Source organism: Poecile atricapillus, chromosome 4 (assembly GCF_030490865.1).
Source record: "Poecile atricapillus isolate bPoeAtr1 chromosome 4, bPoeAtr1.hap1, whole genome shotgun sequence".
Classification (NCBI taxonomy): domain Eukaryota; kingdom Metazoa; phylum Chordata; class Aves; order Passeriformes; family Paridae; genus Poecile; species Poecile atricapillus.
In genome coordinates this window covers 71,067,617-71,129,087 of record NC_081252.1, presented here as the reverse complement: position 1 = coordinate 71,129,087, position 61,471 = coordinate 71,067,617, and the positions used below count along the sequence as shown (strand labels likewise).

General features: G+C 47.1%; 2 protein-coding genes across 2 annotated transcripts; one reads left to right on the top strand and one right to left on the bottom strand.

Moving 5' to 3' along the window:
• Positions 1-16,471: 16,471 nt before the first annotated feature.
• Positions 16,472-42,138, bottom strand: LOC131578931 (uncharacterized). Its single transcript, XM_058838253.1, has 10 exons — positions 42,054-42,138; positions 39,148-39,233; positions 29,366-29,531; positions 24,441-24,487; positions 23,219-23,311; positions 21,048-21,213; positions 19,229-19,366; positions 18,026-18,155; positions 17,062-17,223; positions 16,472-16,578 (listed from the first exon to the last, which is right to left on the bottom strand). The coding sequence occupies exons 4-9, from the start codon at positions 24,471-24,473 to the stop codon at positions 17,082-17,084; spliced, it is 702 nt and encodes a 233-aa protein (XP_058694236.1). The 5' UTR covers positions 24,474-24,487; positions 29,366-29,531; positions 39,148-39,233; positions 42,054-42,138; the 3' UTR covers positions 16,472-16,578; positions 17,062-17,081.
• On the top strand, positions 41,745-44,811 carry FOXI3 (forkhead box I3). The gene is made up of 2 exons (XM_058838252.1): positions 41,745-42,444; positions 43,480-44,811. The coding sequence occupies exons 1-2, from the start codon at positions 41,745-41,747 to the stop codon at positions 44,067-44,069; spliced, it is 1,290 nt and encodes a 429-aa protein (XP_058694235.1). The 3' UTR covers positions 44,070-44,811.
• Positions 44,812-61,471: the final 16,660 nt, after the last annotated feature.

Genomic DNA, 61,471 nt, shown 5'->3' with positions numbered 1-61,471 from the left:
CTGAGTAATTGGGAGAAGATGGGAGGAAGATTTCACTGGACACCTGGGATTATTGTGTGCTGGAAGCATGGCAGGAGACAAACCACTAAAAGACAATCCAGTGCCTTCAATGGCGATCCCTGCTGCAGGCTGAAACCATTTGTACGTCTCAGAAGAGATGAAAAAACAGAGTCTCTATTTTAAATAAAGAGCTGTGAAATCCTTTATTCATTTATCACTTGGGCCTCCTGTTTTAAAGGAAAAAAGGGGATCTCTCTCTGGAATACATCTTCATGGCCACCTCCTGTGCAGGAGCAAGGCTGGTCCCTGAAAGCCCTGCCCTGGACCAGGGGGTGGGAGGAGGGTTTCTGCTACACCCCAGTGAGACCTTGGACACCCTCACCAGGGTGCACAGTAAATGCATTTCACTCCCTCACAAACCCCACGGGATCCTTCTGGTTCTACAGCACCTCTTCCTCTCTGCCCTGGGGCTGCACCGGGTCTTGAGACCCCTCCTGCAGCTCTGGGACCTCCAGCAGGACACGGAGCTGCTGGAGCCAGTCCAGAGGAGACCATGGAGATGCTCTGGAGTCAGGCTGGGAGAGCTGGGGGTGCTCACCTGGAGAAAAGAAGGCTCTGGGAAGACCTTAGAACCTCTTGCAGTGTCTAAAGGGCTACAAAAGAGCTGGAGGGAGAGTTTTGACAAGACATGGAGTGACAGAACAAGGGGAAATGGCTTCAAACCGAGAGAGGGCAGGGTTAGATTGGATATTAGGAAGGAATTCTTTACTGTGAGGGTGGTGAGGTCCTGGCACAGGTTTCCTGGAGATGTTGTGCCTGTCCCAACCCTGGGAGAGTTCAAGACTGGGTTGGATGATGCTCTGAGCAACCTGGCTCAGTGGAAGGTGTCCCTGCCCATGGCAAGGGTGCTGACACTGGCTGATCTTCAAGATCCCTTGCAACCCAAACCATTCCATGGTTCTGTGATTCTATGCATGTCAGGGCAGGGCAGAGGCACAGAGGAGAGCCCTGGGCTGAGCAGAAGATGAGATTATAAAAGTCTCAGTCTCAGAACATCAGACATGATGGATCTGCTATAGATAGGCTTTAACAAGTAGACAACCTTTTTAAAAAAACAAATCTATTTCTGAATCCCTGGAGAACTCTGAATAAACTCATCCTTTCACAAGGAGATGGGCAGTGAATTTCTGAAACACAGACGGTTCCTTAAATGTTCTTCCTCAACTTCCATGGCACTGATGCCAGGACCTGTCCCAACAAGAGCCAGTCTCATTTCAATTTTACAGTCCCATTTTAAAATGCATCCCCTCTCTGCTGAATCCCTGAAGCACAGCTCTCAGTCCCATTCACATGCACAGCATTTCCTGGTGGCTGGGCCAGGGACGGCTCCTGAGCTGTGAAATGTTCGAAATGTGTGAAATATGTGGAATGAACTGTGTGCAGTCCCGACTCCTTCAATGTGCCTGGAGCACTGATTTTATCTCGCTGGGTGACATCAGGGCAGTGATGCCTGATTTCTTGAGAAGTTTCACAGTAAAAAATGACAAATCAGGAAGAATTACTCATACGGACAGGGAGATTGTGGACAGGAAAAGAACTATGCTCTGACTGTTTAAATGTGAGACCATCCCATGTTGCATGGGGAAATTGTGCTCTTCTCCACAAAAAGCTGTACTGTGCTTTTTTCACTTGACAAGTATATCTGTGGTAAATTTTTAGCTTTAATTAAGTATTCTTTCAAATCTTACCATTGCCCACCCAGAGCAAGTGGAGTGGCATAAACACAGACACAATGTACAGTACCTTATGCTGAAGAGCACAGCAACAGCACATTAATAATCTTTTCTTTTTCCCAGGCATTTCCTCTTGAATCCAGGAGAGAACTTGTTTACTGGTGTGATTCACTAGTTGAAGAATAAAATGTTGTCTGGCAAGGTTAATATTTCACATGTTATTATGGATTTTCACTTGAGGATCTAAAAATTATTTACAAGACTTAAAGCTTGAACTCTTGAACTAAACACTTTTTTTTTTTTTTTTTTACAGCAAATTGTGGCTGTCCTATCCCTGGCAGTGCTCAAGGCCAGGTTGGATGGGGCTTTGTGCAGCCTGATCTAGTGGAAGATGCTTTGGTATTTCTTTTTAGAACATGATTTCCCTTCCCCCATACCCCCCATTACTTTACCTATCAAAAATTTTGCATACAAAATCATAATCACAAAACACTTTAGAGCTGTATAAAAAAAAAAAAATCCCTTGCCTTACTTTTACTGAATTAAGCAAGGTGCATTTGCATGTAAAAACCCTCTCATTGCTTGTCTTTTTAAGCTTAACTAAAGCTGCAGAACACCGCACAGCTCCACAGGTGGAAAGTTGATCAGAGCAGCCAAAGCCTTGCTGTTCCAGCGGGAATGGTGGGATAATTGCCCACGGTTGTGCTGAGAGTACAAACCTGATCTGAATGTCTACGGAAGGGTTTGCAGAAACCAGGATGTGTTTGAACCGGCAGGAGGAGGAGGAGGAGGAGCATGCTGCTCCTCCGTGATGGGAAATCACTCTCTGGAAATGGTGCTTTGCTCCCAAGATAAGTAAGCCCCAGGGAGATTAAAGAAGCATGTGTTGGAAATTAGGTCTTATTCTCCAAGGATTTTTCTTCTGGCATGGTGTGTGAATATTACTTTGTCATTAAATCTGGTTGGTGAGGGAAGGGATAGAATATAAAAGCAAGGCCAGGGAAGGCAGATGAAAAAGTGGAATGGTTTGGGGGGGCAGCAAGAATCACTGCACATATTGATAGGTTGTTTAGGGCATGTGTTCATGCTGGCACCTCTGCTGGGGATGCCCAGCTGTGCCCTCTGCCACCCCACAACTGCACCTGCTGGGTGTCAGAAAGAGGAGGAGAGAGGAAAACTCATTTGCTGGGTTATGATAGAGAAGAGGCTGAATAGAGGAGAACACATCTTGTCTGCTAAGATGATGAACTCCTTTGAGCTGGATTACACAGCTCTTCAGGGACAGGACAAACATCCATCTCATCAAAACCTCATCTTTTCCAGGAACAGATATAAAGACAGTGGGGAAGGGAATGAAAATCCTCATTGTTGATGGGGACAACAGAAATTGGGGTGGGGGGGATGAGAGTGTGTGCACAGTGCCCTGCCAGACAACCATGCCCACCCAGCATCTCTATATGATATCTCTATATCATATAGAGCTCAGTAATTCTTTCCCAGGAATTCACATAGAATGGTGCACCAGGTGCTGTCCCCAGCCAACAGCTTAGGAACAAAAACCAAAAATGTATTTCTGTTGACAACTGCGTCAGACTGATTCCCGAGCACCACAAAAACCCTCCTCTCCCAATAATAATCTGTCTGCTTTCCACTGCCTCCTCTGTAATATCAAAACTCATTTTTGATTGTTCTGTTTTTCATGTCTGCCTTCGTACAAGCCAGGCTATGTTTGTTTATTTGACGCTGACTTGTGGTAGATAAATATGACCTATGCCAGATAAATAGAGGTTGGATTCAAAGAATTGGTATCCAGGCTATTTATGTTAGCAGCTTGACTGAGTCAGCTTTAATCAAAGTAAAGAAGTAAAATCTGAATACAGAAAAGGAACCAGGTATGACAATAACACAGGTTATAAATTGCTTTCATGTATTTTCTTCTCTTTGCAAAACAATATTTTTCTGGCCTTTATGATGAAGTTGCCACTCACCCCCTTTAGATCTGACACCATCCACAGCCACAAAAATGGCATTTCCCAGATCAGGGACATGCACAAAAGCAGGTGAAGGTGGGAGTGAGCTTCAGGCTCACCTGGGGGGGCACTGCCATGTGAGCAGTACCTGGAGCAAAGCTTTGCTCCCTTTGCTCTTGATCACTCAAGGCTGTGCAGCTCTCCCCTTCCAAACTCAGAAGAGGCAGCCCAAAGAAAACACTGCTGGCAGAGGATCCCCAGGAGTTTTTGGGCCATGAGCTGGAAGTGGCTGCATTTTACAGAAATTCATAGTCAAAAAATAGTGCTTATCTATTAAAACTGTGGCTGAAACAGAGTCCTTTGGCTCTGAAGGCTGAATCTCACATTATTCCTGGAATAAAATGAGGAAAACAACCTGATCTGAAGCCATCACCATGGGCAGCAGAGACTTCCCAAGCAGCATAACCGGGGTGCTGCCAGTTTCAGGTCTGATGCTCTGAGCCATGGGCACATCCTGGATCTGAGGATCTGAGCACTGCTTGTGTGAGACTGAATTTAAAGCGTTTTCCTTTCCCTGCTACATTAACTGAGGGATAAGCACCTTCCTGCAGCTTGGGGGTGAGTCTGCAGAGGCAGAGAAGGTGATGGGTGAAGGCAGGGACACCTCCCACCATCCCAGATTGCTCCAAGCCACATCCAACCCAGCCTTGGACACTTCCAGGGTTAGGGTAACCAAACTCTGAAAAAATTCATCATTTTTTATGTAGATTATTGCAGAAGATTAAGATGCATGTGAAGATTTTTTTTTTCTGATAATTTGAGTTTTTACTTTTTTTTTTTAATATATAGTTCATGTTGCACAAAGAATTGATGGAGAGCATTGTATCCTGTCCCTTTTTTAATCAACACCCAGGGTGTGCAGAAAGGCTGCTCTAACTAGAGCAATTTTAATGCTTTCCAGCGAGGTCACTGCTTGGGAAACGCTACTCCATTAAATAGAACAAAAAATATCACATAGAACCCCACCCACCCCCAAAAAACCCCAAACAAAATATAAAAGCAGTTGTTGGGGAACAGAAAAGTTTCTGGCAAGAGAAAAGACCCCCATGGAAGATCAGGTTCCTCACCACTGCCCAGTTCAGACTTTTGCCTGTTGGTGCTGTTCCATTAAAAACCTTTATTTTTTGGTAAAAGGAAATCCTGTTTTTCTGGCTTGTGCTTGTCATGATGGCCTCAAGGGAGCTTTAAATATTCATTTACTTTACCAGAGTTCAGAAATACTTTGCTCAAACCAATTAAGTTTTTAATTAAAATGCATTAGAAGGAGAATCTTGCATATTAAATTTCTCCTTTTATTTTATTTTTTTTTTGAAGAGACACAGCAATCAGTAGAGTTTGGCAGCCCCTGCATTACAAGTTGAAGCCAAATTACATTTTCAACCTTTGTTTGTGGATTGCCTGACTCACAGAACTGAAGCTCACGGAGAAGAACCTTGCAACTCCATTTACCTTTTCCCAATGTGCTCATTTATGTATTGATCATATTCCCCAGCTTCCTGTGACTGAAATGCTGTAATTTTAAAAATAAGCAGCGTTTCATCAGCGGGCATCGTGCTTCTGTGGATTGCAAGGCCAATATCTGCAATTCTCTTAATGTAGGAGCTGCTGCAGTAATTGATCTGTGCCAGCACCCACCACCACTTGAATGATAAATCCATGTTTTAAACAAACTGGAATAAAAAAACTGCAGTGAGCCAAGCAAAAAAAATGTGTGGAGAGAACCAATAGAGAAAGATGTGATAAAATAAACTGTTACCGAGCCTCCTCTGTGCAATGTCTTGGGAGGGGATTTAGGTGTGGGGTGTCTAGAAGAGGTGACTGATGATGTTGGTTTCAAAAAAAATGAATCTTCAGTCTTCTTGTTGTTTTGTGCTTACCCAAAACACACAAAATCCCATACCACTGGGACAGCAGGATACAGAAAATATTGCCATTAGTGGGATGAGTCTGAAATCCAGTTTTCCATGCTTGTTATCAGAGATAGGAAAACTTACTTGCAGTCTTCATAAACTTGATTTCATGTAGGCTGCTGATATAAAATGAAAAATGACACCATAACACAAAAATACTTTTAGTTTGCTTGGAAAACAAATTGTGTACAGTGAAAAACAACCATCTCCAAAGTAAAGACAGGAATATTTTATAAAGATACATTAATCTCAGATGAATCTCAGGTGAAATTACTTTTCTGTAAGGCCAGAACTATAAGAACAAAGATAAAGAGAAAATTCAGGGCACATATCTCCTCAAAGGAGAAAAATGTCTGTATTTGGACATTTTCTAGACTCCTCAGATGGAGGCACCTGGCAGCACCTCTTCACTGGCCCATGGTGTAACATAAAATAATGACAGTATTACTGCAGAGGCAGAAATGTGTCCTCAGAGGTGGGGGATGAACAGCAGAGCCTATTCCCACCCAAAACACAACCCAAGGGGCCCAGGAGAACCTGTGGACTTCCACCAAGATAGAAAATGTATCGATTGGCTTTGAGCCTAGGATTAAGCAGTCAGCAATTCTGCATGTATAATTTGTAGGTTACCTGTGGCAGTGTCACCAGGATCCCCCTCCCATGGTTCACCCTCATCCCTGTCAGGGATAAATGGGGAATAAAAGAACTGTGGTGAGAGGCAATCTATATTTTCCATTTCATGCTTTGACAAGTGAAACAGCCTGTTTCAACTCAATGCTTGGGTTTAAAATTTACCCTTACAGCTCTATGTTTAGGCAAAAAAAGCCTGTTTGCTTTTTAAATATTTGGCTTCCTGTTGTTCATCATCCTTTGTCCCTTTAAATGGGGGCCCATTTGTACCTTTTTCAATTTGCCAAGAACACTGGGAAATAGAAAACCCAAAAAAATTTAATTTCTAAATTGAGAAGCAAATGTTTTAATTTTTATTTTTTTATCTGATTGCAGCTAGAGACTTGGTTTTGGTGAACAAATGAACAGAGTTAATTTTTCAGATGCCCTTCCACAACTATCCAAGTGTCATCTCCTCCCAGACATGGCCCTCACCACCAGATCCCAGCATCAGGAATCAGCCCTGGCTGAGCTGCATGGAAAAGCTCATGAACAGAACAAGAAATTTCTTCATGCCTGTGAAAATGGGGGGAGCTGCCTGACTTCCCAGGGAAGAGCTGAGCTCAGCATCACCCCGTGGAGATGTTCAGCTGTCTCCTCTTCCCACTGTGTCTGGATCACATTTCCAACATGCCCAAGTCTCCCTTTGTCTTATGGTGGGGTTGAAGGCACCAAACCCATGCAGCTGAGTGCCTAAAAGGCAATAACGATGTTGGAAATTGATGTTCAGAGCATTTCTGGCCATCTTGCCCAAACAGCACCTTGCTGCCACACTCAGCAATTTTCCAGTGCCTTGCAAGCTCCTGGCCCCACCATCCCTGCCAGCCCTGGGCTGTGGTGGGAACTCAGCATGAAGAGGAGCAGAAGGGTTGGGAGAGAATCCCCTCCCCAAGCCTGGTTCCCAGTCCATGGTCAAGGTCCTGTTTGGAAGACCATGAGTCCCAAATGTGAATTATAGATGGAATTAGGTCATCCCTGAAAAACAATCAGAATCCTCTTTCTTTGTCAGATGATCAGCTCCCTAAAAACTCTTCCTAGCAAAACCACAGGGAACACATGGATTTCCAGGTCATAATTTGGACTTGTGTACTTAAATTCCTTTATGGTATAGCCAGGGCCCTGTAAGTCACAGAGACACTTTGGAAAGAGACCCACATTCAAAAAACACAACTTTAATGATTAAAAAAAAAAAAAAGATAGAAACTTTTGGGTTGTTTGTTTGTTTGTTTGTTTTTGCCTGCAGGAATCCTTTAGCAAATGCATCTGACATTGCCTGCCAAGTGTGGTCAGCCAGGGATGAACAAACACGGGGAGAAAACTGCTGGAGCCTGCAGAGCTCCTGTAGGCACTCAGAGAGCTGTTCATAAAATCAACAGGAAACTGGAGAGCAGGACTGACCTACAGCTCTCTGACCCCACTCCTCTGTGGCATCTAGGGTCTGCCTGTGTAACTGGCACATCCTTATAGATATATGTATTTAATATATATATATTATATATGTGTGTGTGTTTTGTTTGTTTGTTTTGAGCTTTTTTGTTTGGTTGGGTTTTTTTGTTTTTTCCCAGCCATAGAGGCAATGGCTGAAGCATCCACAACATGGTGGAAATACCCAGAGGAAGCAAGCCATGAGCCTGAGTAGGGATGCATCAAGCATTTAAACCTTTCTGCACTGCTCTCACCTGTCCTCAAGGTGTTCTTGAAACTCCTGACAGGAGGCAAAGTCCCCAGTGAGATCCCTGAGGCTACTGGTCCTTACCTGTGCCCTGTGGGACTCCAGCTGGTGACCTGCTGCTGCTCTGCCAAATTCTATCAATTGTACAACACAATCCTGAGAAGGCAAAACCCTCCCAGCAGTGAAGCACATCTGTGTTGGTGGCCATCAGTGGTCCACACCTGGGAGCAAGTGCTTCTGCAGTAAAAATTTGGCCTGAAGGCCAGAAAAAGCCTGAGAATAAAGTTGTCTGAGCTGCACTGAAGTTCCCAGCTCAGCGTTAGATTGAAACCACTGACATATGGCAGCCTCACAAACAACCCAAAACCTGTTGAGTTTAATATTTTATGCTCACTATGGAAAGCTGAAGCTTCATCAAGATGAAGATGGCACAATAAATGGACTGACTGAAGAAAGTGCTTCATAACTGCAGAGTGCCCAGTGACCCACAAGGGGCTTCTGCAGCATCCCAGTGCCGTATCCCTGGACACAGAATGGGAGGGAAAATGCAAATTTCACGAGTTGCCAGTGGAGATTTGTGCTCAGCTGGTTAAATGTCTGAGCTTTCCTCACCAGAAAAGTGCTGCTCGCTGTCACAGCGTGCTGTGCTGTGCAGCCAAGCCCAGCAAAGCAATTACTGCTGACCTGGAGGTGAAGGGCATGCAGGCACTGCTGGGATGCTTCGGGCATTAATGGATCTCACACTCCCCATTTGGGAATCCAGCAGCTAAATGTGCTCCATCCCATGCTGTGTCACACGTGTGATCATCCTTTCTCAGCTCTCTGCAGTCTCTGCTGCCAGAAGAGCTCCACGATGACGGCACCTGATGCAGGCTGGAAGAGATGGATGTTTGTTATTGTTAAACATCCCTGAATAAATATCTGGAGAGTATCATAACATGAGCAGAGGCTGCCTCATAGTAAGAGGTACTGTACAGAGTAAGGTGTGCAGGCAGAAGGTTCCAGCTATTAAAACCTGAACTCCCACAGCAGAGCACTTCCAGCAACCTGCTTGGGTGTCAAGCAAGGAGGTAAAAAACTTGAATTAATGAATGATTTGTGATAGAAGAATCTGATCTGGCTGATGGTGACAGGGTTCAGGAGCTCTGGTGTGATGCACAAGGGATTGATTAGGAGGAGCTGTCACTTGGGATACTGGATTTCTGGCACGTGGGGTGCACGAGCAGTTTTTCCTGCAAACACAGAGTTGTGCCTGTAATCAGGCTGAGACACACACGTGTGCACACACACACAGAGCTACATCCACACAGTGCTAAATAAAAAACTGCTCAAACCCTAGCCCTCGCCACAAGGCTGGGCAGCCAGATCTGGCTTTCATCCACACGAATTGCCACTAATCCTCTACAGCAGTGTCGTCCTGGTGAGCCATGGGCTAAGCATGAATTCACTTACATGGACCAGCCTGTTCCAATGCTTCAGCTGATTTCCCTGGCCCTCTGATTTAGCATCATAGAAGTGCCCTCAGGATTCCTTTCAAACCCATTCTCTATGGTCTGGTTAAATGTGGAAACAATACAATAAATAAAGATAAAATATAATAATTTTTAAAAACCCCAAAAAACCAACGCAGAACGAAACAACCTCCCCAAAAGCAGCTTTCAGTGCTACCCCCCCAAAAAAACTATTTATTATTCATATTGGTCAAAGTTTTGAGTGATCAAGGGATGAAGGCTGCCTTCTCTGAGGGGAAAACACCCCAACAAACAGTGTTTGAATAGGAAAACATCTATTACAGGTTGTGCAGTAACCGTGGAAAATGTGAATCCAGGAGCAGCTTTATGAGAGGTGACTCAGACATTGGTCATGCCCAGAAGAGCAGTCAAAACAGCGAGGAAGAGAGTGACAGGAAAGCACCTGCATTGCAGAGCTGATGTGACTCAGAGGAAAGTTTCATCTCCAGCCTCACAGATTTCTGTCCTGTCGTGCAAGTCCCATCCCCAGGAGCATCCCAAATCCATCCAGTCTGTCTTTCCTTACCAGCTGTAAGCCTGGGAGTTTGGGGCTCACGCTCAGGAACTTTTCCCTTCCTTCCCAGAGGTGAAATTTTGGGGGAAGAGAGGGTCCCCTTCAATGCAGTTTTCATTCAGGATGAAAAACTGTTTTGGCCACAAAACTATTTGAGACTTCAAGTGGGTTTCACCAAACTTCCCCTGCTAGCATGGTTAGGATTGTGTTGATTAAAGTTGACTCTGCCCTGAAAAAGGTGGATAATCAAATAAGATCAAAATTGAATGGAAAAAGAGGGTTACAATTTTCTAAAAGCCCAAGTATTGTCTCTTCTCCAGTTCCTCTGTTTTTCAGTCTTCAAAAAGCTAGAAATGTGCCAGTGAAAGGAAAAGGCCTGACTCCAGTTCAAAGACAATTCCCACACTTCTTTTAACCTAGAGCAACTTGCTCCTGAAACCACAAAACACCCCAACCTTGCACTCACCCCACACCCCACTGCCAGCCAGGATGGGCTGGTTCCCACACCCTGCAGTCCTTCCCCTCTGCCTGGGCACCTCCAAGTTGTTCTCCATCCCACAGAGCCACAGCACCAATGGTCTTCCTGTCTCACCACGGTGACCTCCAGAGAGGACTGGAGTTAGATAACTACCAAGGATTGCAGAAATGTTGCTTGGATGTTTTTCCTGCAAGCACGATATTGGCATCAGAAAGAATTGTATGAAAAACCAAAGCATCAGAGCTGGCATTGCTCCATCTGGCTTGCACAGCTCCATTTGGAATTAAAAAAGCCCATTTATTTTGTATTAGGCAAACAGGAAACTGGTACAAAGCAACACTGGGGACCTACCACTTCTTATACGTGCATGGCTGGGTTCAAGGCAGCAGTGGACAGGCACAGGCTCAGAGGGCACCTAATTCCCAAGCACATCAGCTGCTGCTCAATTCTTCTCCTTCTGCTTTGCACCACTTCTCAATTTCTTTCCTAGTCTTGAAGCAATTTTTGCCCACCTCTCAAGGTTCTCCAAAAGCCTCAGTGGGGTGTGTAAAGGCTTGGGGCTCTGTTTTGAGCCAGTGCCCCAATTTTTGAGGGTTCTGCTGTTGTGTTATTACTGCCCTGTCACACCTGGCACTCAGCACCAGTCAGGGCAGCAGCATCATGTGAACAAGCCTAACTCAGCACCAGCACCTTGCAATGCCAGGGTAAGGCAGAGTTAAAACCTGCAGGCAGGTTAAAACCTGCAGCAAGATTTGGTTCATTGATTTTATTGCAGGAAGCTGTGACCACTGCTGGAAAGAGTGCAGGGGAGGCAATGGGGAAAGTGAGCACTTTCAGCTGTGGGACAGCAGAGTCACATCAGGAGTCTCCTGTGTCTGACTTAAATTTCCTTTTGATTTTTTTCCTTATTTATTTTTTACAAAGTCTCAGCCTCTTAAAATAAGTGGAAAATTTTTCCAGGGAGCCCAATAGCCTTTGGATGCAGTTTTCAGGGTGTGTGAACCCACCACCACAGTGAGAAATACAATGGGATTTTGGGAGCTCCTCTGTCACCTGCAGTGCAATACAGCTGATCTGCCTCTCCAGGTAAGGTAGTTTTTTGTCACAGCTGGATTGAAGAAGGTGTAGGTGATTGTAAATGTGGTGCATCAGTCACGACCTGTATCTGCTTTTGAGGCAGTTTGATCAAAATAAATCACTGAAGCGCTTGTTTTCACTTTTTGTTATTATTTCTGTCTTTCCTACGCACATTCCTTGGATAAATACAGTGAAATCTCACAGTGTGAACCCTGATGGAAAGCAGGAGCAGTTGGCAGAGGAAGGAGCAGCTCCCAGGCTGGAATATCCTCATGTGTTGATCAGACCAGGAGCTCCTGATGGGACAGTTTTCCTCGCTGACCTGCTTGATTAATTGACTCATTATCAGCAACTCACCCAGGAGCCATCAAACATCACCCATGAGAATATTTTCACTTGATATGCATCCCATAGAGAAATAAAATCTACTTATTTTTCATATTTCTCAGGCATATCATTTTCCTGCTGAAACACATGGAGGTTTCCAGCTGGCCATGGAAGGATGAGAACTGAATTTGTAAATAGTACAGCATGTTTCCATTTAACAATTGCTTTTTTTAAAAAGATAAATATTTCATATAGGTTGAGTTGGATGCAAAAGTAGCTCCTCCCTAGGGGGATAGGCCTGGTTGGATATCACCACTGTACTCAGGGAAAGCATCAATGCTCAGGTCTACAAAGGCCACATGATGCCAGAACACTTGAGACGTGTCCACTGCACCAAGGATGACCTGCAAAGTAGAGGAAATGATGTATTTATTTTCTATTCTTCTTTCATTTTCTATTGGATGATTCACATAGCTTTTAACCAAACCAAAGAAACCCTCTTCATCTAAGCAAGCTCAAATAAAGGCAGTGAAGAGCTTTTTAGTGTTTATGAAGTTCTGTGAAAGTTGTGTCCCAGTAGCAAGCCCAGCAGACTGTTCCCAAACACTAACAGCACCTGAGCTGCCACAGAAAAGCAGCATGGAAACAGGCATGAGGCCAGCTGAGTCTGGTTGGAAAGCAAAAGACCTGATTTTAGGGAAACTGGGAGGAGTGGCTGGCAGTTGCTTTTGTTCTGGACTGCCAAGCCACCACAATAAACCTTTCACACTTCTCTCTGCTTCTCTCCATCTCTTTTGAATGCCATCATTTGCCCAAGAAAGTGCCATTAAAACTATACCACTCAAAAAGATTTGTTTGACTGCCATCCCTTGACAAAAATCAGTTTGGCAAAACGTGTTAATTGGCAAGTTCTTTACTTGTAAGTTCTGCTCAGGTTGGTGGCTGAGCCAAGGGCAGGGCTGGCCTGGCTGCAGCAGATGGTGGATTTGCATCATTCACTCTTGCTCTGTTAACACCAAGCATGTGCTGAATGATTTATTGCACAGTTGTGAGTTGGGTGGTGGCCATGGGAAGAGTTTTATCCAAAACAGGAGGAAAAGTTGATTGGTCAGTGATGGGGCTGAGGGTCAGCCCTTGAATGTCCTGTCAGCCTTCAAAGATGTGGTGGCATTCGTGGGCAATGCTGTTTGCAGAACAGTGAAGGTGTCCAAGCATTTACTGCAGGTGCTTCTCTTTTATAAATGTCACTTCATACCACTGAAACCCCAGCCACCAATGTTTTGTTCTGCTGGGCTAAATTAATCCTCTAATTACACTTGTAAAAACACCTCTGAAAATTTGTGCCTGTTACAACACAAATCACCAGTTCTTCCCAAGAATGCTCTTCCAAGGAAGCTGTTGTGGGATTTTCTGCCTGTTCCCATGCAAGGTGCAGGCAGCATCAAACACTTTTGAGGGTTTAGTCATTCCTTGGTGAAGTAGATGCTCTGTAGTGGTGGCCAGAATGACCACAGACATATTTTAGCCTGTTTTTCAGCACTGTGAAGTTCATTTAGCCACTCAATAAGGATGTTTTGCATCTCTGATGTACAATGAGATAATTTGTGGAGACTTCTAGAAAGACTCAAAGTGGAGAAAGTTATCTATGGATTAACGCATGATAATTTTGAATTAATTTTTCCATAAAGGACACATGAAATAAATTTAGAGATCAGTCAGTGCTTCTATGCTGGGAAATAGAAAAGACAAAATTAAAGATGGAAAATGCTACTTCAAAATCTGTGATGAAGATGAGGGATGAACCCAAAACATCCTTTTCCCTGAGCAGACATCTCCATGATGAATCCCAAGGAAGACAATTCTTGAGCAGCTTAGCAGGACCAGGCAGAGAGTGGGATCCTGATGCCGACTAGGATTCTAATGACTGAACAGCCAAGGGAGTTCAGACCAAGGATTCCACTTCCAAAATGAGAATTTCCCCTTCTACCCAGGAGATGGCACTAAGGCATTCAGGCAAAAAGCATCACTTCAGCCTTGCTGAAAACCTGTTTTTCTGAAGTTGTACATTGCGGGGGGAAAGCTGCAAATTCTGCATTCACTGGGTTGTGCTTCTTGTGATGGGACCAATTGAGTGTCCTGAGAGGGAACATGTTTCTGATTGTCCTTCTCATGGCTCCAGTGAGTTTTCACCAGATCAGAGCAGCCTCCATCCAGGGATGTTCCTCTGTTTTGGACACAAGGAAGCACCAAATACTCTGAAGAAATTGCCTATGGCTCAACCATAGCAGTAACAAGGCAGGGTCCTGGAAAACATCTCCTGATCTCTATCAGCCACTTCCTAACTCATGCCCACCTTGTTTCTCTGTGTTTCAGGGGTTTTCTCTTGCACTTTGTTACTACTGTAAAACCTGGTTGCATCCCATTTTGAACCCTGTTGAGCTCATGGCTGGTGCCATCTTGGTGCTGCAGAAAAAGGACTGAAAATGGATGGTGTTGAGGTAAAGCCAGTATTAGCTAGAGCTTCTCACCTCTGCTTGACCCCAGTGCTCTTCACTCACATGAGCAGCATCCATCCACTGAAAAGCCAGAGCATTGTTGGAGGCACCAGGAAAATTGAAAGCCTGTTCCTGTGTCTGCTCCCTTCTGCCATCTGGATATATTATATTATATGGATATATTATATGGATATATAATATGGATATATTCAGGCACACAGCCTGAATGTCCCCTGCATGCAGCAGCGACTCCTGGGGAGCTGTGAGAGTCTTTTGGTGTGTTTGAACTGCCTTGGGACCATCAGTTTCCATTCCCAGGGAGTTGGAATGGGGCAATCACTGCCATGACACACAGACCCCTGTTTGGAATGGGCAATGAGGGCTGGAGAAACAAAGGTTTGAAAGAAAATTTTGGGAAGAGAAATGGCAGGAGATGGGGATGCAACAGGCTGGATCCTGGATGGGGGCTGAACTGTGAGCACAGTTTTCAAAAGCTGCATCTCTAAGCCTGGTCTCCAAATCTGGGAAGTACCTGAGCAAGGATGCTGCCAGAAAAACCAGGAGGGACATTTATCTCCAACATCAGCAGCTCCCTTCCTTCTCCCTGGCACAAACTTGAGGACCCCTTTAGCAAACCCAGCACCCATTTGACTGATTGAATATCCTCATTAGTGCTCCTGACAGGGTGTAGCACAAACCCAAGATTCTTATCCAGGCATTTTTTTTCCACCGTGGTTGTGATTAGAATTTAGCAATATCCTTTTTCCTAGTGATGTTACCTTGTATATGTGCTCTGAGAACTCATCTAGACACAGCCCCCATCAGTGCAGCAAAACACAGCAGAGCAGTGTGGAAATCAGTTTGAAGAGCCCAACTCCAGCATGGGAAGACAGGAAAATGATACTTTTTTCATAAGAGAAAATTATCAGTAAGGCCACGAGGTTAATTTTTAAGTGGTGTAAAAGCACACATTCTCCTTGAGAGCATCTCCATTCTCATGGTCTTGTTTTCCTCAAAAAAGTCAAACTCTGTCTCCTCTCTGAGGTAAGCAAGTATTTTTCCCTATTTTTAAACTTAAATATTTCTGTCATCTTAAATTGCCACAAGTCAGCTACACTTAGCTACAGTGGAAATCCCAAATGCTGCATGAGCTGTGGTCAGCAATGCCCCACACCAAGCAGATTTGCAGAAATGGTGGCCCATTCTACTTCCCCGTATCATCTGCTTGGAGCTTGGCCCTGCCAGACATCATTTTGCTAAATCCCACAGAACTTAGATGATGAACTCCTTGGGGCAGGTGCTGCTGTGTCTGCATAGGTCCTGCCATCAGCAGGTCTGGGGATAGTTGATATTACTGTAAAATAAGTTCCTTTTCTCATTATTTTTGACATTTTAGCTGTATTTGTTAAAAAGGTCTTGCTTATCCCTCAATACTGCAAGGATGTTCTTTAAAAGGAATACCTTTTAGGAGTCAGGGAGAGGTTTCTCTACACCACCTACTCTGGGATAATTTTGGCATCAATTTAGAAGACCCAGTCAGATCACTAAAGCCACAGCAGAAGGGCTGTCAGCCCTTTCCAGGTCTGGGATCGGCGGCTCTCCATTGCCATCTTCAGGCTGGGAGCAGCCTTGATCCTTCCAGAAACCTAGAAATCCCAAACGGACACGGCAAACTCAATTCCCATTTACCCAGCATTAGCTGAAATTAATGGTCAAAACCTGGAATAAGTTGTTAAATGTAAAGAAGGGGAAGGAGCTCTGCAAGACTGACACGCAGCTGCCCTGGACAACATGGATATTTCCCTCCCTGTAAATGCACAAGGTTTTAGAGAGTAAATTAACATCAACAATGCTGTTTAACACACACTGCTTCTCACTGAGAGGCCAAGTTTTATCATCAAGTTTTCTTTAAAGTACATAAATTGAAACTGCCTGAGTGGTTTTAGCTCTGTAGCCTTCATTGTCCCCCGCAAAAAAAACAAAACAAAAACTTTTTCTGACAATGGTAAAAGCTGAGGTTCTTGGGAGCTTTTAATCATAATTTGCACTTAAGGAGGTCTTTGGCAAATTTTCACATCTGATAGACATGGTGGTAGGTTTGGTAGAGATGAGTTTTCCAAGGCTTTCAGGGTCTCACATAGGCAGCTTGGAAGGCCAAAGAGCTGTAATCATAGAACAACACAAGTAACACATCCTAAAAGGAATCAAAAAAATGTGGAACAATGTAGGTGCCCTGGTCCAACAGGGCCAGCCTAGGTGAGGCTCCTCAGACCCAGCATTGTCACTCAATGAGAATCCATGCCACTCCCCCACCTTGCCAGTCTCCAGACAGTGTCTGACCACCATCACCGTAAAAAATGTTCTCCCAATTAGACCTGGCTGGAAAATCACCTTCTAGGAGCCCAGAAAATCACAGAACCATAGAATGGTTTTGGTTGGAAGGGACCTTTGAAGGTTGTCTTGCCTAACCCTCCTGCACAGAGCTGAGACAAATACTGCTACTCAGAAGAACACTCCAGCAGCCAAACTCTCAGGTTCTCACAGTAGCTTGGACCAGGTCCCACAGCTGTTTATACATTTTTCCCACTGCCTCAGTCCCTGAAACCCCAGCTCTCAGGGCCAAAATGGATGATCCCGGTGATTACCACAGCCACCCTAGCACCACTCAGTGAGTGGACTCTCTCCATCGCGGTGTCCATCGTGCATCCTTCCCAAAGGGCAGCCATTGTGCAGAGATGGGAGATGACCAGTCCAGCCTCTTCAGGAAGATGCTGTAGCTGTCTGCGTATTCAGAAACCCAGCGGCTCCTGCAGAGAACACGGAGAAGGGGATAAGGAGGGGACCTCTACCCTGTGCTTCATGCACCAGGACAAGGGACCTACCTCCCCTTCTGCACTTGACCACCCAGCCAGGAATGTGTGTAGAGCAAACAAAAGCACATTCAGGTGGGATGGGGGAGAGGGGGAACAGCCTGTGTCCATCAGGAACAGGGCAGATGCTGCAACACACACGGCTGCCATCAGGATCAATCTCCCGCCTGGACCAACCGTTAGACAGGCACAGTCTCCACCCCAAATATAACTCCAGGATCACAGATTAAAATCTGCAATGCAGAGCTGAAATAAATCTGTGTTTGGGGAAGGTGGGGGGCATGAGGCAGCGGGGAAGAATTGCCTTTCCAGTGAGAAATGAGAGCTCAGGAGCAGTTTATGCCTGTTTGGTTCACAGTGTGCAGATGAGTCACGTTGCAAACAGCTCCTGCCCTGTTTGATTTGAGAGAGCCCTTTCCCAGGGGAAGCCTGGGCATGGAAATGATGAGACATTCCTCCTGCCCCAGCCCCATGGAGATCTTCTTTCCACTGTGATGAGGCTGTCCCAGAAGTTGTCTCCCCACTCCTCTCAACCCTGCTGCAAAACTTTTCAAGAAAAGGCTGATCAGGCTTTGGAAGTGGATTTGTCCCCGAGGGAATTTCTTTGGGCCCATTGCATAACGTGGACAAGGGAAACGCCTTCCAACTCCAAGCAGCACCAAAATCTCCCTGACCTACTCCTACCCTGTCCCCCACTCCTAGCAGGCACCCTTTGCTCCCCACCCCATTTCCCCCTTACTCATTGAAGCGGTTATCTTCAGGGAAAACGGGAGAAGGCCTTATCTCCTCTGTGTAAAGCGCACCACGGACTCCTTTCCAGGGCTCAAAATCTTGCTTGTAGACACTTTTCCACTCGAGGTCAGAGTAGTCTAGTGAAAGAGAGTCCAAACAATTTAAAGTTGTTTTGTTTTTTTTTTTTGGCATCTCTGTCTCCTATATTGCACAGTCTGAGTGTTCCCCCTACCCCTGAGCTCCATCGGCTCTTTGTGCTTCCAGCACTCCTGTTGGAGTTACCATGATGAAGGGATTAACCAAGGGAAAATGCAGGAACTGCTTCCCTGGTGTAGATAAGGTCATTTAGATGAGATTATTCAGCCCTTATTTTCTGTAGCCTGTGTGAGGGAAGCCACACAAGACAGACCTGGAAATGATATCTTGTTATCTTCCTGTCTGGATACTGACTTGTCACCTGGTATAAATTTTCCCATACTGTCTGTTTTCTTTTCCATCCTGCCATTCACCAGGGACTAAACCAAGGAAGAGATTCATGGTTCACTTAACCCCTAATTGAGGATCATCACAAATGCTGTGATACCTTCCCCAAAAATCCCTCTGGGAGCTGGTTTGAAGAGGTACCATCTCCCATCTGACTCTCCAGAGATGTCTTATCTTATGTGTGTGTACAGCTTGGTGTGTGTCCTTCTGATCAGATCTAACTGGGGATAAACATGCAGGGAAGACACACTAAGAAGAGCCACCCACTGTAGACAGATTTTCTGGGTATTTTAAAAATTACACATTCCTATAATGAGTCATTGGTATTTTTGTTGTTTTCACTGAGGCTGAGGTTACAGGTGTCTCACACGTGCATGGCCATGTCAGGCTGTTAATGCAACCCAGCATTCCTGCCTTATGACATTATTTCCAGGGAGACCATATTGAGCAGGGCTGTGGTCCATGGGATGGGCTGTCTGGAAGGTGGGGTGAAAGAAACACCATTTACAACACTCCAACCTCTTCTAGAAGATAACTGTTTTTCTCTGCCCTGCTTCTCCCCACCAATGGACAGATGGTTACAGGGGATCTGTGAACCCTTTCTGTGCCACTCACTTTCACTTCACCCTCCTCAGTCTCTTCTGGAATCACATTAAAAAGCATAAAGCCAGGCTGAAGGCCACCAGTCATTCTCATGGGGCAGCTGCCACAGCCTCCATCCACTGACCTCTCATTAAAACAGATGAGCTCCGGTTCTTGGTTTTGTATTTATCAGCATTGTGCAGCCCTTCCAGGTACAAATCCTGGGCAAATTGCTGGTAGGTGACCAAGCCCGTGGACGGCAGTTCCTTCGGCACCAACGCCTCTGAGACGTGGGAGGAGAAGTGAATTAGTCAGGAATCACCATCAATTACTCACCCAAATCCTACCCTTTGGATAGGGTAAATTGAAGTCTCAGCTGGCAAAAATTAGGGGAGACCCAGGCAACTTTAGCAGAACTTTGATGAGGTGCATCAATTTTGGGGGTTCATGACAACAAGTTGGGGAAGGATTTATGTTGGTGCAAAGCAAGAGGCAGGAGCCCACTGTCTCCACACTGTCCTGGAGTGCCAAAAGGAAACCCTTCTGCAGCAGGTCTGTGTGTGAGAGAGAGAAAAACTGCACTGCTGGGACACACAGGAGCAGAGCAGGAAGGGAAAAGCACGGGAGCTCAGGACCTCTGACCAACAAACCAACATGATTTTGCAGAAGCCCTTTATTGTTTACATTATACACTTATTTATACATTCTAAAACTGCTGTTCACATGATCACACATCTTTTCATTGGTGCCCCTATCCTGTCCACGCGCTCTGCACGCACCCCTCAGGGCACAGGATTGGTTACAGTCCAGGTGTTCCACTGCCCTCTGTTATCTGGCTCTTGTGGTCCTGTTTTCTTGTTTTTCAGCCTCTTTTTCTTATTTTTAGAATAGCTTATGTCTCAGCAACCTTGAGAAATTCCAGAGGGACTGATAATAAACTCTAAATATAGTTTGGCTGGAGCACGTCACGGCCCAAGCTGTTCGGATACATTGCCACAGAAAAGCCAACAGGACTTTTGTCATTATCATATGACAGCTTCAGATGGGTTTGGTAAGGAGATCTTTGAAGGCCTCAGGTGTAAGTGGAGTCCATATGGAGACATATCTGCCTGAGATGCTTGTCCAGACTCTTCTATTGAGTGGAGAGAGAAACCCTGTCAGAGTTTACTTCACCTCTCTGTCAGGGTGGCATTAAGCTACAGGAGATGGCTGTGTCTTTGCTCCCCTCTGATCATGAAAGGATCCAGACACAGGCATCCCAGACTGGGAGAGATCAGCTCAGGGAACAGTGAGGACATCCCTGGCCATGTCTCCTGTTTGTTCTAGGGTACTACTCAGCAATTACACCCTCTTCACTCACAAGTAGGAGCTCAGAGAAAAATCCCCACTGCTTTCAGATGGTTGTGCATGGCTGAGTGATATTTGGTGACCAATCCTTTTGTTTTCCTGACTTCCATGAGAATTTTAATCCAAGCAAGTAAGTTATTAGATGGTGTCGTTGCAGGCTGGCCAGCAGCACTTTTGCTGCATTTGCTGTCAGACAGGCACCCTTAGCAGAAGGCGTTTGAACCACTCAAACCCCTCACACCCAACCAGAGTCCTTTTCCCTCCCTACAATTCTACAACATGGGGTTGACTGCATCTCCCTCTATCCCAACAGAGATGTGAAGATAAAACCCTTAAAGACCCTGGCTAGAAGTGGTTCTTCACGCACCAAGACGTTTCTAAAACCCCAGTTCCCTCTGCCTGTGCTTTGAGCTGGCCTGGGAGCTGCATATTCGTGGTGACAGGGTGCTGTGCCCATGTGTGAATCCTCGCCAGGCTCAGCCCAGCACCAAGGCATCATCAGGATGCTGCCATCCATGTGTGTCCAGCCAGCATGGACCAGGGGCTGGGGGGCTGGCAAAGACCCAGGCAGACAGTCCCTCAGGCTGCTCACCAGCAGTGCCACCATCAGGGCTTACCTTCAGTTCTAGCTGACAGAGGAGGAATGGACGGGCAACAAGACAGGTCGTGCATAGGCTCAGCGAGAATCTCCAGTTTCCCCACCCGTCCTGGTGTCAGGTCAGAGGAGTAGCACTCTGGCAGGTAGCACTTGGATACTTCTGGAACAGGAGGGAATGAAGGTTTCTGCAGAGAAAAGCCCCGTGTGAACGGAGAGGCAGCAGCTAGGGAGGGCAGCTGCTAAAGCATCGTCGATTTGCCCACAGAAAGCCTGGGCTTGGGTGGGATGAGAGTCCCTGGGGATACAGTGGCCACAGAGCAGCTCTGTGGCTCTCACTGACATACAGGAACCAGCACAGCTTCCTCTGTCTGCCCATCTTACAGCTTGGGACTGTGCTGGGCCCTGGGTGGGCAGTGGCAGGGAGGGAGGGAGCCCTGGCAAAAGCAGTGGAGAGGGAAAGACTCCAGGATTCATGTCAGGGAAAAGCTAAAGGGGATTCTGGTGTGGCTGCTGCCTCCAGCTGCACACTGCAGCTTCAGATGCTTTTAAGGGGCTCAGAAAGGGATTCTCTTGCTGTGAGCTCTTCCAGGTTGCTGGGCCAGCAAGGACCATCCTCACAGGGTTTGTCTGTTGTTGTTTTGGAACTCTGAGGGTTTCTGTTTGTCCCTCAAACTCCAGGGTTCACTGGGCAATCCCCTAATGTTTTTCCTTTTCCAGGCTGGCAGTAGGGAAGGTAGAGGCTGCAGAGCTACAGGAATTACGTGTGTCTGGGGGATCCCCCACTGAGGATGGCCAGAGCTTCTCCTGAGGTACCTCCAGAGGGACAAGAGCCTCCAGGAGACCCTGCACCAGCCAGTGCTTTCTTCCTTAACCCAAGGAGTTCCCCTTCCCCTTGGGAGTAGGTTAGTGCCCAAAATTTCACAGATAAAAATATCACAGTTGGTTCACCCACTTACACAAGAACAAATCCTATCAGGGCCAAGAGGGAAACATGAGCCTCCTGAGTATCTCATCATCACCCAGTGGGACAGCTTTCTTTGGCATGCCTTTGGGAATTAATAAGGAGCCAAAGGAAGCTGCAACCCAAGAGAATCAGACAGAGCTTCCTCCCTTCCCATCTCCCAAGCTACACAAGCACCTCCACAGAAAGAGTGCAGCCTTTCAAAAATAACATTTAAGTGAAATAAAAGGAAAAGGAGAAAATAAAAAGAAACTGAGCTGCACGGCTTGGAAACTGCGCTCCAGCAGGCAGGGGTTAAACCCTGCCCTGGCAGCCGGGCTCCTGGAAGCGGAGCAGCCACCTCAGGCTGGGGCTGCCCGGGAAGCCCTGGCCAGCCCGGAGAACAGCGGGAGCCCCGAGCAGCAGCGCTAATGAAGGCTGCTGGCAGCGGCAGCGGAGAGGAAGAGGAAGAGTGAGAAGAGAGGAAGAGGGAGAGGAGAGGGGTCCCCAGGCTGCTGTCCGGGCCGGGATGGCAGCGGTGTCCGCCGACAGCCCCTCTGCCCCGGCGGGCACCCTCACACAATGATTTCTCTGTTGTTGCCTCCCCCTTTTCCTCCCCAACCTCAACTTTTTTTTCCCTCTCTCGTGAGCGTACGAGCCCAAAGCACTCCGGCAGCCGAACATGCCCCCCGCCACCTCTCCGCAGTGGCCCAGTGCAAACCGCAGCTGTCCCCACCGCGCTGCCACAAGCAATTAAACCAGGGCAGGCGGAGCGAGGCAAATCAGATTAAATAGCTCAGGGGGTCGCTTGCACCGCAAGGAGATTAGAAAAAAAACAACCCCAGCTTCCCCACAGAAGTCTTCTCAAGCCCGTGTCAGGGCAAGGAGCCATCTCCATCCCAAAAGCAAGGCTGTCCCGGGATGGGTCTAATCCCAGCCGCACGGGGAACGAGCGGAGCCCGAGGCTCAGGCACCGGCTCAGCAAGCACTCGGTAGTGCCCTGACTTAATGAGCGTAATTAGCATCGCTCCCCAGCAGCAGATTTAGCAGGGTGCAAGGGGGGGTTTCCCGCAGGAGGGACGGGGAACAGGCCGAGGGCATTTGGGCCTGACGGGAGCAGCCGGGGGCTCAGGGCAGCGCAGGCCGCGCCCGCTCCCTCAGCCCTGGGGCACCATCCCCGAACCCAGCCGGGCCGAGAGCGGGGCTGGCGCCTCGGGCTGGGCATCCAAGGCAGGAAAAGAGCACGGTACCGGTACGTGTGCCTGGGTGGGTGAGTGATAATCGTCGTGCCAGCCGAAGTCCTTCCGATAGGTGCTCTTGTACTTGTCCAGCGCGGGGGGCAGCTGGAAGGGACAGAAGGCAAACACAAGGAAGCCACTAAGCCTCGGGGGAAGCCCTTAAACGTGGTGATACAAACCCAAAACGCTCCCTCATAGCTCAGGAGAGGATGAGCTGCTCTTCTGGGCCACCTGGGGCCACTCCAACAGGGCAATTCCTTGCTCAGTTAAGTCCCAAGCAGGGTGGCTGGGAAGGTCCTACGCTACATCTTTCGGCAATGGTTTCTGGGGCTTTTCTTGTCCCAGGATTTCCCTTGCAAAAAACACCTTCCTCCTGCCTTCCTCAAACCTCCTCTGAGTGCCCAAATGGCCCCAGGCAGAGCACTAATACAGAGCTGCCGAAATACTTTGATCATCTGCTGAGGTCCAGTGTCACTCAGGTTAAATCAGCACATGCTTCCATCTTGTGTTTCAGTAGCATTTGCTATGTGCTTATCACATATTTAAAGAGCTGGCTAATGTCAATACTCATTCTGCAAAGCCATTGGAGAAACTGTGGAGGAAAACTCTGCCAGGGGGTATAAAGCCAGAGACACCTGCTCCAACATCAGAAATCCTTGCAGTGCAAATTTCTGGAGATGGGGAGGATTTTAGGGAGAGAGCACTATCCGTGTGTTTTGTCCCTCAGCAAGTACCATGGGCACCACTGGAGCCAGGAGGGCTGGTGGGATGAGCCTTCAGGCTGCCTCCAGAGCTGTTTCTGTGCTGAAGCATTAAAGGTGATAACTCATCAATGCATGATAAGGGCTGGGGGAGGTGAGCTCTGATTTTGGGTGTTACTGTGATCTCCACTGTTACACAAACACATCCACCACACAGGGGTGGCTTGGCCAGCCCAGGCACTGCCATGTCCCTGTGATACGGGACACTGCAGCAGCACACGGCACCCGAGGGAGGGCTTTGTGTGCCTTGCCAACAGTCACCCACTTTGGGCAAGGAGATATTTTATATTCTCAGTCCTTTTTTCCTAGCATTTCACTCTTTTCCCCCTCTGGGCTTCGCAGACCAGTGTTTGCCTTTGACCAGGATGCAGAATTCCATTTTCATCAGTTCCTATTATCTTTCCAGACCAGCAGACCCAGCCAAACCCATTACTGAAACACCAGTGAGGATGAGAGTCCTGTGTGTACTTCACCTTCCATGGCTTTGCATCCCTCATTATATCCATGGTGACTCAAGAACCTGGATGAGAAAAATCACTCAGTTAAAAACCAGCAGACCAGATCTTCTCCTCCATCCCACCTCAGGGGATAGGAGAACTGGAGACCTGAAGCTGGCTACTGGCAGGAGGAAGGGGATTCAGATGGGGCTGAAATACTCAAATTGGCAGACTATGACTGATTTCAGCCAACTTCAACAATGCAAAATATACCCAACCAGGATGTACAAAAAGATGGACACCTCAGGGGATGCAGTCTGTTGGAACCCAGAAGGGATGAGATGGAGGCATCCCAGCACCAGCAACCCCAAAGTCACCCAGAGGGTGAACAGGTGTGACTCCCTGCTGGAATAGGGAGCATCAGTGATGGCATCCAACAATGCCTGTGTGGTCATTGTGTTTCCAGGGTCAAGGGAAAACTCCATTGTGACACCACTGAACCACAGAACCCTGGAGGCCTTGGTGGAGGAAGGGGAGCCTGAGGGGGTTGTTGTTGTTCCTTGGAGGCAAAAGCACCCCAACAGTCATGCTGGGGAGCTGTTACTCACTTTTTCAGATGCAGCCAGCCATGCTGGGGACACGTGGCCAGGAGAGGGACAAAGCCTGCCCTTTGTGAGCTCTTGAAGCCCATCCTCCCATAAATCCTGCTAAAGAGGTGAGCAAAAGGTGGGGAAGCTGAGGAGAAAAGGACATACTCTGTGGGTGTGCTGAGCAGAAGGAAACAGCATCCTTCCCTCCTTGCATGGAAGGATGAGGAGCTCTGCAGAATTAGGGCAGGCAGGGATCTTCACTTAGAGGGTGGCTGAGGACACCTGAACTGTCCCCTTCAGATGCTGCCATTCTTTTCCTCTGATGAGGCACCAGGGAATGCTCAAATGGAGTCCTCTGTCCCATGAGTAAGAGAGGAACACCACACTGGATACACAGAGCAGTATTTAGTCTTTAAAAAACACCAAGCCTTGACCAGGTTTGGATGCTTTTCACCAAAAGACTAATCTTGCCTAATTTTGGGTGTGCAGAGGGAGGACACCTCCCTCTGAGCTGATCCTTCCTGACTTCCTGGCTCATTTAGGACAATTCATGTGACCAATGCAGGTACATAGTTGGGGCTGAAATAAATCCAGAGACCCAGGTTTTGTGAGCTGAATCTCATCCAAGGGTCCAATTTCTGTAGCTGCACATGAGCCCAGTGCTGCCATTGGTTCAGAAATGAGATTTTCTGCCACTACAGCGATGCAAATAGTAGTGAGTACTGGTGATGAGCCAGGAAGATGAGATCTCAGCTCCAGGAGGAGAGCCACTCATGGACCTGTGTTCACAGGCACCGTTGGAATGAGCTGAATTCCATGAGTTATTTCTCTCTGCACACTGTTACCAGGGTGCAACTGTAGCCCAGGGATGCTCTTGCACGGGCTGTGTGCTGCTGACAGCTCTGCACTGGTGTCAGAAAAGAGGAGAAGCCCTTTGTCATCACTGCATTTTATGCAAATTAATATTAGAATAAATAATGCAACAAGGAAATAAACTATTTCCAGAAATGTGAAACTCTCATGTTCTCCTGTGCTTATATTAAAGGGATTACACTCCATTTCCTTCTTAATACAGCTAATGCTCTATGGGAAGCCCTCAGGCCAGGGATTAAAGCACTTATTCAATTAATTAGGAACAAACTTCTGCCTTAAAGTCAAACACACAAATATCAGTAAGCCCTTGAGAGTGTCTTCCTTCCAGGGCAGGGAAAATGGATCCTATTTCTGGTGTAAATGAAACCAAGCCTGCAATCTAGAATTACCAGGAATAATAAAAATTAAGAAGAATGACTTTTAAAATGCCACTATTCTATAACACAGCAGAGTAAAAACAAGACACACCCATCATCTCGGAACTCAGCATTGGAACCCCCATGATGGGGAGCAAAATCAGGTCCTACAAGGATAATATAAATGAGATCCAGTTTTAGGATGTAACATTGGTAATCAGCTCCAAGCTGCAGGCACAGCAGTGTTTGGGAATATTTGAAGTTAGGGGTGAGATTCTGGCCCTGGTAAACACAAAAAAAGAAAACGCTTATTCAGTAGGATCTGAATTTAACCTAAGGTGTCTGATTCATTACTGAGATAGGAGAAAATTTCCAAAACCTGGCTCCAAATCCTACTCTTTCTTGATGATAGCTTGATCCTTCCGTCTTCTTGCAGGCACAGCTCACATGAAATTAAAAGGCATTTTGCCAGAATAGTTTATGCAGAGCAGCCCACTACTGCTGTTCAGTTTCTCATTTCTTCCTCCCAAATATCAAAAGATGGGGCTGATAGTTGCCAGCATCATCCCAATTAGAAGTGGATAGGAACCAAACTCACAGCTCTCACTTTCCTCTGCCTCCAAGAGAACTTGCCTCCTCTTTGCTAATGCAGATATGGAGAAAGCTGTGCCCTGCATGGCTGCTCTCTGTGTAGCTGTCTGCACATCCCTGAGAGAGAAGATAGTGCTGAAGACCAAACAATCAGCTGCAGGAGGAAATTACTATTAATAATTGGTTTATTTTCACAATACTCAAGGGAGATGATGGCTCAGATTCCCGGAGTCAGGCGCTCAAACCATTCACCTGAATGGCAGTGCCCCTGTTTCTCAAGGCAATGACAACTCCAAACATCCATGAAGTTATTCAGAGGGTGCTGGTGCTTTTGGCCTCTCCACGTTGTGCTACATGCATGCAGAAGCAAAGTACACATCAGCCAGGACCAGAAACTCAAAGGCAGATATTTATGTGTTTGTGCAGCACCTTGGGAGAATTTGCCAGTAGGCCCAAATGTGTGATAGCTGAGCTCAGATCCATTAAAATCAAATAGGAAGACTTTAAGTTAGAGTCTAGGACCTCACCTATAATGTAAAACAATGAGATTTGTTACCTGACCTGTGCAGATCCTTCCTGGCATCCTGCTGGTCATTCCTCCTGCGGTCAGAGGTACCTCTGTGCCTCTGGAAAGTCAATCTCACAGTCTCACTAAGACTGCAGTTGCATATAGGACATGATGCAGAGATAGATTTCACCTCAGTTTGGCCCTAACTTACCATTTTTGCTGTCTTTTTCCACCTGTGAAACACAAGAATTCACTCCATGTCTGTACTGCCCTTGTGCAAGGCGCCACTCTGGGCACTGGCAGGATTTGGGGGAAGCATCTCAGCTATTAACAATTCCATGAACAAAAACATGGCCAAGGAGGACATACCTCCCTGTCAGCCTAGCCCCTGACAAGTGCTCCTTGGGCCAGGAATAAGATTCATTGCCCCCATGAGGATGTTGAAAGAGGGAAGTGATGGGTAAGCAGGACCCCCAGCTCATGGAAGAGGCAGGGTGTAATCTGGGAATCTCCATTCAGGTTATCACCACCAGAAGACAAAGTGCAAAGAGGGGGCTCTTCTTCAAGGGACAAGTGTTGACAGCCCATTCTGTCAGCAGGAGGTCAGCCACCCATTTGGGTGTAAAAACATGAACTTTCCTGGCAGTGCAGCAGTCCAACATGGGCACATTTCCCATGGAGTTATTTATTTCATCCTTCTCTCCTGCTTTCCTCATAAATTGGTGGGGCATTTATGACTTCTTGTGAGCAGAAACAAGCAGCATCCTACAGCCAAAATCTGAGGCCCCTGTTGCTCTTCCAGCCACCTAAAACATTTACAGGACTGAGCCCTCAAAGCCAAGCTCCTTGTTGCACAGACACTCCTCTGTGCAGAAGACAGAGGCAGCTGGTGAACTCAGTCGTGGTGTTCCAAATCTTTGGGCAATTCTGCTGTAACCTGCTAAAACAATCAATTGTTTGTCCCTGATAATCCCCCAAAAATCATCCATCAGCAGAGGGATGGCTGAGATCTCATCACTGCCTATGCGATGTGTCCTGTGATATAAATCATGGCATATTTATGCACCTGTGTAAGGCAAATACATATAGGTATTGTCAGTGAGCCTAAATCTGCTCCCTAATGCCGTTCTTTAAACAGCCCTTTAACCACATCACTTTTCTCCTCGTTAGGTTAAGTTGCTGGAGGTGAAAAAGTCCTTCCAAAATGGTTTTCACTCACTCACTCAGTCCAAAGTAAACATGCCTCTGGGACCATTATGTGTATCAGGTATCCAAGGCTTTGTTAAGAGCTTGCCTGTTAGGTAAATTCTGCTTCTCTTTCTCTTTGGAAGAAGCAGGTTAAAATTAGAGACAGGCTCACATGAGTAAAGCAGAGCAGCGTTACAGAGATACAGGAAAAACAGACAAAATTCAGAGCAGCACACACAAGTGACTCAGGTCTGGGGAGTCTCTTGATCTAATATAACTCTGGTTACAATATGACATTGGCTTGACTTGCCTGTCACTTGTGCTCACATGCATCAGATCTCATGGTCTGTGCTGGACATTTTCACCACAGTCAGCAGAGCCACCTTATGGAGCTAAGAGCCCAGAGTAACAAGCAGGAGCCTTTGCTAATACGACAAAAAGAGGAAATGTGCATCTTTAGCACATCACGAAAGCCCTCCAGCTGCAGGGCCACAGGCCTGGAGGAGCTCCTGGGCTTTCTTTGAGTGTCACCTTGCATTACAACCACATCTGTTTCTTAAAGGCAAGTCTGGCAGGACAATTACCACTCCAAATCTACTCATCCAGACCCCATCCACACCTGACTGCAGTGAAGAGGAGCTTTTCCATTGACTGCTCCAAGGTTTAGGCTGGCTGTGCCACTGGGGGATTCTCTCACTGCAGCCATTAGAACTGTTCAGCTGATCTAAACTTGTCGGGGAGAATAAAGAAAACACCTGCTTCCAGTGACAGGAAAAGTAAAGTGAGATCAAACAGAAGCAGGAGGAGAGAATTTAAGCAATGCAAGAGGTGGCTGCATGTCATTTCAGAAGTCACCTTTTGTCTTTGATCTGTGCTTAGGAAGCGGGCACCTCCTGGATCAGATGGCCAGTGGAGAAATGTGCCACCGAAGGCATCCCACCTTGAAGTCTCAAGTGTTTGCTTTCCCCAGGGATCCTCCTTCTACTTCCGTCGCCGTGTAAATCATCTGCCCTAAGATTTCCTTTAGAAAAGCCAAATAATACAGGTTAGGGAGCAGGGAGCAAGACTTGTGTCCTCCCCAAATGCCAGGATCATTCACTGTGATGAAGTTGAGCCTTCTCTTTTAAAACTATTGCACATGCACAGGTAGGTTCCCTAAAGATCAGGGACTTCTTATAAAAGCTGCTACGCAAAGAAAAAATCCCTGTCCCTGAAAAGCTTACAGTCTAAACACATGAGACAAATCAGGACTTTGAATGGAAGGATTTTAAAGACTAAGCACTTTGAGACAAAGCAAGCTACAGATCACACAGAAAATCTGTGGCAAAACTGTGGATAAATCCCACTTTGCTGAATCCTCACTTCTGCTCTTGACAGCTCCTTGGAGCACTGCCTGGGTTTTGTTAACAAAGCATTTGTTTTAGCAGCACACTTTGGGGAAATAAAACACTGTGCCATTTTCATGTGGCAAGAACATGCAGCATCTTTCTGAAGGCCAAGATTCATATCAGGTGTGAATGCAGATATTCACCAACCCTGGGCATGCAGCAAAATAAACCCTCTGCATTTAGTTTGTTGATGCCTTCAGTGAGTGTTAACAAGTGGAAAAATCACGGGCAAGAGAGAGCTTGGTCTCAGGTTACCCCATAAATTGGTTAAGGCTGCAGAGGGGATTACAGTCCCAGAGCCATCCTAAGCACAGAGATGTCATTACGGCAAAATCAAAGGTAACCATGGGGCTTGGCAGGTAACTGTCAACAGCCACGGGAAAAAGCCAGCCTGGGAAGGGGCTCCACGTCAGGATGAAATTCAGTCACCTTTATTTTCATTTCAGGTGAGGGGTCAAGCAGAAAAGCTATCCCCAGCGGCCTTTATTTACAGTTTTCAAGGGAGCGGCTGATGAAGCATTTAGAGGAAGAAGGATGAACCTGCTCTCCCCTTGCTCAGGGAGACCAGCCTGATGACAGACAGGGGATGCTGTAATGGCACAGGAGCTGGGAAGGAGCCTTTTATGAATGAAATGGCCATGGTGCCAAAAAAAAACTCCTAGTGATTTGAACAGGGTCAGGACTTCTTCTGTAATATTTGAAGTGAGCCCAAGGAAATTATCTTCCCACCAGGACACTTTTTGTAGCACAGGAGCTCACCCCCAGCATTGGTAACAACAAAGAGCCCCATAAGCAGATTTCAAGGCATTTTTTTCAACTTTTTTCTTTTACTTTTTTTTTATCCATCCTCCCTAGGCAACCAACCTGTATTTCTAGAAAACCACTATATTGTATTTTTTTTCCTTCTAGACATGTTGAAATTTTGCTATAAAAACCTTGCAAGGTTTTTGTGTTTCTCTGGATCTCTTGCTGTTGAATAGAGAAGCTATAAATGGTTTTGTGTTGTCAAGTCAGAGCATCTACATCCATGCTTGAAAAAATACCAGAGATTGTTGTGTGTTCTGAGCTCACATCCACACAGCCCAGCCAGCACTCCCAGTAACAGACTGGTCCCATGGAAACTGCCCACTGGAGAAGTTTATAGCCTCTGAGCCATGCCTGGGGATGGGAGAGTACTGTAAATCCCAAAACATGCCTGGTCCCTGCTAATTACTGGACAGCACAGACTGCTGCAGGGGAAATACAGCCACTGAGTTTGTTCTGGGCATCCAGTGCTCTCCTGTGCTGCTCTCAGGGAAATGGAAGATGACTTGCAAGGGAGTTTTAAGTCCTCTCAGCTCACAGCTGACTGGCACAGGGATGAGGGGGTGATGGCATCACACAAAAACCCCACAAGGCACAGCTCCAGCTCCTCCACAGACTGTGGGCTGCAGCCAGGCCATTCCCAGAAATCCCCACCCAGACAATGAAACAGACAACAAAGGGTGAAATTTATCCTTTTCCACATAAGCACTGGAAACCTCCCTTTACCCTCCCTCCTCTTTAAAGACCTAAGCCCAGCCAACAGCCAGTTTTGCAAGGGTTAACCAGCATGAAATGAATGTGGAGAGACAGTCCAGGACTGTAATCACTTATTATTTTCAGGTAATATGCTTTATCTCCGACTAATCTCCTCATCTGGAGAAACACTGACTGCAGACAAGAGTCACTGGGGTTATCTCTGATGATGGGGCTCCACGGGCTGCTGGCTGCGAGGGACCGAGGAGAGGCCAAGGAGAGGACTTCAATTATGGCCTGAACTATGCTCTGGTAGCTGAAAGGCCATTGTTTAATCTACTAGAAATCATCTATTTTAGCAGATAAAGGGATTACTTGGGTTTTCTTTTCCCCAAGAACAGCATGTTATTCCAACTACTAATGGAACATTCGGTATTTAATTAAAGAAAAAGCACGGGGAGAAGCAACACAGGCATCAACATCACTTCTGGGGAAATTCAAATTGATTGTCACCCTTTGATGCTGCTCAATCACCTCTATCTCACTCACCCTTCCTACAACCCAGATTAAATCATCTGGTTCTCTCCATCCTGAACTTTTTTTTTTTGTTTTTTCTAAGGGATCCTATCCAAAACTTTGGGACTATGTGATGTGAATTCTGCAGTCTGCAGGAATCTCCTGACTTGTAAAGAGCCAGGTTACGCTCTCCTTGTCAAGAGGAGATTGTGGAAATTTGATTTTGCCTCTTCCACACGCTTGGAGTTGCTTGCTGTCTGCCTGGCACTTTAGAGTGACCTGGTGACACAGGTCCCACTTTTGGAAACTCAGAGTGGCTTCATTGCTCGTGGATGAACTGGAACTGCTGCATGCAAAAATCTGTTCTTTGTCTCTTTTCCCTCCCAGTTCCCTTGTCTTTGAGACGTTTTCCCTCTATTTTATGTCCGACAGACTAATGACCATAAAGGGCAGTTTAAAGTCATTCTCAAGTGCTCCTCTGTGCTCAGCAAGTACAGATTCCTTTTTTCTATGTCCATCCACAGACTTGTGGACCCAAAGGGTCTCTGGGGAAATATTAGAGGCAGGTACAAATGCAGGGCATAAGGGTGCGCACCTCTGTCGAGAAAATTGTAAACTAACAACAAAAAAATCCAAATGAAAAGCAATAAAGTCATTTCTGTTAACATCTGAATCTTAATCCTCTTCCCTTTACCAGAATAAAGAACAGGCTATGCTCAAAGAGATTATCCATCCATGCAGCAGTCAGCTCTTCCTCATGGAGATGACTTTTTGCACATGCTCCTGCTGACTGTCCCAGTCCTGGCACACCCCCAAAATCGGTGACACTTCATTGCAAACACCAGCTGCCTTTTTTTGTTTTGTCTTCCTGACCATTCATTTCTTTGCACACAAAGCAAGGACAGGGACCAACTGAGTAGCCTGATTTTCTTCTTCCATAATTTTTCTGTGCATTTTCGTGGCTGTTTCAGTTGACCTTTGCCCACATATGCCAGCTACATCCTCCTTCAGGTCTCTGTGTGGTAAAATGTCTCAGACAAACGGGGCTGTCCATCTTGTCCACCCGGCTGCTGCCTGTCCGTGCAGTTCTCATCCTTTCTCCCTTTCCTCCTGGTCTTTGCCTGGCTCATGCCAATGTTTGATCTGCATCATGCATCACGGGACACAACAACCTGGCTGCAGATGTGATCATCTTCAGGGTTGTGATCATCTGCCTTTGCCCGAAGTCTTTGGTGACTGTAATTCCATCCTTTGCTTTCTACAGGCAGCTCCAGAAGTTACTGTGAAGTATCAAGTCACCCTGTCTGCTACCAGTCATTGTGTTGAACCAGTTGTTCAGCTTGTTCTTGACCAGCATAGCTGACCTCACCTCTTCATAATGTTCTTCAGCAGCTTCTTACACATATCATATAGCCCTAGGACACTCCACACACCTATTGCAACATGCCAGGTCAAATGACTTTTTGAAATTGTGCAACTGAAGAGATGAAGTGCTTCTTGATATCTCTGAACTTGCCAGGGATCAGCCTCTTGCACTGGTTTTGCTGCACTGTCCCTCTTGCTTTGTGGAAATGAATCTACCATCTGGCTCCTCTGGCAAGGAGCACAGTGAGGATCTGCTTGGGGATCAGGAAACACACAACGTTTTGAAGGTCCCTTGTAGGAACTCACATGCTAGGAACCCTTTTCCTTGTTTAAGGGATCTTTTCTTTCCTGATAACATACAGATGCCTGGTTGGGCCAGTGACCCATGCCACAGCCACATCAATCCATTCTCAGCCCCTCAGAATTCTTCAGTCTCTTGACCTTTAATAGAATTATAGAATGGTTTGTTTTGGAAGAAACCCTAAAGATCATCCAGTTTCAACACCCCTAGCATGGGCAAGGACATTTTCTACTAGACCTGATTGTTGTCAGTCCTGTCCAACCTGGACTTGAACACTTCCAAGGATGAGGCAGGTTCTCCAGCCAACCTGTGCCAGAGCCTCACCACCCTCACAAAAGATTTCTTCCTAATATCCAATCCAAACCTGCCTTCTGTCAGTTTAAAGCCATTCCCCCTTGTCCTGTCATGACATGCCCATGTAAAAAGTCCTTCTCCAGCTTTCTTGCAGGCTCCCTTCAAGTGCTGAAAGGCTGCAATAAGGTCACCTCAGATCCTTCTTTTCTCCAGGCCAAACAATTCCAATTCTCTCAGTCTTCTTTGCACCTTTGCTACCAAGATCTTTTCATCCGCCTCCTTCTGAAGAATTATAATCTCCCAAACACTGAGAATCTCTAAATATCTTGATGGCTTATCTTTAAAAACTCTGGTAATATTTTCCCCATCTCTTCAGCCTGTCCTTCTCTGAAAGCAGGGAGATCTCTTCAACATTAATGCAGAAGACCTCAGGGGAAACCCAGGTCTTGGTCTTCCTCTCCTTGCTAATTTTTGTCTTCCTAAATGCCAATCAGAGCTTTTCAGCTCTGTTGACTGTTTAGTTTTTGCTCTTGCACTTCTTTTTGCTTACAGAGAGTCTCTAGAGCCTCATGAGAGCCTGCAGGCCCTTGCCATATCTGTCCTGGTTAGTATTGCCTTTGCCAGTTTTTGAATGTGCCAGTCAATCACAAATGACATGAGTGGTTCACTCCCAAGGTCAGGCTTAGGCATGCCTTGACTGGTAGCAAAATCACCTGAAATTCTTCAAAGAAATCAAGGAAGTTCTTCCTCGGCATCAGCCGTAGGAGCCATAGAGATGTGAGCCCCAGGGAAGCTGCTCCACAGCCCTGAACAGAAGGGCTGATTTCTCTAAGGTGACAAATCTCGAGATTACCGGGTTTGGTTTTTTGATTCCTGCTGATGCCTCTCTTGTGCTTTGCATCACTGCCTTAAAACAAGGATTTTCCATGTGGTGTCACTCCCTTGCCTGTCCACCTGATTGACACAAGGTTATACTGGAACATCTTTAACTGGCTCATTAGCAGTGAGATTTTACCCAAACCAGTCTCAGACTCCTGCTTCTGCTGGCCAAAGCTCCCATTTAGCAGCAATCCTTTTGCTGGACCACTTTCCCTCATCAGACATGGACCAAGCTGGAGACACCAGACAGCCAAGAAGAGTGAACAGAGTTCAAAATGTTTCTTTACAGTAGCCTTTATAGTGTCACTGTGGTCAGCTCTCTCTGTGTGACCAGCTGAATTGAGCCTCCACTCTGTCCTGCTTCAGTTCTGGCCCCTGATTTCTGCTCTGACTTTGTCCTTTATCCTCAAGCTCCAGCTCTTGCACAGATATTTATAGAGTACAAACAAATCACCCATAATATTCCCTTCTTGTAAGTAATTAAAGAGAGTTCCTTGAGAAGCTTCAAGGCATAGCTGCACAGAGTGTGGTGGTATCTGCTCACAAACATGGTCCCAGTTTTAGTTTAAATCCCATAGGGTATTTATATTGTATTTAACTGAATAATAAACAACTTCATCCCTGTTATTTTACCCTGCTACTCATGATTTTGTAGGTGCCATTACAATTTCATATACATCAATATGGAGTTATTATAATTTCTCATTTGTGTGCCTCATTCACCACAAAAGCAACACAAGGAACAGCTGATTGTTCTCAAGAACCACAATAGCCTTTTAAAAAATTATTAATTTTTGATACAGACTCCATCATCTCTTCAATATAAGTTTTTTTTCCTAAATGTGTCCTTTTGCTTTTCCATATTAAAAGACACCCTGCCCATTTGCCTCCCATTCCCAAGCAGAGATAGCTCTGTGTCAGTGAATTGTTCTCTTCCTCAATTAACACTCCATAGCCTCAATTTAAGACTCCTTCACATTTGGTAGACAAGGATCCTTTATTTTCCCCCTAAAACGATGACAGAAACAGAATAATGAACCAATTTCCACCAAATTTCCCTGAGAAAATACTCAAGGATTAATTTTTCACATCGAAATTCTGAGATCTTAGTTTAACCAAGATCCACTTAATAATATGGTTTATTATTAATGGTTAATTCATATATGGTTAATATATGACTTACTTCACATGACTTAATTCATATATGGTTATTATGAACCATAATAATGGTTCACCCACTTAATTTGCACCATGGTGATTTTATACCAGTTTGTAAAATCCACCTCCAAGACTGAACTAATCAAACACTTTTAGAAATCAGTTACATCAAGAGTTGCTCCCTCTTGCTGGAGAGCAGCAAACTAATTTGACAAGGTCTATTTTCTGTCTGCACACACTCACTGGCATCAGTTTCATTGCCTTCCTTCAAGCAGGAAATTAATCATTAATTAGGAGATGCACCTATACATTTCTTTCCTTTAACAGTGAAGGGCTGAAAGTCTGAACATCACTAAATCATTTGCCCAAAGCCTTTAAATAATGAGCCAATATCAGCTCTCTTAGTGCTCTAAAATCCTCCCAGTGTCCCAAAATTAAAAGCCAGCATTAGTGGCCCACACAATATGTTCCTGGTTCAGAGAGTTCTGAAACCCTTGCCTGTGAATTACCAGGACTGGCTGATTATAAAATATTTCATTTTTGTGGTTGCTATTTAACATAACCCCTAGTTATTAACAGAGCCCAAAATGCTCTTTCGCCAGCACCTGAAACTAACACACTATCTGATTTTTTGTACTCCAGACAAACATGAGAAAGAATTACTAATTTAATACTCCTCTGTTTCCTTGTGGTGGTGGTGATGGCAACCACTGCCCTTATCTACTAATAGTTTTGATTATTTTTACCTTAGCTGACCATAAATTTATGTTTTTCTGTTTCTATTACTCTATCCAGAGTGGAGGTGGCTTATTCAGATGAATTAGGACCAAAAGACTTTGGCCTTTACCTTACCCTATAGGAGTCATCACTATAGAATAACCAGCCCAAGCTCTATTTCAAATATCCCATTACACACAAAAAACATTTAAAAAGCACGGAGATGCTTTATTTCAGCCCAGGTCAATTTCTTGCTTTAGGCAGGAGGGAAGAAGCCCCTTGCTCAACATTCCTCCCAGAAAAGACACAACCCAATAGAACCAAGTCAGGCACACCTCACTGCCAAGTGGACTTTTTTACCATTGCAAAAATAAAATGAGGAAGGGTAAAATTTGTGTGATCAGAGTGAGGATTTTAAAATACTTTTTATGAATCTTAAGCCTGAGGAGAGGCTGGAGGAATGCAGGGTGCTGAGAACTTCTGCAAACGTGTTTCCAAACCCCTGGAGCGTGTGCTTAATCCAGCCACAAACAGGTGACTTCCTTCTGTCTCCCACCAGGTTCCTTTTCCCCCCAAACCACTAAAGTCAGGCTTCTTTCCCAGTTTTGGTAAAATCACTTCAGATACACAGAGTTACTGAAGCCTGGCCACATCCCTGAGTCCCTCAGAACTCTGAAATTCCCACTTGCAACTGTCTCACTCCCAAGGTGTCTATTTAATCCCACTTTTATTAGGAGCACAGCTCCGGGTAGTTTACAGGGGTTACAAACAATGAAGCTTTTATCAAAACTTCGGCTAATCAGTCGCTAACAAGCTCTCACTCAGGAAGGGGCTAGGCTAAAGCTAAAGCTAACCTGAGGGGATAAAAAAAAGGGGGGAAAAAAGGATTGGGAAGAGGGTGTTCTCAAACCGGATTAGTGCCCCAGTCAGCCACAGAAAGTTGGGTGAGCACAGCAGCCAGAAAGAAACAGCGAGAAGTGGACACAGAGCAGACACTGCTCCTTTCAGCCAGGGTGTTTGCTCCCAGCAGCCTAAAGTGCTGCAGCAGCTACAACTTGTGATGAACTATGATTTCTTCCTTGCTTTGTGGCCAGGTCCAAGGGCTCCATGACACTCAGCAGTGTGGAATTGCATTGGGAAAATATTAATATAAATAATCCAAAATGTTAACATTCAGTTTGCAGCCTGCAGAGTTTAACAGAGCCTGTGAACTCAAAACCAAACCAAGACTGTTGCTGGTAGCCTGAACATTGTGGGATGAGGACAACTGCCCAGGACACTTCATAGAGTCTGAAAAATCAAGAGAAGGTTTGAAAACCTCTGATCTTATCATAAGGTGGCAAAGTTAGATCACCAGAACTTCAGTCCAGTAGATGACTAGATACAGAGAGGGAGGAATATACATTATTCTCCTTAGGTAAGGGATAAAAATGACCTTGACCTGTGTACATGTACACAGAACACCTTTCCCAAATTCATAGCAGTGAAACATCTATCACACACCATCAGATATTCTCTGTTAGCCATTTGCAGGACAAATCAGGGGTTGAATGAAAAAAAGAGATGTTCTTATACCATATTAATAGGGAGGAATATGCTTGGCTCTAAGGAAGAGAGGCATACTAGATCTTAAATTTAATTTGAGATGCTCTTAGTAAATTCCTTATTGTTCTTGAGTGTGGAGCCACTGAAGTACTTCAAGAGAAAAGATAATTTTTCCATCTTGCCTCTGAGGATGAAGATCTCATTCTCAATTTCACTGATCACTCTGGAGAAAGATATAAAAGAATTTCTACTGAGCAGATTTAATGTGGACCATGGAGTTACCACCTTGCTCCTTGCCAGCCCTGTGGAAAAAGCAAGACTTGGATTGCAAATGCAGGCAAAACAAAACAAACCTGCAGAAATCTGGAGCCATTGAAGGGATCCTGGTTTTGCTATCCTCCTGGTAAAGCCAATATGGGCTATTGTGTTCTGTTCCCCCAAGACATGCCCTGTGCCTAGAGCTCAGCATCCTTAGGAAACGGAGAGAGGTCCAGGTGGGTGCAGGTGTCTGTTCCCACTGCTGGGCTGGGCACTCAGGTCTGAAGCATTTTTGGGCTTCCGTGTTCAGCTGCACACACACCTGAGATCCACACCAGGAAAGTGGAGCCTGTACCTACATGTTCAGAGGAGCAGGGCCTCAGGCACAGCCCGTGTCTTCCTGCAGGGGGAAAAGTGCTTGCTGTGTGCACAAGGACAGGCACAGCACCTAAGGCAACGGCAGGGACGGCACCAGGCAAAGATGGGGAAGATCTTGCTCTCCTGCAGCACTTGGGAAGCCTTGAAACACTCTCCAATGCAGCTAGCTGGAGAGGTTTGCACTTAATCCCAGCTGACTGGGCTTACAGCTCAGCCCAACTCGAGGTGCCACGGGCTCCTCTACCCAGCACACCTCACTGCCCACTCACAGAGCCAGCAAAGCTGCTGAAACCCAGCCCTAAATCTGTTCCCAGTGATGGACAGTAGCCTCAGACTCTTACCTTGAAACTGATTTCAGTTTTGTGTTTCCTCATCTCTTGCCAGCTCCCCGATGCATTTCTTCAAGGCAAACATCTCCCAGAGGTCTCTGGAAAAAAAGCAGCATTTAGAAAGCAGAGGCAGAGTGCTGGATCTCTTCATGCTCTCCTCGTGCCTTGGCAGAAGGGAGAAGCAGCAGGTCTGTACTGAGAGCTGATGATGTTTCGAGGCAACCCTGCATGCTACTTGCAGGATAAATGCATTAAGAAAATTAAATGTTTTTACAGCCATCATACCATCAAAGCTTTATTCTCTCCACTCTTTAAATTAAGTGTTGGTTTGCATATCCATGCCATCCCGACTATGTAATAACCTCTCTAAAGCTATTTTTGTTTCACATTCCTTATTATTTGGTAAAGCAAGCTGGAGTTTTCTGAGGACACGCATTTTTATTAGAGCTAATTCAGCATTATCTTCTAACCCGCTTCCTTTGTTGGAGGCAGAGAAATCAGCTAAGGGAAGCTCGAAGGCAGCACCCCATGCCTGTGAGGGAAACTGCCTTCCCTGCCTCGCCATAGCCGGGCTGTTCCTCTAGATGGCTCTGCCTTTGCCCAAAAACATCAAATCCCTGGAGCAAAAACCTCAATTTCGAGCGATACAGCGATACCACTGACTGCTCCTCTCGCTCCTGCAGTGATCGCGCGGGTTTCGGCCAAACGGAAAATACAGATTCGTTGTCATTTTAGAGAATAATATTTTCGGCTTAGCTCTTCAGACTCAGAGGGGAATTGCTTTTTAAAGTCTACCTGTTTCTTGTCCTTTAAATGTCCTTTCTAGCTGTGATTTCCCCGTAAACTGCTTGGTTTGGGTGTCTGTTGTCCCGTCAGACTTCAAACCGGCATTTTCCGGCACGACCCTGCTCTAAAAAAGATGAGGAACTGTTATAAATCTTAAAGAGAAGGAAGCTGAGAAGGGAAAAGACACCTTGTGGAACGTAATGTAAACTTTTCTCCTGCTGTTCTGGGTATCCAAATACACACGGGAAGCTCTTTCCCCAAGGGATGCAAAATAAAATCAGCAACAGCAACAGTGACGGCAACAAAATAACAACAGAGAAAGAAAAAAAAAACACAGGCACACACATAAAAACCCAAGAAAACAAAAAAAACCCAAAAAACCAACAAACCCCCCAAACACCTCTCTTTATGATTAAAGGAGAAAACAGGAAATCCTAAATCTTTAACCCAGTCACTTTAAAGTTATTCAGAAAAAGTTTGTTCACTTATTTTAAAACGAAATACAAAGTTGAAAATCCTTCGGCTATTATATCCCGGCTCAAATCACACGGGATGAAAATTTGGGGTTGGAGTCAGCTCGGGAAAGTTTCATTGGTTTACATGTGCTTTTATAACTATTTTATGGAAGACATAAAATGCAAAGACTTTTCCCAAAGCTCCTCTCTGCCCCAAATCCTGTTGTCAGACCAAGACACCCGGCGCTTGCAAGAGAGCGCTTCGTGTATACACCAGGAAAGGGCATTTTTGGCATTTTTACCAGCAGAAAACTGAATAACAACTGTATTGAAGAACGGGGGATGACATGAACATCTCATGTATCTGGTATTTAGACAAAGTCTCTAAGTCCTCCCGCACCACTGACCATATTTTTGTTGTTACACGTGTGCTTTGCCCCGGACCAAAAGATTTGCCGGAGCTGGCCTCTGTGCGGATCCCGGCTGTCGGGGTCGGTATGAACACCGAGAGCTTTTTCTCTGCAAAAGGATGCGCTGTCCTTCAGGCTGCCCAGAAGAACTAAGGCGAAAGTAACTTTTATTCACTAAATCTCGCCCGGCGCCCTCCAGCCCGGTTCGCCCGCGGTACGAGCGAAGATGCCGGTGGTGTTTGTTTGTTTAATTTCGGGCAATTCTTTACACAAAGCAATTCCTTATCCAGAGCTAATGAACTGCGATCTCAGCCCCGGCTGCTGAGAGACGGGAGGCAAAACTACACTTCAAGAACAGAGTTTAAGCGAATTCCTCCCTTGGCGTTCCCGTCGGGGGAACCTCAGCGATGCTCATCCCGCTCCGACCTCAGCGTCGGGGCCGAAGGGATCGGGGACGATGGCATCCGTGGGGAAAGCAGGATGGCAGGGGCAGCGCGGACAGCTCCGGGCAGGGGGCGGCCGCTGCCGGGGCGACCGGGCAGCGTCGGGAGAGACCCTCGGCTCGGGGAGGGGAGGACGGGCAGAGCACGGGGGGCGGGTCCGGCTCGGGGATGCTGCCCCCGCGCTGCCGGGAGCCAAATCCCTGGCGCCTCCCGCAGCTCCCCCGCCGGTCCCTCCCCCATCGCCGCTCTCGGGGCCCGGCCTTGCCCCCCCTCCGCCTCCCCGGCCGCCGCCGAGCCGCGCTACTGGCTGCTCCCTGCGCGCCGCCGCCGCCCGCCCAGCCCCGGCCCCGGCCGCGGGCGGGGAGTCCGGGCGCACGGCAGCGCCTATAAGGGCGCCGCTCCGCAGCCCCCCGGGAGTTTTTGGTGTAGGGCCACCGGGGCCGCGGGGCGGGGGGTGTCGCCGGGAGAGGACGGGAGCGGGGGGGAGCGCCGGCCGCCCTGCATGGCCAGGGATTATGAGCGCCGGTGAGTTGCAGCAGGCGCAGCCCAGAGCCTCGGCGCCGGCGGCCGCCCCCGCGCCCCCGCAGCCCCGCAGCGCCCAGGAAGCCCCCGACATGGCCGTGTACTGCAGCGAGAACTTCAGCGTCTACCCCCAGCCCAGCCTTCACCCGCCCGGCGCCGCCGCCGCCGCCGCCGCGGCCGCCGCCGCCGCTGCCGCCGCCGCCGCCTCCTCGGGGCAGCGGACGGGCGGGTACGCGCTGGGGGACTACGGGGCGCCCGCCAACGCCGGCTACCTGTGGGGCATGAACAGCCCCGCGCCCTACCTGCAGGGCCCGCCCGGCGCCGCCGCCGCCGCCGCCGCGCCCTTCCTGCCGCCCGCCTCGTACGGCTGCTCGCGGGGCGGACAGCTCGTGGGCTCGCCCCCGGCGCCCGGCTCGCCGTCGGCGGGGGGCGCGGAGCTGAGCTGGCTGAGCCTGGCGAGCCAGGAGGAGCTGCTCAAGCTGGTGCGGCCGCCCTACTCGTACTCGGCGCTGATCGCCATGGCCATCCAGAGCGCGCCCGAGAGGAAGCTCACCCTCAGCCACATCTACCAGTACGTGGCCGAGAACTTCCCCTTCTACAAGCGCAGCAAAGCCGGCTGGCAGAACAGCATCCGCCACAACCTCAGCCTCAACGACTGCTTCCGCAAGGTGCCCCGCGACGAGGACGACCCCGGTGAGATGCCGCGCCGGGCGGGAGGGATGGCTGGGCAGTGGGGAACGGGGGGTGCGGACACCGGCACCGCCGTGAGAGAGGGACGGCAGCCTCTGTCCCCTTCTAAGTCGGGCGCTGTCCTGACACCGCGCTCTCCGTCCCCTCGGGGCCAGCGCTATGATGAGACCGGGTTTATCCATCCGTTCTAGTCGGATGCTGTGATGAGACCGCGCTCCCCCGTGCCCTGACCCGGGCGCTCTGATGTGACCGTCCCCTTTCGCTCCAGCCAGACCCGGCGCTGCCCCGCCGAGGTGTAGGCGGCCCCAGCCCTCGCCCCCTCTCTGAGCAGCCCGGGAGCGCCGGTTGTGCAAGGCTCGGCTCCTTCGGCCCGTGATTCACGGCTCCCCTCCCTGCCCGCCGCTGTCCGGGCCGGTCCCGGGGCACAGCCGGTGCCCGGGAGTGGGCGGAGGCGCGCCCGGACAGCGCTGGTCCGGCCCGCCGGGACCGGGACGTGCCGGGCTGGAGCCGCTCCGGACACTCTGGGGTCACTGCGGCCGTGGGCAGGAGGCGAGTGGGGACAGCTGATGCCACCAAGGCTTGTGCGAGGGTCAGCTCGGTGCTGCTTGCTGCAGTCCCCTCGGTGAGCCCGAGTGTGCCTGCTCTCCTCTCCATCAGCTCTTCTATGAGCCATGGCCCAGGCACTGCCTTGTCACCCAGTGCTGAGATAGCTGCAAGTGCCACAGCTTCTGTGAGGCAGCCAGTGCAAGGGGAGCCCCTCTTCACGTTCTCTTTGGCCAGGTCTGAGATAGGGGTGCAGATCCATTTGTGTTTTGGGATGGGGAGGTTCTCTTCTGTGTGGCCTTAAGGTTCCCTTAAGGGCATTGGAGGGATGGAGGTGGGAATGTCCTGGAGACAGGTTTTGGATCCCATGTGTACTGGACAACAGAGGGAGGAGGAACAGGTGCAGGAGAGGTGTGGGTTCTGTGCCAGGTGGACAAGACATGGATGCTGTCGCAGAAGTTGACGTTCTCTCTTGTGTCTCCTGTTTTCCACCAGGGAAAGGGAACTACTGGACCTTAGATCCCAACTGTGAGAAGATGTTTGACAATGGGAACTTCCGTCGCAAACGCAAGCGGCGCTCTGAGCCCAACGCCCCCGCGACCGCCTCTGCGGCCTCCTCTCTGGGGGGCCTGAAGGCTGAGGAAGAGCGACCCATCCCAGCCACAGGCAAACCATGTGGAAACAGCCCACCCCCAGAGCTGGACCCCTCACCCTCTGCCAGGGACCATCCCAAAAGCTCCTCTCCCTCCAGTATCATTTCATCCACCCCTAGCTGTCTCAGCACCTTCTTCAGCGGCATGAGCTCCCTGAGCGGCGGAGGCAGCCGGCTGACGGGGGGTCTCAGCAGTGACCTGCACCACAGGAACTTCTCTGCTGGACAGCTGAGCAGTGGCACTTTCACCCCTTCCAGCAGCTCTTCTCAGGAGGTGCCTTCCCCAGACCAGCTGCAGCGGGTGGCTGGACCTTCCCCCGCCTACTACAGCTCCTTCCACCCCAGCAGCGGCAGCCAGGGAGCCCAGTACAACCACTACTACAACTTCACAGTCAACAGCCTCATCTACACACGGGATGGGACAGAGGTGTAGGGTGCTGGGGCCAGCCAGCGCTGCAAAGGGAATGGGAGTTGGACCGTGCGCTTTTGCAAACAGCATTTCAACGTGGACACTTCCCAGGAGTTCCTCCAGGAAGATTCATCTTCTCACCTTTCAAAATAAGAACACCCCTTAAGCACCAGCAGAAGGCAGATGCAAAGTTTTCTCCCCATCCAGGAAAACATTAGGTCATGTAGGTGGTTTGCCATCTAAATTCTGCAGGCGTGAACTGAATTAATGTTTTCAGAGGTTTCTAATCCTGAATGTAGAGCAAGAAGTTAAAAAACCATAGCCATAAAGTGGTATTGGCAAGAGCCAAGCGTAGACATCCAGTGAGTCTTAGAAGAGAGCAGGAAAAGAAAAAAATGAAGAGATTTCTTATGAAGTGCCTTGTACAATGTATTAAAAAAAACTCTTCTGCCAGCCATTGCCTCTGTAAGCCCTTGCTTGTGCCCTGATCTGCAATATGCAGTGCACAGGGGGATACCCTGTGTAAACACCCACCCCAAAACCTCCCCAAACCCACAGAGGGTCTTCCTGTGTCTGGCATATTGTACAGCAGGGCCGTGTCTTGTAAAACAATCTTCTTTCCCCGAGCTTAGTACCAAAGATAACTCTAGCCATGCAGCTTTAGCACAAGAATAAACACTGGGGTATTTTTATACATATTTGTACGTAATGTAACTCTTCTGTACATACGTTTCTATGTGGTTTTATATTTGTAAATTATGCTCTGGAGCTGTACTTATTTATAATGTGTTTTAAACTTTGTTAAAGTTTATTTTACTTTTTTTCCCCCCTTTTTGTTGTTTTATTTGTTTTGAATTTTTTGTTGTTTTTGTTTTTAGTGTATTACTGAAACTTTTCAGGCTGAACAACTGTTGGGAATAAAATATTAACAATTGTTAGATATTGGACTGGTTGTTCATCAGTATTTTTGAAGTATTTTAAAGCTCTGCATGAGACAGGTTTTTCTTTCCCATCATTTGGGATAAAAGGTGTAAAAAATTATGAATTATTTCATCTGCACAGTAGGGTGGAGAAAAACCTGCTTTGCTCCTGAAGGAGACACATCTGAGCTGGTTTGCAGTTTCTTGGAGTCTCGCTGTGCAGAGTGAGCACTCTTTCGTTTTTGTTTGTTTTTCTCAACGGTGTGAATCACAACTGGCCTTTTTCAGCCCGGTTTAGTAAAAAAAATAAAAACTTGCAACAGTAAGAGAGGCGGGACTGGTTCCAGCGCGGTGGCAGCTAGCAGGAGCCTCAGTCCGTTTTGCAAATGGGTTTCTCTAATGGGATTGCACCTGCTCACACTGTCGGCCAGTGAAGAGGTGGCACCAGTCAGCTAGAGGGCCAGGCAGTGCCTCTGGGAATCCTTCCTGATTTCCTGCTGCTGGGAAAGGAGAATCCATCATCCAGTAGCCATTAGGCTAAACAATCAACCCCTCATTCCTGCCCTTTCCACGAGCTGTGTGCTGGGGGCTGTGTGCAGTTAGAGCATAAATGTTAAGTGTCTTCATGAGGAATGTAGCATGCACAACGAAGTTAAGCATGAAATTGCAGCTGTTTAACATACAGGCATCTGCCGTGATTTAAGGCCGTCCCTGCAGGGTATTCAGAAAACAAAATAGTTGGCAGCGCCTCTGCACTGGCTACCTGCAGAACATACAGGGCAGTGATGCAAGACAAACCGCTGGCCTGATCCAAAATATAATGAAGCCATGACGAAACATCAGATGACTTCCATGTGCTTGGGATCGGGACCAAGTACTTGCCCCGGCACTGGCCAACCACCCTTTGTGCAATCGCTGGGACCAGTGGGCGGGTGGCAAGTCCTGCCTCTCCCCCCTCCCCCTCGCCCCTTCCCAGCACAGATACCATCTTCCTGGCTTTAGGGGTAATTCCTCCTGATTTTAATTCCATCTCAGGTGATGCAGTGGCAGCGATAATGGGAGGGAAAGGGCAGACTAACACTAGGAAAAGGACAAGGTGGTCAGTCTTGTCCTGCTTCAATCCCACCAGGTGTGGAATAGCTTTATTTGGAGTTTGGACTGCTGAGTTTGAGCTAAGAGCAGTGGAGGGATTCCCAATACCTCTGAAAGATGAGTAAGTCAGGAACTGCCTACTTGTGTGACCACTTCTGAATACTTTCTCCCCTCTGCCAGCCTGCTCTCAGCCCTTAGCAAGTGTTGAGCCAATGCAGGACACTCGTGTGTGTCCAGCTCATGTTCTTCCATTCAGTTTTTTTTTTTATTTTACCCTCTTCCATCAGCTGTGTTACTGCAGGCATTACCCCTAAATGTTTGAGGATGCAGACCCAATGGCAAATTCACGTTGCCACTTCCATCAGCTCTATGTTTCTGCACAATACCCATAAACTGCTGCTCCTGAGGATCCTAAATCTGTCAAATTTGTATTGGAGGGTGGCTTGTACCTGGCAGTATGTCCTCAGCAATATCCCATGGCTCAGCAAGGTTTGTGCCACTTCAGTTGGCAGGGGCATAGCCAGAACCTGCCAGAGCACAATCAGATAAGGGCTCACCCACCACAGTGCTCCAGCCCTGGTCCTGAGGGATGGTGGTGGGTTCAAGAGAGGCTTTGGCAGGTCTGACTGTCCCCAGTGTGCCTGTCCAGCCACAGGCACCAAACCCTGCTTCCTCCAGAGAAAGCATATCCTCAGCTGGAGCCAGGGAATGTGGCCCCTCCTGCAGAGGAGCTGCCCCTGGAGTGCTCAAGGGACACTTGAGAGGAGATTTCAGCAAACAGGCACCCTGCACACTGCAGAGGGGACAGTGAATGAGCTGATGCAGCCTTTTAGGTTTCCTCCTGCCACTGACAGAGACTTCTTTTTAGCAAATCTTGGGAGAGAGAGGGCAAGAGGATTGAGTTTAATGAAAGGCACTTAAAAGCAGCAGGGCTTTTGTCATGGGTTTAGGGATTTACTGAGACTCCCCGATTGAAGGAGGGGGAAGACAAAAGCAATTAGCCTGCTGTCCCACCCTGAGAGTCCCCACTCCCCTATAAATGCCAAGGCCATGCCTGGATCGGGCAGTTCTCCATGACAATGAGCCTCTCCCCAGCCCGGGTCAGATGATGGCCCAGAAGCCCCGGGCATAGCCCACTCCCAGGGAAGTCAGCTGAGAATTGTCCTTCCTTAGGAAAAAGGCTCAAACCTCAGGCCTTCATCCCCTCTGCTCTGGCAGCTGTGGGGATCACCCCATAAAATACGTTCTTCACAGAACGTCTGGCTTTAGGGGAGCAATGATTTCACGCAGAATAGCAGGTAGCCCACGGATCCCAGCTGCTGGTCACTAAAGTTAAGCATCACAAGAAATCTCATCTTTGCTCGTTTTCTCCGCTCTTTTGAAGCACTTAGAGAGGTGCCTCCCCAGCTGTGGTACTCGCTGTGAAACCACGCTTGTGCTGATGCCTGCAAATCCAGCTGCCCGCTACCTCCGCACCACTCCCGGCACACACAGCTCCTGAAAAAGGCACTCCCTGCTTGAAGAGAAGCACAGTCCAGAGGCATTTCCAGAGATTCGCTGGATCAGTAACACAGATGCTTGCTGGCTCCTACGTGTGGCACTTCTCCAGCACGGGGTCGTTTAACTCTGCTCGGCGCTGGCCTTATCGAGCTGCCAGCAGGGGTTGGGGCAGGCACCCACTGCAGGTCTGCACTTGAGCTGCTCCGCAGTACAAAGGCTCTGCCAGTACAGCTGGATCAGCCCAGTCCCCTAGAGGAGACCCAGCTCCCATCAACAAAGGCAACTCTGGTGCCAGTAAAGTCAAACCCCCCACCCCCAGCAGCAGCGGCGTTGCGGGGCGGTGGGAGGGGATTCCAGAGGCAGAACAGAGCCATCCGCGCTGGGTTTCATCGCCCGCCAACTCCTTTAGAAGTGGGGCTTCAATTACTGCCACTGGCCATGGATTGTGGTTTGCTTCTCCTCTGAAGGTGGAGCCTTTGATTTGCCCTGTCGCTCACCAAGTCCGTGGAATTTGGCCACAGTGTGTTGTGCCTGTAAAGGTTTTACTGCCTTTTTTTTTTAATGCTGATCAAAGGTGATTTTCCCCAAAAATTTTTAGGAATAGTTCGAATGATACAACAATGTTCTAGGAAAATACAAGTATCCCTGCCCTTGCCCTCTCTGTATTTCTAGAGATAAAAAAAAATCTTCATCAGACTTCTTGAGATAAGGCCCTACGAACCCTGCAGATCTCACCTGGCTCTTAGTGCCATGTACCTAAATTCTCAGCTCAAATTTGCCCAGCTCAAAAATGGAAACTGGTCCTGTCAGTTCCGATGGCACACAAAATAAGAGGGAAAAAGACTCATTTTGTAGCTTGACCAAAGAGAGTCAAGATGAGAATCAGGCCTGGCTGATAGTCCATGAATGGCTGACACCTCAGCTAGAAATAGTTGTGTCAGATGGTGACTGCAGTCTTTGGGAAACTGTTATTTCTCCTTAGCTTTTGGAGAGTAAAAAGACTAATTTTATTGTCCTGTTAGAAAATCCCTTCCAAACTAATTTTTATTCCTTTTTTTTTTTTTTCCTGATTGCTGAAAGAAGGAAAACATGGATTTACCTTTTCTTTTTTGTCCTGTTTGGCAGAAATCTCCATCAAGTTGAATTTCCGCCCCGTTCCCCCCTTCAACATTTTCTATTAAAAAGAAAGTTGATGGAATGTTTTTGACCAAAATTACTGAGTGCAATATTCACCTGGGTAAGGTGACGAGAATTTGCCCCTCAAGGAATAACTGAAGTGTAATGTAAAACATCAAAGGTGTTATTTTTTTTTTTTTTTTTACCTTATACCTGAGCTATCTCTGAATCATATCAAATAATCTTCTCGTTTCATAACACTATACAATGCAGGCTAAAAGTGTATGTGATCTGCTTTGTGTACTGCTGAATGGATGATTAAACTGTCTAACCTGAGGGATAGTCATCCAGGGCCTGCCCCAAACACAGTGAAGTCAGGGGAAAGACTCCCACTGACTTCAGAGGGCTTTGGAGCAGACCCATAATCAGCCAGGCTCTCTTATACTTCAGGTGGTGTCTATGAGACTGCCCCGGGACACGTAAAAGGAGCTAAAGATTGCACATTTGTGAAATGAAAGTTGTAGGCCTGATCCAGGCCTAGGCTGCCCTAGGAGAGCAGAATCTGCCTCCCCATCTGCCCCAGCTCCTTGGATCATTTCCCCTTTCCTGCAGCCCATTGTGTCTGGGATTTATTGACAGAGCAAAGCTCTCGCCGTGCAGCCGATCCACGCTTGCAATAGCAGGGAAAATCGGGTCAGGACTGATGGGTAACCTGCCTGCAGAGCCTTGAAGAGGTGCTGATTTTATACCTAATTAAAGTAAATAGCAGAGCTGAGCTGGGCCATTTCCCTCCCAGGCCAGTTTGGAGCGTGGCAGAACCCACACCTCACCCCAGCACTTGAGGGCCACCACAAAGAGTGATCCTGGAAGGCATGGGGGTAGTGCCCCAACTCCAAAGCAGTGGAGGGGGTCAAAGTGAACACAGAGCAGAACCAAGCTTGGGCTTCTTTGGCAGAGTGAGTGATACTCAAACAGGGATAAATTACATTCCCCGTGTGTGGAAATGACATTTACACTCATGTAAGTGTTCTTCTAGTCTAGACAATGGACATCTAATGAAGCTGTCAGGCAATGGGTTCACAGCAGACCAGAGGAGGAGGTGACTTACAGGTGATGGAGATACCCTGGGATCTCCTTGTTTCAGGAGATCTGGCCTCATCCTAAAAAAAAAGCTGGCTAAGTAAGGGCAGACAAGTTGCTCTCTGCAGGTGCCTGAAAAGCTAACTTAGGCCAAGCTTTTAGACTCCCTCAGGGCAGGAATTCATGGATGTCTGCAGATATGGGACATCTGTCATGTGGGGTGGTGTATCTGGTTACAAATAGGACCGTGACCACCAGAGATGAAGGTTTCAAAGCAAGACACAGCCCTAATCCATAGATGAGCATCCTTTCTCATGGGAGAAGAAAGCTCCTGCCAGGGAATTCTTTGAGGTGGGATAGGAAGTTTTGATGAGCTTTTTTTACTCTCCTTACTTTATTCCCGTTCATGCACTGCTGTAATCTGTGCAAACACCTTCCAGCAATGCAACATGATCAGTGCATTCTCTCTTGCCTGCTGCTAGAATTGCTTGTGAAGTGTAAAGCTTTCGGATTTAGTGACCTACTGAGACACTTAGATGCTCAGAAGTCGATGGGATGGAATGGGATTCATCCAAGGGTGCTGAGGGAGCTGGTGGAAGAGCTCACCAAGCCCCTCTCCATCATTTATCATCAGTCCTGGGTAACTGGGGAGGTCCCAGCTGGAGGTGCCAATGTGACACCAATCCAGAAGAAGGGCTGGAAGGAGGATCCAGTGAGGTACAGGCCTGTCAGCCTGACCTCAGTGCCCAGCAAGGTTATGAAACAGAACATCTTGAGTCTGATCACACAACACAAGACAGGCAAGGGATCAGACCCAGCCAGCAAAGGTTTTGGAAAGACAGGTCCAGCCTGACCAACCTGATCTCCTTTTATAACCAGGTGACATGCCTAGTGGATGAGGGGAAGGCTGTGGATGTGTCTACCTGGGCTTGAGCAAAGCCTTTGACACTGTCTCCATTCCTGGAGACCTTGCTGACCACAGCTTGGTCAGGTGCCCAGGGAAGTGTCACAGTCACTGTCCCTGGAGGTGTTGAAAGACTGGATGTGGTACTCAGTGCCATGGTCTGGTTGATGTGGTGGTGTTCAGTCAGAGGATGGACTCAATGATCTCAGAGGTCTTTTCCAACCTAATTGTTTCTGTGATTGTGTTTTCAGGAAAATACTATTTCTTATTTATCCAGTCGGGTCTCCTATCCTCCTAGAACAAGTTCTTTGTGAAGGGCAGCCTGGCTGGAGATGGCAGGAGGTGAGAGCTTTGGTGCACTGAAATTTGCAGCTCCACTGTCCCCAGCACCTGAGGCAGCAGTTTTGAAACCGAGCTCAAATCATTATTTGGTCAGTAGCATCAAAACCATCAGAGTGTTAGCGGCAGAAAGCTGGACAACCCTTTCTGGGCAACAGGAGAGCAACACTCCTGAGAGAGCTGTGGTGAGATGCCCTGGCCTCGTACTGCTGAAGCTTCATTATGGCCCTCATTTGGATCAGAGATCATCCTCAGGTTCAGGGAAACAGATTTACATCCTGGTTAAGACAAGGTGAGTTTGTGGCTTTCACAAGCAAAGTGAAAATAAACCACAATCTCTTCAATCTCTTCAGACAGAGCTCTCAGCTCATGGGAAATGTGGGGGGGACTTTGTCCCTGCTTGTGTGTAAACCCAGGTGAGCTGATGGGGAGCAGTTGGGCTCTGCAGCTGAGGCAGTGTGTGACTAAACGTGAGTAGAGGTTGTCAAAACATAATAAGAGCTGTCATACTTTGGTAGAGAAAAAATTAGTGTCTTCCTCCTCTCCAGCATTTGTCCCTTATCCTTGGCAGCACAGTGGGGAAACAGACCTGACCCAAAACCAAGGACACCCTTCAAGGGATCGGGGAATGTGTTTATTGTGATGGAACAAGGGATGGTATTTATTTTCACTGTTTCAGGCAGGGAATATGTGAGCAGTGGAAAAACCACAGCAATGAGCATGTCATGAATGTTAAGGTCATTTAGCACAGCTCTGAATGCTGTTTTATTCCAGAGAGTAGCTGTTTGTCACAGTGTGAAACCTCATTCCCTACCCTGAAAAGGTGACAATCCGAAGAGACAAGTATGACTGAGGAAATGTTACAGGCCCTGTTTTACTGCAAAGGGTCAAGGAACATCAGGGGAAAGTGATTTGTTAAAGGTCACACAGTGCTATGGCAGAGTTAGGAGTTAAATCCACACCCTGCAGTGCCTCCATCACTAAACTGTCCCTGCTGAGTCAACCTGAAACACCCTGGCATGGCTCCAAACTCATCCTTCCTTTGCACTGTTACAGGAAATCACAACGAATCCCAGCATTTTTTGCTGAAATCTCATCTGTAGTGGCTTTACACAGAGGCATGGGTGCTGCTGGGGAAACATTGGCCCTGCCCAGAAAATCCTGCAGCATTTAATCTTCCTCCCTCCAAAGCCCACAAGTGACCTGCACATCCAGGGATTGGTCCTCTCCCAAGGGATTCTCATAGGATGTAAGACCTGGTCTTAACCACAGAACAACTGGAAATGTTCTAAACCTGCCATAAATAATAATAAATAAATAATAATGCAGCTGAGAGCTGCAGTGACTTGAAACTTGTGATCCTTTTCCACGCATTACAAATCTGCCCAGGTTTTGCAGTGAGAACATTTAGTTTGCACACCGCAATATTAGAAGAAAGGGTTAAAATGCCTTATGAACTGAATCCTGCTCTGGAGATCTGATAATCTAATTACAGCAGCTCAGGTCCCTTCTCTACCCCCAGTGCAAACCTCTTTGCATCCAGGAGTGATACCAATCTGATTCCACCCAGTTTGAGCTCTCTCCAAGCAGCAGCCTTGCTTGCACTTGTGCAGCTCCATGAAGACACTGCAATGCTCTAAGACCATCCATTCTTCCTGTTCCTGAGGGTGGAGGGATATTTTTCCCCCAGTTTTTGGTGACAGATGAGCTCCTAGACTCTGGTGAAATGCTTTGGATGCAGGAATGCTGCATTCCTCCATGCCACTAGCAATCTATTTCCACTAGAAGTTAAAGGATGCTCAGAGTTTTTGTGAGGAGAATGCTGGAACCAGGAGGAGGGATGATTTCTGGACTGACCTATGGGGAATAAAACAGAGAGTACAATGAAACTGGTAAATGAGCCTAGTATCTTAGGCCTAACCAAACAGGAACCATGGGAGAGACAGACGCAGATAACTACTCTCTGGGGTAGAAGTGACCAAGAGACATGTTGTAGAACTTTGTAATGATTGCCAGGCAACTGATGTCATTAAAAATGTATATCCAATGGGAAACTTACCAAAAATAGAACACTATATAAGTGCCATACAAGTAAAACCCTATATAAACTCCTTGTACACTCAATAAAATGGGTTTCTGATCTCAACTCGGCTGTCCCCATCTCTCAATCGCCAGTACTGACCTCTTTTCCTGGACAAGTCACCATGTCCAGATCCTCACCTGTGAGGAGGTGTTGGCTCAATAAATCTAGGAAAATATTTCAATTTGCAGCAGAGGAACTTCCCCAAGTCCCAAATGTGACTCCCCCCTGAGCTCCCCTGACTGTGCACAGCCCATTTCCCCTGCTGCTGACAGGACCTGGCCACCTCTCTCAGGTGCAGACACCCACCTGCAGACACGTGTGATCCAGTGTCTTACCTGCAAGCTGCATCCTGCCCTCCCTGCCCACCTACATGCCTGGCTCACAGATCCTCACCAAAACTCCCCAATTCTTTCTAACAGCGGGGTTGGTTTCACAAGCTTCAGGTGTTTCCAGCAGAGAATGTCAGATGTCTACATCTGAGCTAATCACCTTTGAACTGATAGAGAAACTGGGGTGATGTACCTGCCTGTATCTTTTTTTTTATTATTTATTTATTTTAATTTTTTTATGTTTTCTTCAGGAATTGATACATTGGTCCCTAGATCCCTACTGCCAATGGAGAGATTTGCTTTAGTTGGCTCAGTTCCCTCTCCACAGTAAAATAAGTGTGATTAAAGTAATCAAGGGCATGAAGGGCAGGGGAACAGTTGTACTTCACCAGGCATGGCCTTAAGAGCGTGCTGCTGCAAGGATATGAGGGGAAGGAGGGGTTAAACAGGATAAGACAAGCCCATCAGGAACCATTCATTCATTTCACTGCCCATGGAAGAGGTCCTTTTTTCCCTTTTGCTCCAAAACCTACAGGAGCCACAGTGTTTCTCAAATTGTTGAAGGAATGAGGCCAAGTCCCTCTTCTGATGCAAATTCCTTTGGATGCATCCTGCCATTCACAGTATGGACAACTTCATTTTCTCTGAAAGCAGCACAGGGAGCCACGCTGGGCCCAGGGTGACTGAGTGACACTGAGAAATGGAATTCAATGGCTCTAATTGTGAAATGCTGCTCAAGCAGTGAAGAGGAACAGCCCACAAGGACCCTCCTATCCAGTTGACTTTCACTGGAAGGATGCAGGCAAATTTGCCCAGTGCAGGTTTTCCACTGGCATTGCTGCTTGGAGTCTGTCAGCACCAGCCCAAAGAAGTGAAGGGAAAATCTCCTTTCTTCCTTGCCAGGGGCCAGTGGGGGAACTCTGTGTTTTCCTCCACTCTCCTCAAGGTTTTCAGGCAAGGGGAAGAAGAGCCTCCCAAACTATCCTTTCACATTATGTTTTCAAAAATTGCCTGGGGTAGAAAAATCAGGACTGGGCACACCAAATCACACTTGGACTTAAAACCCTTCTGGGTTTACAAAGTTTTTCCAAATCTTAACTGTGTTTCTAGTCCTGACCCCCGTATTAAAATGTACTATATGTGTTAATTTAAAATTCTTTTCTTTTTCCATAATCTTTTTCAAGTTTTCCTGCACTCAGGCAGTAAATCCAATTAGGTCCATGGATGTTAGTAGAGAGCCTAATTTAATTTTCAGCTACAGACATTTTTCTCCTTATTTTTCTTTCTTTTTCTTTGTTATATTTTTATATTTTTATATATTTCTTTTTCTTTCTTTTTCTTTCTTTCCTTCTTTCCTTCTTTCCTTCTTTCTTTCCTTCTTTCTTTCCTTCTTCTTTCTTTCTCTCTCTTTTTCTCTCTCCCTCTTTCTCTCTCCTTCTTTTCTTTTCTCTTTTCTTTTCTTTTCTTTTCTTTTCTTTTCTTTTCTTTTCTTTTCTTTTCTTTTCTTTTCTTTTCTTTTCTTTTCTTTTCTTTTCTTTTCTTTTCCTTTCCTTTCCTTTCCTTTCCTTTCCTTTCCTTTCCTTTCCTTTCCTTTCCTTTCCTTTCCTTTCCTTTCCTTTTCTTTTCTTTTCTTTTCTTTTCTTTTCTTTTCTTTTCTTTTCTTTTCTTTTCTTTTCTTTTCTTTTCTTTTCTTTTCTTTTCTTTTCTTTTCTTTTCTTTTCTTTTCTTTTCTTTTCTTTTCTTTTCTTTTCTTTTCTTTTCTTCTTTTCTTTCTTTCCTATTTTTGTAGTTTTTCTTTTTTCTTCATCTTTTTTCTTCTTCATATTCATTTCTTTCCCTTCCCTCTCTAACCCTTTATAGAAGTTACACCAGTACCTGGACTCTGCTCCTCTGCACGTTCCCCTTTCTTGTGTAGGCTGAAACTGCTGGAGGTAGAGGTGTGGCAGTGATGTTTGATCTAATTTCACATTAAAACTCTTCCATCGGGGGCTGATCCCCCCACGCACACCTTCACCTTGAAGAGCATCCTGCTCTGTCAGTGCTCTGCAGGAGCCCACAGGCAGGGGAAGGTAATACCTGCTGCAAGTAGGGCTGGCAGGATCAGTCCTCCAGCAGGCTGCCATCCCCACAGGGCATGAAATCTGTAGCCTCCTCCAAAATAAAGGTGAACGTGATGGCACTGCCTGTAGACAGCTCATACCTCAAAGCATATTCTGGTTCCAGTTGAGGATGAAACCTCACCAGAGCCAGGATTTTGCCTGTGAAAAAACACACAGGATACTCCCTCTGAGGAGCACCTTGGAACTGCCTGTGTTGTCGCTATTCCTATGAGGGCAGAATTAGGCACTACACAGCACCTTAATCTGCAGCCTTTTGTCCTCCCAAATGCAAATTAATGGGAATTATGCAGTGACTGATGATATAAGGCAGAGAGGCACTTGCTGTGTGTTAGGGACTAACAAAGATGACTCAGGTGTGAGGAGCATGCACTGCCTGAGCTGGCAGGCAGGCTGCAGGATTGTCACTGGTGCACTCACTGCAGTCAAATCCTTCCTTTGTGTCACTGTAGTGTTACAAACACTGAGTAATTTCCTCACAAAATGTTTTGAATGTCACTAGATGGAAACAGCACTTCAGACCTCTTTTCTGCTGCTCATCCCTGTGCCTGGTTATTTATTAGCTCAGTTCTCATCTCCAGGAGCTCACAGGGATGCCTAGCCCAGCCAGACAAGCTGCCCTACTGCAAGCATCTCCAGGGAAAGCACAACCCTCTCTCAGTCAGGTCTCCCACAGGACTTCTGGGCACTTGCCCCTTGATAGAGGAGCCAGCAGCTCAGAGGAGGAAAGGCTGGGAACAGCAAAGCTTGGAATGCTCTTTACATGGCATGTCTGTGCTGGGGACAGGTCATGGAATCACAGAATGGTTTGGGTTGGAAGGGACCTTAAAGATGATCCAGCTCCAGCCCCTACCATAGACAGGGACATCTTCCACTAGACCTGGTTGATCAGAGCCCCATCCAGCCTGGCAACACTTGCAGGGATGGGGCAGCCATAGCTTCTCTGGGCAACCTGTTCCCAGTGTGTCTCACCACACCCACAGTAAAGAACTTCACATTTTAGGTAGAAGAGAAGCACAAGCCCCTGCCTGTGGAGGGTCACTTTAGGGGCAGTATCCATAGCAGGGAAGGCAGGATAGGTCATGTCTGTTCCCAAGGCATGAAGAGGTCACCCAGCCCCATCTGACCACAGGTGTGGTAGCTGGAGGAACCTGTCCCAGGTATGGTCACTGTAGGCCCTTCAAGTTTTCCTCTGAATAGGTTCCCAGTGGAGGCCTCCTCTGTGGTGTTTCATGGGCTGTTCACTGGCCAGTGGAGGAACCAAAATTTGGCTCCTGTGGCCACAGGTACCACCACCACTGGTGAACACCCAGAGATCAGTGCTTCTTCAGTCCCTCCTTCACCAGCAGGTTGGATTGGGGTATGTGGACGTGGAAAAGACATGGACAGCTATGAGAAAAAAAATCATCAAACACAGGGAGAGAATGAGACACACAGAGAGATCAGTGTGAATAGCATGGCAGACAAGCCAGAGCCATGACCAATTCCTAGAGGTGTGAAGAGTCAAAGGACAGGGATGAAATACAGAGGATTGTGTTAGTAGCTATGACACTAAATACAGTCAGCTGAAGTAGAGTCATTGTTCCCCAGCTCCTCCATCTCTGCTATTTGTGAGAATTTTAAAAACAACTTTTGCTAGAGACATGAAATGGCCCACTGGGAGAACACTGAAGGTTTTCCAAGGAAGAGTGGTTTCTGTACCTGCTCCTGCCTCTTCTAACCATTTGGCATTTGACATCACCTCAGTGACGAGCTGCCTGCCATGTGTCTCCAGCTTTCTGAGGGTCTGTGGCTGTTTTGCTCTCCTCTGCTACCCCCACACTGAGCACAGGAGTCCTTTCCCCAGCAAACTGGGATGTGTGGCAAAGCCTGGTAATGTGCTTCATGATCATCAATCCATTTGTCTCACCAAGTGCTTTTCTGGCTTTATCAGGGCTCTTCAGACTATGGGGAAGGACAGTATTTCCCCTCTACATTAAAGGGGCAAATTCTTGAGGAAGCAAGAAGGACTTGCACTGAAATTACTGTCAGGGACCATGTAGGGTGGTGTCTTCATCAACTGGAGTGGCTCCAGCTCCTCAATGTCCTTCCTGAACTGAGGGGCCCAGAGCTGGACACAGCAGTCAGAGTTTGGCCTCACCAGTGCTGAGCACAGGGGACAATCACTGCCCTGTCCTGCTGGCCACACTGCTGCTGGTACAGGCCAGGTGCCATTGGCCCTCTTGGGAAAGATTGGCCACTGCTGACCAGCACCTCCAGGTCCTTTTCTGCTGGGCCACTTTCCAGCCACTCAGCCCCTGGCCTGCAGTTCTGCAGGCTGATGTTTTGGCCAGAGTGCTGGACCTGGCTCTTGCCCTTGTTGAACCTCAGACCACAGGCCTTGGTGCCTCATCCAGCCTGTCCAGATCCCCCTGCAGAGCCTTCCTGCCCTCCAGCAGATCATTCCCACCCAGCTTGGTGTCATCTCCAGACTGACTCAGGGTACCTTCCTCCCCTCATCCAGATTAACAATGAAGACATTAAACAGAGCTGGCCCCAGAACTGTTCTCCTGGAGAGCACAGTTGTGACGCTCCACCAGCTGGATGTGGCTCTGTTCCCCCGGTCCCCTGGGCCTGGCCAGCCAGACAGTTTTTCACCCAGCAAACTGTGCACCCATCCAAGCCATGAGCAGCCAGCTTCCCCAGGAAAACACTGTGGGAAAGGGTGTCAAAGGTTTTCCTAAAGTCCAGGTAGACAACATTCACAGCCTTTTCCTCATCCTTAGCATGTCACCTTGCCAGAGAAGGACATCAGGTTATTCAAGCAGGACCTGCCTTTCACAAGACTACTAGAGGAGTCACTGCTGCCTCTAGACTCTACCTCAATTTAACTGAAATTCATCTTGGACATTTCTTTTTGGTGGGTTACCTCAGCAGTGACCCTGTCCCATTCATATTAGGCGTAGTCCTACTTGTGGAATACCCCAGTCAGCTGTGGCTCTAAGGTCATGGCAAGGTGGCAGAACAGTGCCATCAGCATCCCAAATGTCCTGTGGCTGGATAACACCTGGCCACTGTCAATTCCCACAAGGACATGTGGCATAACCTGGACACAACCTGAACATGTGCCATGGTGGCTGGGTACCCACATCTTCCCCTGCTCCCATGTCCTGCCACCATAAACACAGATAATCCCCAGCTCATGCTCAATCAGTTCTTCTGAAACCACTTCATGGGCTTGAATTTAAGCTCTGCTTTATGACCGAGGGAGCACAATCCTTGCAAAGCCCCAGTAATCATAATACGTGGAGGCAGAATTGATACATGTGGGCTTTTTCTATCACTCAATTAAATGGTTAGTTTATGCAACATGCCGTCTTTTTGAATCAAAGCTGGGTCACTGTTAGGCTGAGGTAACATTAATTATTTTTCCGCTTGTCGGATCCCATGAAAAGGATGTGAAAATGGCCTGTTTATGAAAGAGTGCGGGCAAAGGCTGTGAGCTGATTATGTCAAACATATTCAAAGCTTCCTCTGCAAAAGGGATTGTGATCAACAAAGCATAGCCCACACCTGCACCCATTTCACAATGAAAGTTGTTAGGACCATGAACCTATTGGGGGAAAAGAGAAGTTGCATTAACCCTTTTGGGGAACGGGATCCTCCACTGTAGGATTTACACACTCACAAAGTTGCTTTTCTTATTCCTTCAAGTGGATCCCGAGAACATTACCCCAGCAGCAAAACCAGTCTTTCCAGCCTAACTTTTTCCATGCATTGGCTTTTTTAAGATGGATGGAGCCATCAGTTTGATGCATTTCCTCCTGCTCTTTGCTGAGTTCCAAAGGGAGTTGCAGAGAAGAGCTCTATGTGCTGAAGGAGCAGAAAAGCAGTGCAAGCTCAAATTTCTGTTCAGGGCAATCCTGGCACCCTCAGGGCAAGTGCCTATCACAGGGATCACACTGCTGGAGTCAGGCCACCTCCTTAATAAAAAATGTATGTGCCTGGAAGGCAGGAAGAGAGAGAGGTGTGCTCTCAGGGAAAGCTGAACTGCATCCCAGCTGCAGGGTAGTTACCATATCCCATTTTTTTAATTTACACGATTTTCCTGCAGCCCTGCTGGTTACACTACTGCTGGATAAGATGGTCTGAATTCAGCAGTGAGCCTGGCTGAAGCAGGAGGTTGGACCAGAGTTGTCCTGTGGTTCCCACCAAGCCAGGTGATGCTGTGATAGGTAGAGCTGTGTCCTCATGAATTCTCATGAGATTCTTGAGACTCAGGACAACCTTGCATGTGCTGCTCTGTGGGGGAAGATGGGGCAGAGCAGTGTGCCAGCATCTCTCTCTACATGCTCAGTATCTGCTCTCCCTTTCTCATTTGGGTGGCAATGCTCAAGAAAACAGATTTACAGCAAGTGTGACCTCCCTGGCAGCCTGTGATGAACCCTGGCCAGGTCACAGTGCAGGCTCAAAAGGCAAAGTGGCTGCATTCACCTCACATTTTCCTGCAGCACCCCAGGCACTGTGCAGGAAAGAGCTCAACACTCAGAATCCTGATTTCTGGCCAGAAATACATTTCTTTTGGAGCTCCCAGAAGGTCACAGTCCCACCTGTGTGGGAATTTTCAGCTCATCCTGTTGGCTGGTACAGATGAGAGCTCCATGAGCAGATGAGCTCAAACAAGCTCCTCTGAAGCCATCTGAAGTCAACCATGGAACACAAGATCCACCCCAGGATAAAGATGGTACTAAAAATTCAAGTTTCTGTTCATGCCTCCTGTGGTTCAGCAGATTTTCCTGGCTCTGTCCTCTAAATCCTTTCTGGCTCCTGTGCCAACTCAGTATTGTCTTACAGCAAGACCTGGGACAATCCTTTAATTCAGCAAAACTTCTACTGATTAATGTAAGAATTCTGCCTTAATAAGGATGCCATAGACTAATTGCATTTGTTCTAATTAATGCTCCTGAGGGGAGATCTAAAAATGTCCTGCTAAGCATCACATAATATAAAGCCAGATTAAGGAAAATCTCTACCTGATTCCTACCAAGTTTGGAGTTTTCCCTGATTCATTGCATGATGGTAAAGAAAATATTCCTCTTGTAGGTATTAAGGCACTTTCAGAATGATTTTCTCACATATGGTCATGTAAAATAATGTTGAAATAACTCCACCCTGACTACGAAGCAAAAGTAATTACACAATAAACCTCTAAAACTCACATGTTTTTACATCTTCAGGCTGGGTTTTGGAGTCTTTAAAGATGAAATACTACAAAAACTCTGGCTAAATGCTCTTTGGTTGGGCCCTAGTCTTATCTCTGGGCCATGGGAAGTGGAAATGAGTAAGAAAGCAAAGAGCAGTCAGTGACTTAGGTAAGAAGGTGAGGAGGTAATTTTTCATTATCAAGTGCTCTCAAAGATACTTTAACCTTGTTTGGAAACAAACAATCAAACAAAACCTCCAAACACATAATCCAGCAATCCTCATAATTAGCATGGAGCAAGGAAAAGTGAGTTTGCTAAATAAAAACTCAGCTAAGAAACTATTCTTGATTAATATGAACAGCGGTTGTTGGAATAATTGTTTTATTTAAAAATCCTTCTTTTTTTTCTTTTGACAATTTAAATCCTTTCCCTCAGGAGTTTAAAATAGCTTCAAATATTTAAAAGGAGCAGAGGGTGAGAGCACTTTAGTTTAACAAATTCTATGAGCTCTTTTGAGAGCATAATGGAAGACATTATAAATGATGGAGAATAGTCCCTATTTGATTGTAATTATGTAGAAATACACTAGATCTCTCAATAGTATTTGTGAGGGTCATTACACAAATCAGACTATGGCTTTCTGCACAATAGTTGGTTCAATCATGAGTACACCTCTTTAGAAACCAGAATTTCCCACTTCCCAGATATTCTCTTGTTTCAATTATTTATTCCTAAAGCTTTAATGAAAAGCTAAAATACCATC

Excerpts from the sequence above, each read along its gene's own strand:
- LOC131578931 (XM_058838253.1), bottom strand. The coding sequence starts at position 24,473 with ATGGATATAATGAGGGATGCAAAGCCATGGAAG. Across the intron at positions 23,312-24,440 it reads GGGATGCAAAGCCATGGAAG|CTGCCCCCCGCGCTGGACAA; the intron begins GTGAAGTACACA and ends TGTCCCTTCCAG. Across the intron at positions 17,224-18,025 it reads GAAGATAACCGCTTCAATGA|GAGCCGCTGGGTTTCTGAAT; the intron begins GTAAGGGGGAAA and ends TGTTCTCTGCAG.
- FOXI3 (XM_058838252.1), top strand. The coding sequence starts at position 41,745 with ATGAGCGCCGGTGAGTTGCAGCAGGCGCAGCCCAGAGCCTCGGCGCCG. Across the intron at positions 42,445-43,479 it reads CCGCGACGAGGACGACCCCG|GGAAAGGGAACTACTGGACC; the intron begins GTGAGATGCCGC and ends GTTTTCCACCAG.